The sequence below is a fragment of the Schistocerca nitens genome, chromosome 1 (genome assembly GCF_023898315.1).
Source record: "Schistocerca nitens isolate TAMUIC-IGC-003100 chromosome 1, iqSchNite1.1, whole genome shotgun sequence".
Classification (NCBI taxonomy): domain Eukaryota; kingdom Metazoa; phylum Arthropoda; class Insecta; order Orthoptera; family Acrididae; genus Schistocerca; species Schistocerca nitens.
Genome location: NC_064614.1, coordinates 1180672722 through 1180744810, shown reverse-complemented (window position 1 = coordinate 1180744810; position 72089 = coordinate 1180672722).

Here is a 72089-nt window from a genome sequence, read left to right as displayed (position 1 = left end):
TAATGAAATTTGTGCCCTGTGGCGAGAAGACGAAGCACCCACCTTGCGAAAACTTTCCAAAATCCATTACCGTAGCTTATGCCAAGCAACTTCAGCAAATATTATTCGGCGATTGTCCGATTGTCTCCCATAAGCTCCTCTGCCACGCGGGTCCTCGAGAGACGTCAGTGAGCTACAGTCTAAGCTGGTTCTCGTCCTTGTGAAAACTGTTTGAATCATGCGTACACTTGTATTTCTGAGGGTGTTGCCCCCGAAGTATGCCGCAAGTGTTTCCAAAATTTCAGAGGGTTTTACGCCCTCTGATGTGATAAACTTGATTACAATGCGTTGCGCAATAGATGACGTTACCTCTTGCTATGACATTGCGATTCTGACCGCAGAAAAGGCAGGACAACGTTCGAGCTGTGAAACACAATCGAAAGTAACGACGAACAGATATCGCGCTACTCTTCGTTTAGAAACATGAGGATAAAATAAAAAAATCCAGTTTATGTTTCTTTCATCCTCGTAGTACTCAGAATGATGGAGCAGAATCTACCAATGTTATAGGAGCTGCGAGGAGAACGTAAGTTTCTCGTTGAAACATATGGGCAAGGCTGAGAGTGGAATTGCTCTCTTGAGCAAGTACCATATCAGAAGCACTCCTTAACTCTCTACATGAACCTCATGTTCAACATTCAGACAGATTTATACTTAAGAAGTGATATTTGGGACTTTCTAAACAAAGCAGAATTTCAACTATAATAAAATGTTGGAATAAGTGTTTAAGAATGACTCTATGTGACATACAGAGTAAAGATGAGTAAACAGCGCTCAGAAATTCGAGCGAATATTAAGACTTACACGGTGTAATTAGCAATTCATAAAGGATGAGAAGAGCCGGCCGCTGTGGCCGAGCCGATCTGGGGGCTTCAGTCCGGAATCGCGCTGCTGCTACGGTCGCAGTTTCGAATCCTTCCTCGGGCATGGATGTGTGTGATGTCCTTAGGTTAGTTAGGTTTAAGCAGTTCTAAGGCTAGGGGACTGATGACCTCAGATGTTAAGTCCCATAGTGCTTAGAGCCATTTGAAGAACTATGACGAGAAGAAAACGTAAGTGGCACAACAATACCAACTGATTGTATGCTTATTTGTCGCCTCGTTGCGAGTGAAATCTGTACTAGAGATATTTCGAACGTGGTTAATTAACAAAAATGGTTCAAATGGCTCTCAGCACTATGGGACTTAACTTTTGAGGTCATCAGTCCCCTAGAACTTACAATTACTTAAACCTAGCTAACCTAAGGACATCACACACATCAATGCCCGAGGCAGGATTCGAACCTGCAACTGTAGCGGTCGCACGGCCCCAGACTGTAGCGCCTAGAACCGCTCGGCCACTCCGGCTGGCGGTTAATTAACAGCTGTCAAGGTTTCTCCAGTGGTTCTCACGACAGCAGCATCGCAGCAGGACGTCGTTATTTTATGTCATTTTTTTCTATATTTGCAGTAAATCTCGTAAATTCGGTTGGTACGAGAGCAGGTTTTGACAGATGTGAAAATTACCGAACTATCAGTTTAATAAGTCACAGCTGCAAAATACTAACGCGAATTCTTTACAGACGAATGGAAAAACTGGTAGAAGCCGACCTCGGGGAAGATTAGTTTGGATTGCATAGAAATGTTGGAACACGTGAGGCCATACTGACCCTACGACTTATCTTAGAAGAAAGATTAAGGAAAGGCAAACCTAAGTTTCTAGCATTTGTAGACTTAGAGAAAACTTTTGACAATGTTGATTGGAATACTCTCTTTCAAATTCTGAAGGTGGCAGGGGTAAAATACAGGGAGCGAAAGGCTATTTACAATTTGTACAGAAACCAAATGGCAGTTATAAGAGTCGAGTGGCATGAAAGGGAAGCAGTGGTTGGGAAGGGAGTGAGACAGGGATGTAGCCTATCCCCAATGTTATTCAATCTGTATATTGAGGAAGCAGTAAAGGAAACAAAAGAAAAATTTGGAGTAGGAATTAAAATCCATGGAGAAGAAATTAAAACTTTGAGGTTCGCCAATGACATTGTAATTCTGTCAGAGACAGCAAAAGGACTTGGAAGAGCAGCTGAACGGAATGGACTGTCTTGAAAGGAGGATATAAGATGAACATCAACAAAAGCAAAACGAGGATAATGGAATGTAGTCGAATTAAATCGGGTGATACTGAGGGTATTAGATTAGGAAATGAGGCACTTAAAGTAGTAAAGGAGTTTTGTATTTGGGGAGCAAAATAACTGATGATGGTCGAAATAGAGAGGATATAAAATGTAGACTGGCAATGGCAAGGAAGGCGTTTCTGAAGAAGAGAAATTTGTTAACATCGCGTGTAGATTTAAGTGTCAGGAAATCATTTCTGATGGTATTTGTATAGAGTATAGCCATGTATGGAAGTGAAACATGGACAATAAATAGTTTGGACCAAAAGAGAATAGAAGCTTTCGAAATGTGGTGCTACGGAAGGATGGTGAAGATTAGATGGGTAGATCACATAACTAATGAGGGAGAATTGGGGAGAAAAGAAATTTGTGGCACAACTTGACTATAAGAAGGGATCGGTTGGTAGGACATCTTCTGAGGCATCAAGGGATCACCAATTTAGTATTGTAGGGCAGCGTGGAGGGTAAAAATCGTAGGAGATCAAGAGATGAATACACTAAGCAGATTCAGAAGGCTGTAGGTACTGGGATATGAAGAAGCTTGCACAGGATAGAGTAGCATGGAGAGCTGCATCAAACCAGTCTCTGGACTGATGACCACAACAACAACAACAACAAGTTCCTTAAAATTTCCATACAGCGTGGGTACCGCTATTGATTCAAATATTAAAAATTCTGTAACATAGCTGCATGTGAACATTTCTGAAGTTTATTTTCCATTCAAAAATACCGTGCGGCTTCTTGTCTTAAGGGGGGAGGGGCATTGGGTCCAACGAAAAAATTGTCGTATTCTTGTGAATTTTCTTGCGGAATCTATGAAATTCTGTGGAATATTAGACTGAGGTGACAGTCATGGTACGGCGATATGCGCATTTACAGATGGCGCCAGTATCGCGTACACGAGGTATAAAAGGGCGGTGCATTGACAAAGCTGTCATTGCTACTGAGGTGATTCGTGTGAAAAGGTTTACGACCTGATTATGGCCGCACGACGGAAATCAACAGACTTAGAACGCGGAATGATAGTTGGAGCCAGACGCATGGGACAATTAATTTCGGAAGATGTTAGGGAATTCATTATTTCGACATCTACAGTATCAAGAGTGCGCCGAGAATACCAAATTTCAGGCATTGCCTCTCACCATGGACATCGCAGTGGCCTACGGCCTTCGCCTAATGACCGAGAACAGCGGCGTTTGCGTAGAACACTGCTTGAAATAACTGCAGAAATCAGTACGAGACGTATTCCAGACAGTGCGGCGAGATTTGGCCAGAACGGGCCACGGTAGCACGACATCGTCTGCAGCGACTTTCCTGGCCTCGTGAGCATATCGATTGGACCCTAGACGACTGTGAAACCGTGGCGTGCTCAGGTGAACCCCAATTTCAGTTGGTAAGAGCTCATGGTAAGGTTCGAGTGCAGCGCAGGCCCCACGAAGCCATGGACCCAGTTTATCAAAGAGGCACTGCACAAGCTGGCGGTGGCTCCATAACGGTGTGGGCTGAGTTTACATGGAATCGACTGGGTCCTCTGGTCCAACTGAACCAATCATTGGTTGGAAATGGTTGCTGACAGTCATGAACTTCGTACTCTCAAACAAGAACAGAATTTTTATGGGTGACAATGCGCCATGTCAGGGGGCAACAGTTGTTTGCGATTTATTTGAAGAACATTTTGGACAGTTTGAGCGAATGATTTTGACCACCCAGATCGCACGACACCAATCCCACCGACATCTATGGGACATAATAAGAAACTAACCAAATAAAGAACAAGCATAAAGTGGATTTCATCTTCCACCCACCGTCTGAGGTCTGCAAAGGATGATCCGCTTTTACAAAAGGCAGGTAGCTATAAATATTCTTATTAGTGTGGTAACAGTTAGGACAAATCAAACACAGTGTACAAGAAGGGTGCATTTAATAGCAACCAGACAACCACATTCTACGGCGCAACAGATCTGTGGCGACTGGACGTTGTATATCCTTTGGCCATTTCATGGATAACGGTAAAGTCAAGATACTAGCACAACCTCATCCTATAGGGATTAAGTATCAAGGAAGCAATTGAAATACAATTGGCAGACAACCTGCTCAGCCGAGACGTAGGTATTCCTTCCCGACAATCTGCGGAAACGACTTATTCACGCTCTCAGAGTCTGCTGAGTATTCGCTGCTGACATTCAAACACCTGCCATCCATTTTAGTGTTTAAACACAGAATCGATACGCACTGGGATCTGCTGACTCGGCACTTAATACATGTTTATCTTAGCTGTATTAGTTTTATTTCCGACTGACGCTGTTGTGCCAACTGTCTTATCTGTTACTCTTGAACTTCAAGCATCAGTGGGCAAAGTTCAAAGAGTATGATTTAGATAGGCAGACCCGTATGCCGAGCGAAAGTGTGAAGCATGAAAAAGACCCGAAGCCGTTTGACAGCCGTGTTATAAAGCTGAAACTAAAGTGAAAAGAGCAACATTGCATATTTAATAGTAACCAAAGCCTCAAAGACGAACAAAAGTTCGACGAAGCGAAAAGAAGCATATGGACAGTCATTAGGGTCTTCTTTATTTTGCCGCAAAAATTCTTTTTTTTTCTAAAAATTTTACTCTCACCCTTTAAATGTTTTCTATTTGGTTAGATTTACTCTGAAAAAAATTCATTTCTATAGGGTGACGTTAACTCATGCCGACTAGAACGACAGATTTTAATATTGGGAATTTTAGGTTTTGTATTTTTAGTCAGTGTAAAGGTTGTGGACTGCATAAAATCAGAATTAAATACCGTTTGCTTCTTAGGGTACGTTGACTATTCTAGAGAATGTTTTCTCATTCTTGCATTCTTTCAATCTACGATGATCTTGAACACGACCCAATACAGATTCCTTCTGCTCCTCATCTACAGTCACTGACAACTTTCAGTAGACTCATTAATAGCTTTTAAGTCCTTAACTATCCTTTGGCCTCTAAATATGAAGCTCTGGTCGTCCATGTTGAAAGGCATTCTTGAATGAAACTAGTGTCCGTTCACAATCTTCAGAAAAGAAAAGCAGATCATTGCTCTTGCATTACAGGAAGTCAGCTAATATTTTCTTTGAAATGAAGATCAGATTTAATCAGGAGATATAAATTAACGAACAAAAATTAATAATAAATGATGAGAATAATTTTAAACTTACCATGTAATGACCCCTCCAATTCTCCAGAAACAAATAATAATACCTTTTAAATTTATAGATTCTATCTGTGCAGATTTGCCACCATTTTGACATTGGTTTATATGTCTAATCATGAAAGAACGATAAGAGAGATAACGGTTCAGATAAATACTAAAAATGAGGATAAAATTTTCTTGTGACTGCTTTCGAACTTACCTTCTCATATGGCTTCAGGTTAAAAAAAACTGAGGTCCTGATGAGCAGCTTTTACAGTTCCGCTGCAGTGAAGCGACCATTTGATATAGACATTACAAAGAAGAGAGAGGCATCTCTCAATGCATTTTTATTTTCAATGGATAGCTCAACTTATGATCTCAGAAGGAATATTTTTGAGCAACAAGTTGCTCTTGCCACCCATATTGTTCGGTACATGGCTCCAGGAGGGTATAATTTCAGTTCTTTTTCCATTGCACAGAAATCTGAGTTCACCGTATCACCTCTCACTGTTGGTTAATCACTGTTGGCTATCTAACTCGCTTTCAATAAAGTCTAACATCTCCTCAATTTCTCTCATTAAAAAACAAATCCGCAATCTTTTCGACAGTGTGAAAATTACTAATATTGGTACTTTTCAGTTTTCGACCAGATGTTCAGAAAATGGTATGTTAGGTCTATTTGTTTCACTTGTAAGTAGTCTGTTTGTATGTTGGCAGCGCTATAGATTGTGTTAATATCGCTGACAGCGTTCTGCGGCCTCAGCAAGAGATTCTGTGGTTGGACGGACAAGCAGTTAGCGAGTGGATAGGAAAGTGAGATGAAATCATGTGTTTATAAGAAAATACGTAAGGAAATGTATGAGGATGGATGTTGTTGATAATGTTTGGGTAGTGGAATTATTGACAACCATATAATTTTTGGAACTGGATGTCGCATGAATAAGGTAAAATGTTCTAATACATTGTTTGCTCTTCAACAATCTTTTGCTAATCATGTGGCCGGCAGCTATGGCCGAGCGGTTCTAGGCGCTTCAGTCCGGAACCGCTGTGCTGCTACGGTCGCAGTTTCGAATCCTGCCTCGGGCATGGATGTGTGTGATGTCCTTAGGTTAGTTAGATTTAAGTAGTTCTAAGTCTAGGGGGCTGATGACCTCAGATGTTAAGTCCCTTAGTGCTTAGAGCCATTTTGCTAATCATATGCCTCCTAGTAGTTAGTCTGTAGTAGTAAGAATCTTTTTATTTAACTGGCTGTTGTTGCTACTTGCTGTAGTTCATGTTATGAAGATTTTCTGGGGGATAAGTGACTTATGAAAAAGAATGGGGTTTCCACTATCGGGATTCGAGATTGAAATGAGTTTAGGCAATCAACAGAGTTGCAGGTAGTTTCATATTTCTTTAATTTCATATTTTTTGGACGTATTATTGTTAGGATTTCTTGCAATTCTGGGCCACTCTTTTCTGTTAGTTATTGGAAGTCATGCTATCAATGTATAGCAGTCAGATTGCGTTGGGCTTTACTTAGGGATAATAAATTAGGGGAGAGCGGGGGAAATACACGCACCTAAGGAAAAATCGATGTGAACCGTTCGATACATCATTAAAACCTACGAAAATAAGTACATACCATACAATGGACATTTCTCCACATATTCCAATCGTCTGTAAATAGTTATAAACAGTACCTTAATTTTGAACATTAAAACAAAAAAAAGTGCAAATACGAGGTATTCCCCACCCCTGAGGGTAATGGCACGCAAAGTACTGGGTAAGAACACGCAAAACAAACAAACCATAAAAATGTACAATACTTGCTATTTTTATTTGCTTAATAGTTACTACAAGTAGTAAACAGTATATTTAAGAACGAAATAATGTAATTCTACAAACATCTCTTATAATTTTCGTTTTTTACATTTTTATTGGGACCGATGACCGTAGCAGTCTGGTCCCTTTAATCCCACAAACCAACCAACCAACATTTTTATTGACGTGAAAAAAGTTCATTTTCTCATATAGCAAAAGATCGCACTTGTAACCTTTTGGAGTGTTCCAGCCACTACATTCTTCATGACTCCATCTGCTACAAGAAATACATCGATACCATAGTTCTCCATCGTTCCCAAACTTTCCACAAACCAAACAGACATCTTCTGAAATCGCCAATGGATCAATATCGTCCATTTCATCGTCATCAAAAATGTTCTGCAAGTCCAGATTTAGCTCATCCTCGCTGCTACTTTCACTTTCTTGGTGGTGTTTCTTCTTATATAGTGTCTGTTGCTTCTACGAGACTTTTGTAAGTTGCCGATTTCTGCTCTTATCTGCTTTATCCTTAATATTTCTTTTCTTGTTTCCTTCAGCTTTCTTTTTCATGGCTTCTTTTTCTTTCTTTATTGATGACTCTGTTATCAGTTTATTCTTCTCTGGTTTTGCTGTAAGGATCACTGACTTTCCCTTAGGCTTTCCCTTGGCTTGTTACGTCCTAGGAAGAAGTTGTTTTTGTTTAGGAACACGAGATATGTCAAATACACTAACGTGCTCAACACATGCCCTCTTAGTTGATATTGTGTCGTCTTCTAGGCCTACTAGATGTGCAACATCTTCTGCTGGAGATCCAGGAATCTGTTCTTGACACCTTTTGGGCATATGTGGCTCGTTTGTAGATTCAACCACTTCATTTCCATTTGTTGCATTCAGAACCTCTTCATCTTCAAGGAAAACATCTCTGAAGATCTCACATTGTTGTAAGTCGTCATGCTGAAATTTGTTTGGATTGAAAGAGCAAATCCCACCTGCCTTAAACCCTGATGCCCTTTGTCCATGGTAGCGACCTCAATATATGCCTTATTAAAAAGTTCTGCTAACTCATATGGTGTAATTTTTTGATACACCTGTGACTTCATATACATGTCACATTCATGATTGAAGTCTGATTTCAAAGAAGAAAAGAATGTAACATCTATTGGTTGAAGCTTGTGAGAAGTGTGTGGAGGTATGGTTACCATGACAATAGTGTTTTTTTACAAAATTCAAAAAATTCAAGTGAAATGTGGCTGCTGTGATTATCTAAAATCAGCGGCACAGGGTAATCAATAGTTGATTTTACATTGTTCTGAAAATGTTGGATCCATTTGAAAAATAATGACTCATTGGACCAGCCATTGATGGAACAACCATACATTGCTCTAACTGGTCCACCTTTACTAAAGAGATTTGACATCCTCTTCCTGGGGAAGATAAACATGGGGGGAATGTAGGTACCAACAACACTGGAACAACATATCACAGTCACGTTTTTCCCCCTTTCCCAAGACGTGGCCCCACCTATTTGTTTAACACCTTTAGGAGTCAAAATTCTCTCGGACTTTTGTACAGTATTTATGCCCCTTTCATCGACGTTGAACACTCGCCCCTCTTTAAATTTATATTTTTCAAAGACATGTTCTAAGTTTTTAAAATATGCATTAACCTCTTCTTCATTAAATGCCTGTATTCTGTTAATGCTAGTTGCTTCAGGTTTTCTCATGCTAATACTTGGGTTTCTTTTTAAAAATAGCTAGCCAATCCTTTCCAGCTAACCTACATGACTTATCAAAATTGTTTGCAATGTTGTTAGCCTCTGCATACTCAAATGCAATATTTCGCAGCTGGATGCATGTAATGCCATAGAACAGCTTGGACATTGTAATAACATGATCCCTAATCTCATTTTCCTGTTCTGTCGAAAATGTTGGGTTTCTTCCAAGTTTTGGACACTCGGTGTTTTTAATGTTCATTCTCGTTCGCAGAGTACCTTAATGAATCCCGAAAGCTCTTGATACTTCTCTTATTTTTCTTCCAGATTTGATGGCATCAAGAGCCTTACAAAGTTCCTCTTGCGTCCATTTTGGTTTCTGGGATTTTCTTTTATAATATCTACCCATCTGAAATTTAATAAAAAACCTCGTTAGTATCGAAAATATAACCTGCAAGGGGGAATACCACGCACTTCGACAGCTGCATGGCAGTACCCCACTGTAAGTTCGATGACTAACCTAAGCATAACTCGGCACCTAATTCAAATAGCGGGACAAATCTACAATTAAATTAAAGGTTTCATCTAGGGTTAGTAGTTGATATGCAAGAATTACATTAAAGCAACTTATAGTAGCACTTACCTTGCAAAATACAGCTGACCAAAATTACGTGAGACACGCCGAAAATAAACAAAACTTCACTGCTCCAACAATGCCACTGGAAAATGGCTGGCGTAAGCTGCATAGTAGTTGTTACTCCTGCCGGCAGGGTGTAGCACCAACTGGGAATAGCTTGCGCCATTCAAACTGCGTAAATCAGCCTGCGTGGGATTACCCACATGCGTGTAATTCCCCCACCTTCCCCTACTAGTTTAAGTTTGAGTTGGCTAAGGGTCGTCAGGTGAAACTAACTCTTTAATTATTATTATTTTTTTTAAATTAAAACACTGACCTACAGAAACTTCCCTGACAAAGACGAGGATACTTCACTGTAATCTTCTGACTTCCTTGTAGTTTTAATAATTCGTGCATGATTAGAAATTAGCTGTTGTTTACTTCTAGGGCCTAATTGCATGTGTGAAATTTCCTTTGTAGTTGTAGTTTGAAAATTTTTTTACTGAATTGTCATGAGCACAGTAGTTGTGGCTTGCATGCGGGTTTGCACTAAGTATCTCGAAGTCCCTTTTGCAGCTAATTACATATTTATTACTTTCAGTCTATTTTTGTGTTTCTTCTTATTTTTGCCTTTCAAATTTTCTTGTGTTATTGTGTAAAATAGTGTGATAATCATGGCGAGTGAAAAGCGTAAGATTAGGCTGAAAAGCAAATTGAGAAATAACAGTGAGGACGAGCGCAGCTTGTTAGCACCATCTAGTAACGAACTGACAAATATTCAAAACAATAATTTGAAAATGGTGCATAGTGACATGGACCTGACAGTGAATAACCGGGGAGAAATTGAAACAATCCGTGAACAGGGAACTGTTGACGATGGATCGGTCGGTAACAGTTCGGCTCAGGAATGCGAAATAACAGAACAAAATCCTTGAAATGCCGTAGATTCACCAATACACTTTGCATCAATACACTTTTCTCAATGAAGTCAAGACACATTCTCTGCTTTTCAAAATACGAATATTGCCGGTACAAGTGCACTGACAAAAAGCACAGAGGAACATGTTTCAGTCACTCATGCGTTGTTATTGCAATTAATTCGAAAATTCGATCAAACAGACCGAAAGCTTCGAAAGTTAGACGCAATGGAACAAAATCAGAAACAAACACAGCAACAAATTCAAAAGCTAGACACAATTGACGAAATTAAAAAAAAAAGACACTTGAACAAACACGTGAAGATTTAATCGCTGAGATACACAAAATCGAATCGAAATATCAAAACATTTCTCAAGACGTAAAAACAAAAATATGTGAGCATTTTCTGTCAATTTTTTCGCGACATGAAGACACATTACAGAATCAAGAAGCAGCAATAAAAAAACTGCAGTCCACTGTACACGAAAATTATGACACCTTGCAAGCTAAAATTGACACTGTTGCATCTACCGATATGGTTGCGCAACTCGTAAAAAATCAGGAAAACTTACAAGACACAATAGATACGATTACGACTCAAATGGTCACTCTAAAACTTGGCTCAGATAAAACACATGGAGGAAATCAGCACATTATCGGAAAAATAGCCGAACTTCCGGATCAATTAACAAATTTATCTACGAAGGTAGATGATGATTTCAATGATGCAAGACCGGTAGCCTTTTCTGACACAGAGGAGTACGAGGAAATTAGGAAATTCAAACAGACTAAAAAAAATTAATACGCAACACAAAAGAGAAATACGGTAAGTACAAGATCAGTTGGCACAGCTGATACACGAATTACATATTTCAGAGGATACTCGCGCTCCGACATGGGAAGAGGGATTTAGAAATACGGAAAAGTCACACGGTAATAATACTTGGTATTTCGGAAATCTTGAAAAGAGTCGACAGGGTGCACCAAGCCTTGAGATAGAACCGCTGGCACGATGTAACAATGACCGATTTGTGACTCGCCGACACGATGACTTTGTAAGCTCTTCATCACAACGCGTAAATTTAAAACATTCAAGAACTCTAGTAATGAAGTACCTCCACCAGTTTGGCTTCATCAATTTTCTCATTGTTTCCCTCCCAATTGGTCATTAGAGCATAGATTAGAATTTGTGTGTGGCTATTTAAAAAATGAACCAGCTGTAAGAATGCGATCGGTTATTCGCGACTGTCACAGTGAGGGAGATTTTTATGATGCCTTCCTTTCTGCATATTGGTCTCAGGCTTCACAAGATCGAGTAAAACACAGTATTATAATGATGAAGCATTTCGAACGGTCTAAATTTTCCAGCCCTGTAAAATATTTTGAAAATACACTGCTGGACACCGTAAATGCAACACCCTGAAGGAAGCATTCGAATCAAGTGAAATTTACACCATGGGTTTGCAGCGATGAGATATGCAACTGATTAGAATTTCAGCGCAGACGCACATCACGCGCGCCTGTGGCGCCACCTCATAGCGCCATTTAAGGCTTGGCGATTTCGACGAGTGTACGTTCGGCACGTGTGTTTACCTTGTGGTTGTTTCACAAGACGATCAGTTATGCCTGGTAGACAACAGCGAGCATCGTTTTATCAAGTATCCGAGTTCGACAGAGGAAGGATAGTGGCTTACCGAGATTGTGGATTATCATACAGAGAAATCGCTAGTCGTGTTGGACGAAACCAAACAACTGTAATGCGGATATGTGACCGTTGGATGCAGGAGGGTACGACGGACCGACGTGGTCGATCGCATTCACCTTGGTGCACCACTGCACGTGCTGATAGGCAAATTGTGCGCATGGCAGTGACGGATCGCTCAGTGACATCCCGAACCATAGCACAGCACATTGCGTCTGTAACGCATCATCCAGTGTCTGCGCGTACCATTCGACGCCGTTTACAGCAGAGTGGTCTGTCCGCAAGACGTCCATTGCTTCGTCTACCATTGACGCAGAACCACAGACGTCTCCGTCGCCAATGGTGTGATGACAGACGGATGTGGACGGCAGAATGGAATGACGTTGTCTTTACTGACGAGGCACGCTTCTGTCTGCAGCACCACGATGGTCGGATTCGAGTGTGGAGACACCGTGGAGAGAGGATGCTGGACAGCTGCATTATGCACCGCCACACTGGTCTTGCACCGGGTATTATGGTATGGGGCGGTATTGGATATTACTCTCGCACGCCTCTAGTACGCATTGCCGGTACTTTAAATAGCCGGCGCTACATATCCGAGGTGCTGGAGCCAGTTTTCCTTCCTTACCTTCAGGTCTCGGCCACAGCCATATTTCAACAGGACAATGCGCGACCACACGTGGCACGCATTGTCCAAAGGTTCTTCGTCAATAACCAGACTGAATTGCTTCCCTGGCCGGCTCGCTCTCCGGATCTTTCGCCGATAGAAAACATGTGAAAACATGTGGTCCATGGTTGCTCAACGAGTGACCCAGATTACATCCCCAGCTGCCACACCAGATGATCTTTGGCAACGTGTGGAAGCTGCTTGGGCTGCTGTACCCCAGGAACACATCCAACGTCTCTTTGACTCAATGCCGAGACGTGTGGCAGCGGTGATCTCCAACAATGGCGGCTACTCTGGCTACTGATTCTGGCAGGAACCACATGTCACAGACGTCTGTAAACGTAATCATTTGATACTTGGTCAACATGTTATCTACAAAATAAATTTTGTTGTGCTAACTCTTGTCTTTCTTGGTGTTGCATTTACGGTGGCCAGCAGTGTATGTTACACAAGAATCAGTATTTGTCAAACCCATACAGCCTCTCGGAACTTATTTGCATTTGCTTAATTAAATTGCGTGATCACTTAAGACATGTTATTTTGGCTGGACATTGTAAAGATGATATCGAAACTTTTCGGGGACTATTACAAGAACTGGAAATCGACACGGACAATCACATGATGTGAAAACAGGAAAACAACAACAATTACAGGTCACATCCGTCACAATTTCGTGACGACAGAAACAATAACCTTACACAACAAGTCTACCGTTATAACGCAAATCGTCACCAAAACAGACACCACCCATGTGACAACCATTGCCAGAAAAACAATAATTACAGAGACAGATCACATTTCCGTGGTAATGACTATGACAGAGACAACTGTAGAAATAGACAATATGGGAACCAGAATAATAATTATCAAGCGAGACAAAATGACTTCAGACCCAACAGTCCGCCCCGTAATTACGATTCTTGGAGAAATTCTCCATCACCTAATCGACAAGAATGAAACTACAGTAATTACCGACGACAGACGTTATAGTCATGACAACAGATCTTAATTTAACCAGAACTGGCGTGATTCAAATAGGGCAGAACCCTCTCGACAAATTGAAATTGTAGAAATTAAGCCTCCAAATCCCAGTAACGACGCGCGACAATAAAGAGATAGACAATGACTCGCACCGCAGGCAGCTAAAAAATGTCCTTATGAGACAAGACGTACCTTCCATGACTATCAGTTATGTGAAAATGGAAGAGATTAGGGACATTCTACTCCAGGAACATGACATGAAACGGAACAATACTACACATCTTGTGATTCCCATCATAACAAATGACCTAAAATTTACGGCAGTACTTGACTCTGGCAGTCCTATTTCGCTAATTAGCGAAACAGCTTTTAGTAAATGCAACAAATCGAATGATTGCCCACACTTCCTTTACGTACAATTAAATTATAAGGTGCAATTTTCGGAGAAAGTATAGACGTAGCCAACTAACTAACTTAGAACTCTTTTGTCAAAGTCACCTATTTATTACGAATTTTCTTATTGTTCCATAACTGTCGACGGAGATTATATTAGGTATAGATTTTTTGAATGAGTATAAAGCTATTTTAAACTTTGACGAAGCTGAAGTATGTTTAGAGAAAGATGGTAAGTCAATAGTTTTGAAATTTGAAGATTGGCTTTCAAACCATGGCGAGGAAATCAATCGGCTTTATTACCTTTTGTCAGATCATAGTTTGGAATTTTTGACGAAATTTGACACTAATGATCCCTTTGCAACTACTGACAGGATTATGTTGATGATGTATTAGATACTAACGTTTTAATTCAGGAAAAAATTCAAACAATTGAGAGCTGTAATGACTGATAGGAAGGACCTTTTTGATATCTTACAATCACCTTCCGCAGTTTTTACTCAAACAGGAACAATTAAAGGATTTCAGTACAAATTTCGTGTTCGTGAGCATACAAAATTTTTCGTCAGACCATACGTAATTTCAACACATTATAGGGACCGTGTTAGAACTGAAATACAATCTACGCTTGACGAGGGCGTTATTGAACCAACGGTAAGCTCATACAATAACCCACTACATGTTGTTGAGAAGAAAAACGGATCGATCAGGTTTGTCTTAGATTCCAGACAAATAAATACCATAATCATTCCCGAAACAGACAGGCTGCAGACGTTGGAAGAACTTCTTCAAAATTTCAATGGCGTAAAAGTGTTGTCTTCTATTGATCTTAGATTCAGCTTTTGGAAAATTGTACTTCATCCAGAATGTAGAAAATATACGGCTTTTCTTTATTTCGGCGTTTGTTGTCAGTTTTGGAAGCTTCCTCATGGTTTGAACATTTCTTCGGCAGCATTCATTCGTGGGCTACATTCCATATTGCCTGAGTTTTTTAAACGACACACCTTGTACGTTGACGATATTTTAATAGCAGAAGCCTTTTGAGAACAACATAATCGTATTCGCAACAGTTTGTTTCGTATTTTTGCTGAATCTGGGATTACAGTTAACTTGGAAAAATCTGAATTCGGTAAGACAAAAGTGAAGGAATTCGGTAGGACAAAGGTGAAGGTTTTGGGACACCTTATTTCTTCTGAGGGCATTCAGCCAGATCCTGAAAAGTTCGAAGCAATCAGAGCTATTCCTGTTCCATCCACAAAAGGACAAGTTCGCTGTTTTCTAGGTCTCGTGAATTTCTACCGTCGTTTCCTGAATAAGCAAATTTTAGTAACTACAAAAGTTTGTTCTCTCACTTGCAAAAACACTATTTGGAACTGGGACAAACAGGCACAGTTGGAATTAGATTCTCTGAAAGAACTTCACGCTAATCTTAGCTCACCCAGATCTACCACAGGATTTCTGTCTTCTAAAGTTATAGAAAATGGCATCACTGTTCAAAAAACTATCGCTTTTGCTAGCCATGTGCTAACAAAATCAGAGAAAAATTATTCCGTCACTGAATTGAAAGCTTCAGCTATCGTTTGGGCATTTGGTACATTTCGTTTCTTTCTTTCTGGCAAACATGGAAAAGTTTATGGTGATCATCGAGCACTGCAATTTCTTATGTTTTCAAAATTAAATCATGACAGGTTGAAAAATTGGGCATAATTTCTGCAAGAATTACGCTTCACAATTGTCTACATTCCTGGCACAGAAAACATTGTTGCAGACGTACTTTGACGTGCACCGGTCGGCCTTGACAAAAGCAACACAGAAGTTAACCTTGAGAAAAATTCCGGTATTCTTTACATTCAAAATGTAGCTTTCTAAAACTCGTCACTGCATCTTTAACCCTTAACTGCTCTAGTGGGGTCCCGGAGAACCCCAGGCGATAGAATACAATACATAGTACGTGAACGGAACAACAGATGGCACCTGTGTTCTTGGTAATCCTCAGTGAAGTGCTGCCTTTTAACGCGGAGTGTTGAATGCGGTGTTTCCAGTATTATCGTGTAGATAAAGAAAAAGAGGTCTCAGAATACCGCACCAGAGTATTAACTTAAGTTGTTTTTGACTATCTCAATTAGTGTTTTACGTGACTGAAATCTTAGAGTACTTCGAAAACAGCACATGATAACGTTAATTGTTAAGGTTATGTGAGTATGAATGCATTATTTTTCAGAATGGCATCATCGAAGTCATTAACAGATGACGAGTTGGAAAGAATAGTGAATGATCTTGCGTTTTTGCAATCTGATGAGGAAACCACAGCAGATGAGGATGAATTTATACTAAGTGATCGTGATTCCACCTCTGAAGCTACATCAGAAAGTAGTTGTGAAGAATCAGATGAAGAGGCATGTATTAGACTTTCCGCTGACAAATATTTTTTCGGAAAAAAGCAGTGCTACAAGTGGTCAAAAGAAGCTCCTCCTACAACTTTTACCCGTGCTCACCATATAGTTAGTCATCTTCCAGGTGGTAAACGTGAGGCAAAAACGATTGATTCAACTGACATATTATCTGCTTGGGAACTGTTCATTAGTGAAGATTTATTGCAACTAATACTCACCAATACAAATGTCAAGATACATGACATGTCAAACAAATACAGAGCTCCTAAGCCAGCGTTCATAAAGCTGCTAGATATAATAGAACTGAGAGCATTTCTGGGTCTGCTTTATTTATCTGGAGTAATGAAATCCAATCGCGAAAATGTTGTTGGACTTTTTGCTAATGATGGAACTGGTCGTGATGTGTTTCGAGCCACTATGAGCGTTCAGAGATTTTTATTCATTTTGTCTTGTTTGCGATTCGATTGTGCTGCTACAAGAGATGCTAGGAAGGCTGATGACAGACTTGCAGCTATTAGAGATGTGTGGAAACTCTTTATAGACAAATGTCAAAAGTATTATACTTCAGAAGCGTACGTGACAATCGATGAAATGTTAGTACCCTTTCGTGGTAGGTACAAATTTCGCATGTATATGCCCAAGAAGTCAGCCAAATATGGCCTTAAAGTTATGTGCCTTTGTGACTCACGAACATTCTATTTATGCAATGCATTTGTTTACATAGGAAAAGTGACAAATAAAAGTACATTATCAATCCCAACACAGGATGTTTTGAAATTATTAACACCAATTGAGGGAAGCAATAGACATATGACAGTAGACAATTGGTTCATGTCACTTGAACTCTGTGATCAACTAGAAGCCAAAACGTTGACTGTCTTAGGCACTCTAAAGCAAAATAAACCGCAGATCCCAGAAGAATTCAAACCAAATAGAAAGCGCCCAGTGGAATCTGAATTATTTGGGCATAACAAAGGAAAGACAATTTGTTCTTATGTTCCTCGGAAAGGTCGAGCTGTTGTGTTGCTTTCATCGATGCATCACGATCAGAAAATTAGTACTCAACAGTAAAAACCTGAAATGATCATTGATTACAATGCCACAAAAGGAGTGGATGCACTGGACTAAATGTGTGCCAACTATTCGCTATCATGGCGAACACGCAGATGGCCAATGTCTGTATTTTATGCCATTCTAAACATAGTACGAGTCAATGCTGCTGTCTTGCTTCAGTACACCGAACAACTTGATGAAACAAATGATTTAAAAAGAAGCGAATTGCTACAAAAGCTTGGAATGGATTGAGTAAAGCCCCATATACAACATCGAGATGTCCGACCCCTTTCTCATGAACTGAGAGATGTTGTTGTTAAACTTGGTGGTACTCCTCTTACGTCAACATCTTCAGAGCCAGAACCCATGAGGAAAGCAAGATGCTACATGTGTGCAAGAAATGTGAACAAGAAAACCAAAATAGTGTGTGAAAAATGCTCAAAACATGTTTGCCCCAACCACAGATTTTCAGTGTGCCAAAATTGTTTTTAATCATATCTCAAATATTTTAAAATGTTTATAATATTCAGCGATAAAAGTGCAATTCAAAATAAAATTTCCTTAAATTACTGTTTCGTTTTTCTTATTGGGGTACTCAGAGACCCCACTACAGTGTTAGTGTATGAGCATTTCACTAGAGTAGTTAAGGGTTAAAGGACATTGCTTGTGAGCAAGACAAGGATCTGATTTGGAAAGATATTAAAAGTAAATGGCATAAAAAGACACACACACAAATTTGTCATTATCTGGTTATAAATAACATATGGTACTCTTCAAACGTTGCACTGTTGATGACAAGCTATGGATACTTTGTATTCCTGACGATTTTGTTAATAAGCTCATCTGGTACATAGATTTCAGCTACACACATTTTGGTGCACAAAAATGTTATCATATACTTCAGACGACATGTTATTTTAACAACATGGAAAAGAGAATTAGGACTATTCGCAAACTTTGTTAAGAAGCTGAACCATCTATCGTCTCACATCGTGCTCCATTGTGTCCTACTATTCCTACTAGATTAAAAGAATTAGCTGCAGCTGATCTTCTGGGACTCCTTGTTAAAACATTGAATGCATTTTCGTTGCTATTGAACTTACTTCAAAATTGTTTCTTTCTCACCATTATGTAAAGCCACTGTACGTTCTGTAGAGGAAGTGGTGGTAATATGGCCCCTGCAACAAATATGGCCCCCCTTAATATGTTTAATATGTTTTAGCTGAACTCTAGTGGTCATAGCTGGAACTAGTCTACTAGTATCCTCACTGGCCTGTAGGAGCGCTGGAAGCAGGTCAGTACTGTGGTTGAGTAACAGTGAGGTTATATTTTTCAAGTTCCTGTTCAAAACTTTAAGAGGTATGTGAATTTCACTTTAATAACATACCATTATTGGTTAATACTTGAATGTAATAACCATGCCTACAACCTAGAAAGTGTTGGCAACAGTTTCAAATAGATTAAAAGGTGTGGTATTATTTCGTTTTTAAGTTGTTTACAAGAGTTTACAAGGTGTACATGACTGTAATATGGCCACTATTGGTGTTTGTAATGTGGACCCTGGGGTCCATATTATAAGTACTCTGTAAAATGTTTTATTTTTGTTTCCAGATGCCTTGGACTAATCTGACACCTAAACCTACCCCAAAAGGCAGGTGTGGGATAAAAACAAAATACGAGAGGCAGTGTCTGCTGTCCTAGGCAAAACGATGGGAGTTAAAAAAAAAGCATCAAAACATTTTGCTGTCACAAAAACAACTGTGCGCCGGTATGTGTGTGAGGCTAATACCTCACAGATGGCAGATGTTGAAACTAAAAAGCTTTAAAGAAGACCAGCTCTACCAGCAGCCCTAGAAAGCGAACTAGTGGATTGCTTACAGTATACGGAGGCCAAATTCTATAGGTTTACTCATATGGATGTTCGAAAATTGGCCTACTAACTTGCAGTTAGGAATGGAATTGCAACAAGTTTCAGAAATGAAATTGCTGGAATTTTCTTTGATGTCATCAAGATAAGCTTTCAATTAGAAAGCCAATTGGAACGTTGTATGCTCTAGCAAAAGGCTTTACCCATGATAGAGTTAACTCATTCTACGACTTGCTACAAGCTGAATACCAGAAACATAAATATCCAGAAGATTGTGTGAAACGTCAATGAAACAGGCCTTGGTGTGGTTCAGACTAAGGTACTGCAAGTAATTGCAATCCGAGGTAAACGCCAAATTTGTTCTCTGACTGCAGCAGAGCGTGGGTTTCTAGGAACGGTCATCTGTTTGTTGAGTGCAGAAGTTCTTATGTTCCCCTGATGTTCATATTCCCGAGAACGAATATGGCAGACATATCTCATGAAAGGTGCTCCTCCTGGGTCAATTGGGAGAGCCCACCATTCTGATTTGGTTCAAGCAAACCTGTTCATGGACTGATCGAAACATTTTGTTGAAAAAACAAAGCCAACGGAGACTTTGCCTATTCTACTCATCCTTGATGGTCACTTCTCCCATGTAAGGAATATAGATGTGATTGATGTGGCAAGAAAAAACTTTATCACCATTTTGTCACTGCCTTCACACACAACACACAAACTGCAACCCTTGGATCGTACTTTTATCGTACAACCAGCATTAATGCAGTAAATGGGTTTAGGGTAACAGGAATTTATCCCTTAGAAAGAAACATATTTCAAAATGATGAATTCATCGTTGGGGAACAAGTCCCAATTCCTGTGCCTGCCGACCAATCAAAACAACAGGAACCCGAAAAGAGAGTTCAGACTGAAGAGGACCTTGATGCTATTGAAACTGATGTCCATGAGCCTATTAAAATTGCATTTAGGGATATACATTCCAAACCTGAGAAAACGAAAACATAGTCTCGTGGGCGAAAACCTTGTATTGCTAGTCTTGTGACAGGAACTCCATATAAAAACGAATTAGAAGCTTACATAGAAGAGAAAAAAGCTGCAGCAAATCTTTGTGGCCATGGACACGGATGATAGAAATTAACAGTTATGAAAAGGAACTTGGCTTATGATATTATCACAGCCATCTTGTTCTGGAACCCAAACCCAAACTCATAGCAGAGGGTGTGGTGCATGTGGTCATGGAAGAGGCATTAGTAAGAACAGTCGACAGTTGAAGAAAACTTTGATTAAGCAAGAAGAAATGGACAGTGATGACTCAGATTGTGTTGACTATGACATCATGGGGCTCTCAACAGGTTCTGGCGATTCTCCATGTGACCTTCCGGTTGGTGAACTCCAGCCAGATAAAGACAATGCTCTTTGCCTGTTATGTGATGGGAAGTTTTCAAATGATGTTCGTTGTAAATTATGGGTGCAATGCCTAATGTGCTCTTTATGGGTTCATAATGAATGTGCGGGGGCAGAGAAAGAGGACTATGTTTGTGACTTCTGTCGCTAGTACTGTGATACTTTGCACTTTTATGGTTTTATATTTCATAATAAATATGTATTTTAATTAAAAAGCAATTCTTCGTTTTTCTTGCTGCAAAATATCCTTAAAATATACTGGAGGTCCATATTACGAACACCATGGGGACCATATTAACTGCACATCTTGTTCGAAGTCAAATTTATCATCTTTGGGAAACAAAATAATAATAACTATATTCTGACATTTTAAGGAATTTAATCAATATAATGTCTTAGTTCAATGAAGGTACTATTATTGTATTAGTGTGCAAGATTTTATTGAAAAACAAACTGGGGGTCCATAATACCACCACTTCCTCTATCCATCAACTTTCTTAAAAATTTCTTATGTGAAGTTGGACCCGTTGATAAGGTCATTTCAGATAACGGACCACAATTCAGATCTGCTATTTGGTCATGCGTGTTTCAGAATCATAAAATCAAACCTGTTTTTATTTCATTCTACTCTCCATATTGTAGCCCATCTCAACGCATGATTGTCACAAGAAGCATCCGTATTGGAATGGATACTTACACTTATTTCAAAATGTACTGAATGAAATGCTGGGTGACTCCACTGCTTTACTACCTACCCTTGTACTGACGAATGAGGAACCACTGAGCAAGATCAGAGAGCTTGTACCTTTTCCGTGTACGTGTAAACTTCGATGTTGTTGTTGTTGTGGTCTTCAGTCCTGAGACTGGTTCGATGCAGCTCTCCATGCTACTCTATCCTGTGCAAACTTCTTCATCTCCCAGTACCTACTGCAACCTACATCCTCCTGAATCTGCTTAGTGTATTGATCTCTTGGTCACCCTCTACGATTTTTACCCTCCACGCTGCCCTCCAATGCTAAATTTGTGATCCCTTGATGCCTCAAAACATGTCCTACCAACCGATCCCTTCTTCTAGTCAAGTTGTGCCACAAACTTCTCTTCTCCCCAATCCTATTCAATACCTCCTCATTAGTTACGTGATCTACCCACCTTATCTTCAGCATTCTTCTGTAGCACCACATTTCGAAAGCTTCTATTCTCTTCTTGTCCAAACTGGTTATCGTCCATGTTTCACTTCCATACATGGCTACACTCCATACAAATACTTTCAGAAACGACTTCCTGACACTTAAATCTATACTCGATGTTAACAAATTTATCTTCTTCAGAAACGATTTCCTTGCCATTGCCAGTCTACATTTTATATCCTCTCTACTTCGACCATCATCAGTTATTTTACTCCCTAAATAGCAAAACTCCTTTACTACTTTAAGTGTCTCATTTCCTAATCTAATCCCCTCAGCATCACCTGATTTAATTTGACTACATTCCATTATCCTCATTTTGCTTTTGTTGATGTTCATCTTATATCCTCCTTTCAAGATACTGTCCATTCCGTTCAACTGCTCTTCCAAGTCCTTTGCTGTCTCTGACAGAATTACAATGTCATCGGCGAACCTCAAAGTTTTTACTTCTTCTCCATGAATTTTAATACCTACTCCGAATTTTTCTTTTGTTTCTTTTACTGCTTGCTCAATATATAGATTGAATAACATCGGGGAGAGGCTACAACCCTGTCTCACTCCTTTCCCAACCACTGCTTCCCTTTCATGCCCCTCGACTCTTATAACTGCCATCTGGTTTCTGTACAAATTGTAAATAGCCTTTCGCTCCCTGTATTTTACCCCTGCCACCTTCAGAATTTGGAAGAGAGTATTCCAGTTAACGTTGTCAAAAGCTTTCTCCAAGTCTACAAACGCTAGAAACGTAGGTTTGCCTTTTCTTAATCTTTCTTCTATGATAAGTCGTAAGGTTAGTATTGCCTCACGTGTTCCGACATTTCTACGGAATCCAAACTGATCTTCCCCGAGGTCCGCTTCTACCAGTTTTTCCATTCGTCTGTAAAGAATTCGTGTTAGTATTTTGCAGCTGTGACTTATTAAACTGATAGTTCGGTAATTTTCACATCTGTCAACACCTGCTTTCTTTGGTATTGGAATTATTATATTCTTCTTGAAGTCTGTGGGTATTTCGCCTGTCTCATACATCTTGCTCACCAGATGGTAGAGTTTTGTCATGACTGGCTCTCCCAAGGCCATCAGTAGTTCTAATGGAATGTTGTCTACTCCCGGGGCCTTGTTTCGACTCAGGTCTTTCAGTGCTCTGTCAAACTCTTCACGCAGTATCTTATCTCCCATTTCATCTTCATCTACATCCTCTTCTATTTCCATTATACTGTCCTCAAGTACATCGCCCTTGTATAAACCCTCTATATACTCCTTCCACCTTTCTGCCTTCCCTTCTTTGCTTAGAACTGGGTTGCCATCTGAGCTCTTGATATTCATACAAGTTGTTCTCTTCTCTCCAAAGGTCTCTTTAATTTTCCTGTAGGCAGTATCTATCTTACCCCTAGTGAGACAAGCCTCTACATCCTTACATTTGTCCTCTAGCCATCCCTGCTTAGCCATTTTGCACTTTCTGTCGATCTCATTTTTGAGACGTTTGTATTCCCTTTCGCCTGCTTCATTTACTGGATTTTTATATTTTCTCCTTTCATCAATTAAATTCAATATTTCTTCTGTTACCCAAGGATTTCTATTAGCCCTCGTCTTTTTACCTACTTGATCCTCTGCTGCCTTCACTACTTCATCCCTCAGAGCTACCCATTCTTCTTCTACTGTATTTCTTTCCCCCATTCCTGTCAATTGTTCCCTTGTGCTCTCCCTGAAACTCTCTACAACCTCTGGTTCTTTCAGTTTATCCAGGTCCCATCTCCTTAAATTCCCACCTTTTTGCAGTTTCTTCAGTTTCAATCTGCAGTTCATAACCAATATATTGTGGTCAGAATCCACATCTGCCCCTGGAAATGTCTTACAATTTAAAACCTGGTTCCTAAATCTCTGTCTTACCATTATATAATCTATCTGATACCTATTAGTATCTCCAGGATTTTTCCAGGTATACAACCTTCTTTTATGATTCTTGAACCAAGTGTTAGCTATGATTAAGTTATGCTCTGTGCAAAATTCTACAAGGCGGCTTCCTCTTTCATTTCTTCCCCCCAATCCATATTCACCTACTATGTTTCCTTCTCTCCCTTTTCCTACTGACGAATTCCAGTCACCCATGACTATTAAATTTTCGTCTCCCTTCACTACCTGAATAATTTCTTTTATCTCGTCATACATTTCATCAATTTCTTCATCATCTGCAGAGCTAGTTGGCATATAAACTTGTACTACTGTAGTAGGCATGGGCTTTGTGTCTATCTTGGCCACAATAATGCGTTCACTATGCTGTTTGTAGTAGCTAACCCGCACTCCTATTTTTTTATTCATTATTAAACCTACTCCTGCATTACCCCTATTTGATTTTGTATTTATAACCCTGTAATCATCTGACCAAAAGTCTTGTTCCTCCTGCCACCGAACTTCACTAATTCCCACTATATCTAACTTTAACCTATCCATTTCCCTTTTTAAATTTTCTAACCTACCTGCCCGATTAAGGGATCTGACATTCCACACTCCGATCCGTAGAATGCCAGTTTTCTTTCTCCTGATAACGACATCCTCTTGAGTAGTCCCTGCCCGGAGATCCGAATGGGGGACTATTTTACCTCCGGAATATTTTACCCAAGAGGACGCCATCATCATTTAATCATACAGTAAAGCTGCATGTCCTCGGGAAAAATTACGGCTGTAGTTTCCCCTTGCTTTCAGCCGTTCGCAGTACCAGCACAGCAAGGCCGTTTTGGTTAATGTTACAAGGCCAGATCAGTCAATCATCCAGACTGTTGCCCCTGCAACTACTGAAAAGGCTACTGCCCCTCTTCAGGAACCACATGTTTGTCTGGCCTCTCAACAGATACCCCTCAATTGTGGTTGCACCTACGGTACGGCCATCTGTATCGCTGAGGCACGCAAGCCTCCCCACCAACGGCAAGGTCCATGGCTCATGGGGGAAGTAAACTTCGATATGAATACATAATTGATTTGGCTATTAAGGATACAGGGTACTTATAAATGATGGAAAAATCGAAATTTTTTATGACTTTGTTAAATTCTATAGTCTTCCCTGATTACATTGATATATACAGTATAGAGTTTCAAATGAAAAATTACCTATGTATATCAAATTTTAAAGTTACGATCATGTATGCCGCCACGCCCCCTTTATTTCTGTTACAGAAACCAGTATTATTTCGAAAAGAACTGTGATCTTTCTGTTTCCAGCGATTATACATATGATACATTGGTTATGTTGGTAACAGTGCAGGTTTCTACTGTCTGTAAATGATTGTCTTTGCTAGTATTTACTTTTGTTTCGCTGAAGCAGTTTGTTTACATGTTACTGAATGTTTGTTGCCCAAGTGCTACATATATTTGTGGAAGTACATATCCTTTAGTGTGCAATAAATACGAACTATGCCACATACCAAGAAATTCAATAAAAGGAAACTCCATGGTATCCAGTTCACAAACAAAGCAAGTCACAATGTTGAAAGTAACTTATGTATAAGTTCTTCAGGGAACGAACTCCCACATGGCATGCCTCTTGGTGATTGAGATTTTTGTGTTAACAATGACGCTGTTTGTAGTGGATTTGTTGATGTTGATGTGGGCATCTTATCTTCTTTGGTAAAAGAGGTGGTGAAATGTAAACAATGTGATGGTGTAGGCTGTCTGGAAATAACTGAAAAACAAAGCAGCAGGAAGGGTTTAGTGTCAAAATTAGTTGTTCTGTGTAGATCCTGCAATCAATCTACCTCGAAAATGACGTTGAACATTGTGCATAATTCGTATGGCGTGAATTTGAAGTTTGTGTGTGCAATAGGAAAAGGAAAAAAGGCTGCTCAAACGTTTTGTGGTTTGATGGACCCTTCTCCACCCAGTAGGTTCAGCAAGTACATAAAAATACTTTTAGGTGCCTTGACGGTTGCGTCTAAAGCATCTATGAAAGGTGCAGTAGAAGAAACTGTGAATATTAGTGGAACCTTGGACATTGCTGTTGCACTTGATGGGACATGGGAATGTTAAGGACACCATTCCTTGAATGGTGTTGTAAGTGCTACTTCTCTGGAGAATGGAAAAGTTGTTGATGTTGAGTGCTTATCTAAGTACTGTCACACCCACCATGGTAACACTGAAGGACATACTCAACATCAGTGTTCTAAGAATTATGATGGTTACAGTGGAGGTATGGAGCGTGATGGAGCTCTAAAAATATTTCACAGGTCGGTGCCTGTTTACAAATATTTCACAGGTCGGTGCCTGTTTACAACATTAGATATACAAAGTACCTAGGCAATGGGGACTCTAAAGCTTTCAATAAAATTAATGAGTTCAGTGTTTATGGTGATACGTTGGTAACAAAACTGGTGTTGTGGACATGTGCAAAAGAGGATGGGTGGTAGATTGCGGAAGCTACAAAGAGAAATGAAAGTAAAGTTGCTGTCTGATGGAAAATCACTGTCTGGCTGAGGCAGATTGACAGAAACTGAAATAGACTTACTTCAGAGTTATTATGGACTGGCCATTGGATGATGTTACAGCAATGAGAAAAGCTGTATGGGCCACCTACTTTCATAAGTTGTCCACAGATGACTACCCTGTTCACGGACTTTGCCCTAAAGGAGCAGATTCTTGGTGTGGTTACCAAAAGCGGTCAGATATACCATCATAAGCATTCTCTTCCTGTAGAATAGGCCAGAGGTATTCCTGCCCGTCCTAAGAGGCGACTAAAAGGAGTCTCACAAATTTCAGCCTTTATATGATGGTCTCCTGTAGGGTTTGACCTCCATTTTTCAAAATTTTCCCTTGACCCAACATCAAGGACGCAGGTGTAGTCTCCCGATTCTGAGAGGCAACAGAAATTCGAGGAACTGATGGGGCAACCACTGTTCTCGTAGCAGCGGCGTATGAGGTCATAGCCACAGGATGTAGGCACTCAAATTTCCTCTTAGCCTCATTGTAGGTCAGTTGGTCCAGGGTCTTATATTCCATGATTTTCTTCTTTTTCTGTAAAATCCTACATTCTGGCGAGCAAGGTGAATGATGCTCTCTGCAGTTGACACAGATGGGAGGCGGGGCACATGAAGTATTGGGATGTGATGGATATTCACAATTTCGACAGGTGGGGCTGGAAGTACTCTGGGAAGACATGTGGCCAAACTTCCAGCACTTAAAGCACCGCATCAGGGGAGGGATATATGGCTTGACATCAGTGGTAGACCATCACCTTCTACCTTCTCAGGCAATGTGTCATACTCGAAGGCCAAGATGAAGGCACCGGTGGCAACCTGCTTTCCCTCGGACCCTGATGGACACACTGGATGAAATGAACACCTCGCCGCTCTAAATTGGTTCGCAGCTCGTCGTCAGACTTCAAAAAAAGGTCCCTGTGGAATATAATACCCTAGACCATGAGGCATGATGGTAACAGAAACTTCCCCAAACTTGCCACAAGTGAGTAATGCCCATATCTGGGCAGAGGATGCTGTTTTTATCAAAACTGACCCAGAGCGCATTTTGGACAAGCCCTCCACTTCCTCAAATTTGTCCTCCAAATGCTCCACAAAAAACTGAGGCTTCACGATCATGAAAGATGCCCCATCAACTCTCGTACATACGAGGTACCATAGCAAATAAGCTTCACTGCCATCCTTAGCCTGGCGTTCCTCCCATGGTGTAGCTGGGGAGGGGAATGACTTGGGGTCATTTTTCTTAGCATTGAAGGTAGACTTGGCCCGCTTAGAGACTGCTGGCGGCAGACCTCCAGCAAGAGATGACATACTACGCTTCATGGATGTCATCCACTGTGATGCCGCCCTCTTTGACCAGCCCCCCCCCCCCCCCCCCACGGGCGCCACCCAGCTGCAGCAAAGGCCACCTGGCAGGATGGCAGTTGCAGGGAGTCCCGATGTCCCAGGGTGATTGGCATCTACTCCTTGTCATATGTAGTGAGTTAATGGCACAGGCATCAGCAGTGCAATCCCTGTGTTGTCAAGGGCTACAACCAACAGGGTACATGGCAGCCTCACCACAATGGACTGGCTACCGTGCTCGGTATGAGGTGTAAAGAAGTCCATGGTCATTGTCGGCACAAAGTGATACTGGATAGTGCACGGTGGAACATGCACCCAGGAAGGTGTCCTCGCCAAAGAGATAGAGAATGGGCGAGACTGCAATGCGACGACGAGAAAGTGAGCTAAAGATCTCAATGCATGATGGACATGATGCACCATGTAAGGCGCCCTTCCCCAATTGTCTCACTCGAATCCTCCTAGAATTGGAAGACTACACCTGCACCCTCGATGGTGGGGGCCACTTCTCTCCCTGTTGCTCCCACACCACCTACTTTGGGAGCAACACCCCCCCCCCCCAACCATCGGGGATTTCAGTCCCCACTTCTGAGCCGGAGAGGCGTAGGGCTTCTTCGGCTCCTCTCGCTAGGAAGGGCTCCCTTGGGCCACTCCCTTCCCAAGTTTCTGCTTGTGGGAAAGATGACACCCGCCAGTCGCTGAAGAGCCCAAAAGCAGCTGGTCGTATGGCTTCACGCTCATCCTCAGTCCCACGGACTGATTCAGTGAAGTCCTCCCAGCCAGGGAAAGCCAAGGAACAGCGCAAGAAATCGAAAAAGAAGACCCCCAACAACAAGGAATTTGCAGTGGCACCCACACCATCGCTACCTACAAGCTCTACGTCAGAGGATGGGGTGTAGATTCTGGCATCCACTGAGGACCTGGATCGCGCCGGACCCTCAGGCACAATGGATATTTACTGTTCAGGCAAAAAGTCGGTGGCAGCAGGTGACCCTCAGGCGTAAACTGCCTCATTGAATGTTCCATGCCTTCCCACGATGATCTCATCCTCCAGTGGAATTGCAGCGGTTTTTTCCACCACCTGGCTGAGCTACGGCAACTGCTAAGCTTTATGCCTGCTTTCTCCATTACCATCCAGGAAACCTGGTTCCTGGCAATGCGGACCCCTGCCCTACGTGGCTATAAGGGATATTGTAGGAAGAGCAGCGACTATAATCGAGTGTCAGGTGGATTTTGTGTTTATGTCCTACACTCAGTCTGTAGTGAAACTGTGCCCCTTCAAACCCCTCTTGAAGCTGTGGCTGTCAGAATACGGACAACACAGAAAATAACTGTCTGTTATGTATATCTTCCTGCAGATGGTGCAGTACCCCTGAATGTATTAGCTGCACTGATTGATCAACTCCCTAAATTTTCCTACTTTTGGGAGATTTTAATGCCCATAACCCCTTGTGGGGTGACACCGTACTTACCGGCCGAGGCAGAAATGTCGACACTTTACTGTCTCAGTTCGACCTCTGCCTCTTAAATACTGGGGCCGCCACACATTTCAGTGTGGCTCGAGGTAATTACTCGTCCATTGATTTATCAATTTGCAGCCCAGGACTTCTCCTATCTATCCACTGGAGAGCACATGACCTGTGTGGTAGTGACCACTTCCCCATCTTCCTGTCACTACCGGCCCATGGAAGCCTGCCCAGATGGGCTTTAAACAAGGCATACTGGGGAACTTTCACCACTGATGTCACTGTCGACTCTCCCCCACATAGTAACATCGATGTGATGGTTGAGCAGGTGGCTACCACAATCGTTTCTGCGGCAGCAAACGCGATCCCTCGTTCTTTAGTGTGCCCCAGCGAAAGACAGTCCATTGATGGTCGCTGGAAGTCGCTGAGGCAATTACAGACCGTCGGCGAACTCTACAGTGACATAAGCGGCACCCTTCCCTAGAGCATCTGATAGCCTTTAAGCAGCTCCGTGCCCGTCTACACCAGCTCATAAAACGACGGAAACAGGAGTGTTGGGAGAGGTACATGTCGACCATTGGGTGCCATATGTCACCTTCCCAAGTCTGGACGAAGAGCAGACATCTTTTTGGGTACGAGAACCCAACATGTCCCTGGTGTTACTATCAATGGCATGTTATGTACCAACGCAAACGCAATTGCTGAGCACTTTTCTGAGCACTATGCTTGAGTCTCTGCGTCAGAGAACTATCCCCCAGCCTTTCACACCCTCAAATGGCAGATGGAAAGGAAAGTCCTCTCGTTCACTACACGCCACAGTGAATCCTATAACGCCCCATTTAGGAAGTGGGAGCTCCTCAGCGGCCTATGCACATTGCCCCGACACAGTTCCTGGGCTGGATCAGATCCACAGTCAGATGATTAAACATCTCTAGTCTGACTGCAAGCGCTATCTCCTCGTCATCTTCAACCGGATTTGGTGCGATGGTGTCTTTCCATTGCAATGCAGGAGAGCACCATCATTCCGGTGCTCAAACCCGGTAAAAACCCGCTTGATATGGATAGCTCTCGGCTCATCAGCCTCACCAACGTTCTCTGTAAGCTGCTGGAATGTGTGGTGTGTTGACAGTTGGGTGGGGTCCTGGAGTCACGTGGCCTACTGGCTACATGTCAGGGCGGCTTCCGCCAAGGGCGCTCTACCACTGATAATCTTGTGTCTCTCGAGTCTGCCATCCAAACAGCCTTTTGCAGACACCAACACCTTGTTGCCGTCTTTTTTGATCTACGTAAAGTATATGACACCACCTGGCGACATCATATCCTTGCCACATTATATGGGTGGGGTCTCCAATGCCCACTCACGATTTTTTTCCAGAATTTCCTGTCGCTCCGTACTTTCCATGACCAAGTTGGAGCCTCCGATAGTTCCCCCAATATCCAGGAGAAAGGGGTCCTGCAGGACTCTGTATTGAGTGTATCACTATTGTTAGTGGCCATTAATGGTCTAGCGGCAGCTGTAAAGCCGTCCATCTTACCCTCTCTGTATGCAGACGACTTCTGCATTTCGTACTGCTACTCCAGTACTGGTGCTGCTGAGTGGCGCCTACAGGGAGCCATCCATAAGACGCAGACAAGGGTCTTGCCCACGGCTTCCAGTTTTCAGCTGCTAAGTCGTGTGTCATGCACTTCTGTTGATGTCATACCGTTCATCTGGAATCAGAACCTTACCTTCATGATGATCTACTCACTGTAGTGGACATATTGATTCTTAGGACTGGTTTTCGACGCCTGATTAACTTGGCTACCTCACCTTTGTCAGCTTAAGTGGCAAATCTGCCTCAGCAACACCAACTGGGATGCAGATCGCTCTACTTTGCTGCAGTTCTACAAAGCCCTTGTTCAATCCTGCCTTGACTGTGGGAGTCTGGTTTATGGTTTGGCATTGCCCTTAGCATTGCATGTACTCGACCCAGTGCAACACTCTGGCATTCGTCTAGTGACAGGAGCTTTTAGAACGAGTCCGGTGACCAGTGTCCTGGTGGAGGTTGGAGTCACTCCCGTGCAGATCCGAGGTGCACAAACACTCGCCAGTTACATTGCACACATTTGTAGTTCTCCTGAACATCTGAATTACCGTCTCCTTTTTCCACCCACAGCAGTTCATCGCCCGCATTGGTGGTCCAGATCAGGGCTAATGATTGTGGTTCACATACAATCCCTTCTGTCTGAACAGGACTCCTTCCCTTTACCACCTCCCATCTAGGTCCATCAGCACACACCTCCATGGTGTACACCTAGGCTGCAGATTCACCTGGACCTTTCACATGACCCTAATGACTCAGTTACTCCTGCCACTCTCTGTCACCTCCTCTCGATTTTTGACATGTTGCGGGGCTCTGAAGTGGTTTACACCAATGGCTCGATGCCTGATGGTCATGTTGGCTTTGCCTACGTCCACAGACGAAATTTTGAACAGCATTCCTAGCCCGATGGCAGCAGTGTATTCACTGCAGAGCTGGTGGCCATCTCTCGTGCACATCAGTATATCCGTTCATGCCCTGGGGAATCGTTTTTTCTGTGTACTGACTCCTTGAGCAGCCTACAAGCTATCAACCAGTGCTACCCTCGCTATCCTTTGGCAGCGTCCCTCCAGGAGTCCATCTATGCCCTGGACCATTCCTGTAGTTCAGTGGTGTTTGAACTCCAGGACACGTTGGCATCCCAGGCAATTAAACTTGCCAACAGGCTGGTCAAACAGGGTACGCAGAAATCGCTTCTGGAGATGGGTATCTCTGAACCTGACTTGCATTCTGGCTTATGCCATAGGGCTTTTCGGCTTTGGGAGATGGAATGGCTTAACGGTTCACACAACAAACTGTGTGTTATTAAGGAGACTATGAATGTGTGGAAGACTTCCATGTGAGCCTCTCGCAGGGAATCAGTTGTCCTCTGCTGGCTCCGCATTGGCCACACTTGGGTGACCCACAGTTACCTCCTGCACCTTGAAGACCCACCTGAGTGTCGGTGCAGTGCCCAGTCGACAGTGGCCCATATTCTGGTGCACTGTCCTTCTTTGACTGCCCAGCGACGAAATCCTGGTTTACCGGACTCGTTGCTTGATCGGCTGATTTAGTTTTACGTTTTATTCATGAGGGTGGATTTTATAATTTGATTTAAGTTTTTGTGGATGTCCTTTGTCCCTGTGTGTCCTCCACCCTAGTGCTTCTAGGGTGGAGGATTTAATGTGTTGCAGAGTGGCTGGCTTTTCCTTTTTTATTCTCATGGTCAGCCAGCCATGGGAATCTGCTTTCTTGTTTTAATTTCTTCATCCCATTTCTTGCATTTCTGTGGTTTCCTTGACTCCTTTTGTGCATTTACATGTTTGTTGCCCTTCATTATTCTTGTGATTTTTCCTTTTATTCCGTTTTGAATTGCCAGTCTCGTTTGTTCTATTCTCACACTTGTGGCGTTGTTTTACTTGGAACAAGGGACTGATGACTTCATGGTTTGGCCCTTTCCCCCTCTTTTAATCCAACCAACCAACCTGAGTCTGTTGTGAATGAAATAAAACCAATTTTTAGAGCCATGAGTGACCCGGTTTTGCTTGGCACTCAGAATACAAATGAAAGTTTCAACCACTGCATATGGGAAAGATTACCCAAGAATGTTTTTGTAGGACTAAATACATTAAAAGTTGGTGTACTAGATGCAGTGATAACATTTCGATGATGGAGTGATAGGAAGGTTGGAAGTCCTGAGAAATTTAGGCATAAAATGTGGCTCTAATATGGAAGATCAATTGCTTGCGTGTGAGAGACAATGAGTGCATGAAGCTGAAAGATTTGCTCTTCAAGTTACCAAAGAAGCAAGAAGTGCTAAGAGAAATACCAAGAGGAAGCTTGAAGATGTAGAAATGCTGCAGGATGAAGACTATGCTTCAGGAATGTTCTGAGGCACAGTTTAATTGGACACATATCTTCATTTGCAATTTCCTGCATGTTTTATTTTTCAGAATTAAGGTATAAATATTTCCTAAAGTTTATAAAGAGTTGCTCTAATATTTTTTCTGTAACTTTCAATAGTCCATAATTATGTAGTAGACCTAAGCTTTATTACAAAATCAACTAAATTATATAAAAAATATCATTTTATTAGGAAAAAATTATAAAAATTAAAATGTAAGATGTGATATTTTTATCCTTGTAATATACATGATAGGTGGAATTAAATAGGTCTAGTACCTCAGCCATCATGTCATGCATATCTGGTAAACCATGGTGTCCTTCAAATGTACAGCATTGGATTAAATGGTACCTCAGTTTGAGGAAGCAGTTTAGGAAAAAATGCATCAATTTCTTTGTAATTGTTTTAATAATCCAAAGAAGGTTCAAAAATATTCAAAATACTTTTAATTTGTCTAGAAAGTGTGCTGCATTACCTGGTATCAACAAAAAATTTGTAAAGCATATACATTATAAACAGTGCTTGAAAGAAATAGGTGTTGATTTTTACATAATATTGAGACAGAAGAGTACCTTGGACCCTTAAAAATATAAATTCTACTGCAGAGGAAAGGCGAAAACTACACAGTAAGACAAATGCAAAGAAGCTACACATTGGTCAAAAATTTCTTATTAAATCCCATTCATTGTCACATTAGAAGATACATTTGAGTCACAAATCCTTTCTGATTTACAATGGACCTTACAGGATCCAACGTGTACTGCATGATAATTGCGTTGAAGTTGAATCTCTGCATGCTAAGAAAAGTAAAGGATTACACCAAATTTCTCATGTAAAACCCTTTATTGAGAAATAATTTGCTTTCTGACTCGGTCTTTGCTATAAAATTTTTCACTTCAAGTTACTACTACGCTTTGTCACATTTAGAAAAAAACTGTCATTGTAGCTGAAACTGCTGTCGTGAATATTTTGGTAAAGAGTATACGTGACCTTGCAGTGATGCTCTTCTGTGCTGCCACCTTGAAATATACCCATTGCTGCGTTGCCTTTCAACTTTACTGGTGCTGCTTCAGCCGCTTTGAAGCTCGCCTCACTCCAGCAAGCTCTCACATAGCTGTAGGAATGAGAGGCTATTCACCTTGCTATTGACATTTCTTTGCAGAACACACCACAAACATGACATACACTACTACTTATAAACATATGATTACACTTTGAAGTTTGAACTTTGTGCTACTAACTGAAATGCTTATGAATTGACAAGAAATATCTTACATTTACACACCTGATTATGACAAGTGTCTCTCTATGAGAGTTGAGAGAATTTCTTGACTTATGAAATGCCACCAGCTGTTGAGTGATGTTTTTATTCTTTACTTTGTACATATTTGCTTATTTTAATTGATATCTGGTTCTAGCTGTGCCACAGCATTGGCATTATAAAATAAAATTTAATATGTATGCTAATGTGAACACTTTCTGTTAACATATCCATTAAATAGTAATTTTATGATCCACATTCTTAAAAAAAGAGCATTTGGAAAGGAAAGAAGGATAAGGAGGAGAAGGGATAGTGAGAACTGCATACATAATTTCCTTTTCAAGAACTTGGTTTTTTTTTGTGTTAAGGTGTGACGTAGAACCATTGCATTTCACATCGGAGACGGTATAGCTCTTGTTCCTTGTGCTGGCACTTTGCATAGTTTTGATGATCATAGATGCACACATGCTATTGTAAACTTACACATATATTTCCCTTATCTGCATTGCTATCTTTACTGCAACATTTTTTCTGCTTGTGGTTTGTCATGTTTAGGTATAAGTTATTGCATTTGCTGCTGCTGTTTGTCAGGCAGTGCCCTACTGAATTTTATTTTGTATTACTATGCTGCACTAAGCCAGTTTTACCACTGATTTATTTTTCTTGTTTGCTGCATATTGCCATATATTAGTTATAATGTTGCATTTGCTTTACTAATTTAGATATGCTGCTGCTTGCTTTGCCAATTTGCATCTTTGTCATTGTTGTTTGTGTTAATTTTTTTGTGCTGCTGCATTGCCTCATTCTCTAGTTTATGTATCTGAGCTCAGTAGATTTAAGTTAGCTCAAGAGGGGGTGTGCCATATAAGAAAATTTGCTATGAGGACCAAAGAGTATTGCATAATGAGAAACAATTATTTGAAAGAGGAAATGAACAGATATAAATAGGGTATAGTGACAACAGGCTTAGGTAGCATTTTCTTGGAAACAAATGATGAGGTAAGAAAAATATGGAACTATAATCACTGGTTGAAAGAACAAATACAGATAGTATGCTTTGATAGGATTTTTGTGGGAACAAATGTAGAAGTAAGTAAGCTCTGCGAGAATTAAATGAAGTTTTGGTTGGAAATGAAGTAGTTTTGGTTGGAAGTAAAGGAAGCATGAGCATGAAGGATATTATTGATAAGAGAAATGAAGCAGAGGTATAAAATGCACACCACAAGTACTGCAGTTTCAAATGTTACACTTACACTCTGACACATTTACACTTGAAAACAGACCCCTCTGATATGTTTATGTGTACCCTTATCTCTCTGTGTTCTCCCTATCTCTTTGTGTTTACCTGATAAGATAAATTTGACAGAATTTTTTTCCTTCTAATACTAGGCTGCATTCACTATGATGAGGAATACTGTTATCCTCAAACCCAATCTCTGTTTTTGTACCATGTTCTTTACTTTAGGGAGATGTTCAGACATTATTTATTCTGTTATGTTTTCTTTTAATATTCATGTGTCAAGTTAATCTTTTACTCATATTCCCATTTATCATTTATTTACTTATGTCATAATTCCTGTAATACTCATATATATGCTTATTTCTATTCTTTTTGTAAAGCCTGTATTACTGCAAATGTTATTTGTATTATTATGTTCTTTACTATGATAATGTTTTCTCTACATTTGTAATTGTATTCTTATGCTGTAAAATTGTAATTCTGTAGACACCAGTTCTCCAAGTTAGGTAAATAGTGGGGATTATTTTTAATGGACACATTTGTCTGTTAGTAGTACTGTATGTGTCAAATCGCAGAGATTAGGTGACTGTGTTAGTGTCACAACGGATGGCTGCTGCTCATCTCTAGAAGGTCTACAGTGGGTCTGCAACTTTGGTGGCCCACTACTATTATAGTCTCTACCAAGACTACAGTGGGTATGCTGTGTGGTGACCCACCAGTTCTACTAATATTCTTCAAGACTTCAACTGATACTGCTGTGGGTCTGCTCTGTTGTGGTACATTACCAATCTTATGATACCATTTCAAAACTTCATGTCAAGAGTCAGCACTGTGTTTCTGTGGGGAGGGCAACATTGCTTCTTCAAGACTGCATGGCTGTGCACTGCTTACATGTGCATTTTAATATACTGCTCAGCCTTTTTGCAGTAAACTTCTCTTCTGATGGGTTATTAGGAACGTCTTTAGGGACTGTGAGGATAACTTTGTTTTATTGACAACAGCATATTACTTAATCTTTGTGCGCATCTGCTCTATTTGATATTGTTAATATAAAAATTTTAACAACATAGTCTTGGCCACTGCCCAAAACACTTGGTAAATCTTTTTGAGGGGGGGAGGGGGCTATGTAAGTAGCTTCTTCGTATGTTGGCAGCGCTATAGACTGTGTTAATATCACTGACAGCTCTCTGTGCCTTTGGCAAGAGCTTCTGTTCTTAGTGAAGACTGTGTGTTGGTAGGACATACATAGTAAAGTGAGACGAAGTGATGTGTTTATAAGAAAATACATAAAGAAATGTAAGCAGATGGATGTTGTTGATAATGTTTGGGCAGTGGAATTATTGACAGCCATATGACTTTTGGAACTGGGTGTTGCAAGATAAGGTAAAATTTTCTAAATACATTGTTTGCTCTTCAACAAAATCTTTCTTTTGCTAATCAAATGCCTCCTAGTACGTATAGTCTGTAGTAGTTAGAATCTTTTTATTTAGCTGGCTGTTGTTGCTACTTGCTGTAACTGCTGTGTTATGAAGATTTTCTGTGAGGTAAGTGGCTTGTGAAAAAGAATGAGGTTTCCACTAATGATTGTAATGAGTTTAGACAATTAACATAGTTGGAGGTAGTTTCATATTTCTTTAATTTCATATTTCTTGGATTTGTATTATTGTTAAGATTTCTTGCAATTGAGGGCCATCCTTTTGTGTTAATTATTGGAAATCATGTTATCAATGTATAGCAGTCAGATTGTGTTGGGCTTGTATAGTGTGGATAATTACAATCAGTCCTTAGCACCAGTGTGTTGCTAACAAGGGAACATTCCTGGATGTAAATAAATGATTTTGACAAAACTTATTGGGTATGTAGGGAGGTCAGAACAATGCTGCTGTAACTAAGAAACTTGTGTGTGCGACACTTTATAGTTTACATGTGAAGTTTGTGCTTTATTTGGTCTCAAGATGCCAGCCAGCCTACTACTATGACAGCAGTTATGTTGTAATTAATTACTTTCTAGGCTGGAGTGCAAGGCTCTGCCCAGCCACTAATGTTTCATTCATTGTGTTATAAATTGCCTCTCATATGTATGCACAGTTCACGTAATAAAATAGTGTTCTTGGCATTAGAGTGATGAGGATGTTCCACTTCAGTCATTAGTCCTTTGAGTTTAATTTCCATGGTGCCAGTACTTTTTTTGAGCAACAGAAGGCATTGTCGACTGCTATTCCCCCCCTCCCCCTCCCCCCCCCCCCCAACAACACATCTACTGTCATTCCCTGCATACGAAATGCAGCAGAAGACCAGAATGTTTACAAGAAACACCTGTGGCAACATTTGCAGGCATTTGGGGTAACAGACATCAAGCTGTGCAAGGCCATTTTTCTTTTTGCCATGAATGTCACCTCACATGTATCAGTTGTTGTGTCAGCTCACCCCTTACAAGAACTTTCAAGTCTTTCTTTTGATAAGATGTGTGATTTATTTTCTACCTATCACTGTAAACATACTCACATTACTGCTACTCATATGGAGTTTCACCACTGCCAAAAGTGGTCAAACAGTCAAAATGGGGCATGGATAGCAGAACTACATGGACTTAGATGTCATTGTAATTTTGTGACAAATGTTCATAAGGAATTCTATGCAGATCAAATGATTCATGATGCCATCATATGTTTTGATTCTGTTACGGAAGTTTGAGAGTGAGCTCTACAGTGAGAAAATCCTGCACTCACAGAAGTGTTGAACAAAGCTCAGTCATTTGAAGTTTCACAGGCTCCAGATAGTCAGATAGAAGCCTGGCCCAAAGTTCCAGAAATCAATTCCTCTGACCCCTCCCAGCCTTCAGTCAGTTTGCAATGGAACATAGACACTAATGCAACAGTCCATGTCACAACAGTGCCAGCCTTGTGCTCCACTCCATTCATGCCCATGCAACTTCACTCAACACGAATGGACCATGTGTCCCGAGCACTGGGCAATGTGTAATAAATGCCCTAAGAAAGGATACATTGCTTCTGTATGAGTGAGGATGAAACCAACATGGATGTGAACAGTTTGTCAGCAGTATGGTGTTCCAAAGCAAGTTACAGATTGAAGTCTGTGTGTTCATCATGTCATTCAGAATGCAGGTGGATATGGGTGCAGCAGCAACATTGGTGAATCCTCAGACTTACATGGACTAGGATCTTCCCCCTCTGACTTCAGTGTCACAGAGGCTAGTGAGTTATAACAATCAATAGATTCCCATTCTCGGACAGTTACCTGCACCTGTGACTTACAACGCTGTGGTTTTTTCATTAACATTCCTAGTAGTAGACAACGCTTACACCAAAAATCTGTTTGGTTTGGGTGCTTTTAAAATGTTTGGATTCTCCATCGATTATGAAGTGCAAGTTCCACATGAACAAGGCCTTCATTGAAGATAGAAAAAACACACACATGACTGCAATCTCTGACTGCTGAGACCACTCTGCAAACAGCGGCACATGATGGGAAATGCAGCCGTGTGGTGGGAGTAAGGAGAGGCTGAGGTGGGGAGAGGAAAGGACAACAAAGGTCTTGTAGGTCGAAAGTTCATTTTCTGACAGTTGTGCTTCTCTGTGACTCAGCATCTCAACTATAAAATGAATAGGAACTATCCTTTTCTTACTATTGTTTCATATCAACAGTCAGATGCTCTCCATGCCGAATTCTCCTCTGTTTTCTCCAGGACTGGGTTGTGCAATTGTGCAATAGAATTCAGGTTCATATTGTGATTAAAAATCTGTCTGCCTCTCTCTCTCTCTCTCTCTCTCTCTCTCTCTCTCTCTCTCTCTCTCTCTCTCTCTCTCTCTTTTGGGCCCACCCAGTGCAGAATTCAGGTTCATATTGTGATTAAAGATCTGTCTGCCTCTCTCTCTCTCTCTCTCTCTCTCTCTCTCTCTCTCTCTCTCTCTCTCTCTCTCTCTCTCCCCCTCCCCCATCCCTCTCTTTTGGGCCCACCCAGTGCTCATAAATTTACAGGATCAGGTAAAGGCAGATCATCTTCAAACCCTCAGTGTTATTTGACCTCTTCCTTCCAGTGAATGGTCAGCACCACTGATGATATCCTATAAACCTACAGAAAATTACACCTCTGTGGTGATTTTAAAAATCTGTTAATGCACAGTCAATCATTGATACCTATCCCTTGCTGCTCCCTATGGAACTGTTGACAAAATTATTGGGGACCATTATTTTTTTAATATTGACTGTGCAGAGGTATATTTATAGCTGCTGCACAATGAGGAATCTAATTGCTTTCTTGTTATCAATACCCCATTTGGGCTTTTATCAGTATCAGCATTTGCCCTTTGGTACAGCATGTACACCAGCTACTTTTCAACACTTTTTAGAGTAGTAGTATTGCACAAGGTCCATATTGTATCACTTATTTAGATGATATGTGGTGGTCATGTCTGCTGCTGCTACAGAGGAACATTTTTACCACCTTCATGCTTTATTTCCTGTTTTACAATCTGCAGGGTTAAAGAGCAATTTGGACAACACACAGTTTTTCAACAATCCATTTGAAGCAGCATGTGATGACACTAAATCATTGCACCAGCATATTGATGATATTACTGTGTTGCCACATCCCATGTCTCTCACGAAATTACAGGCATTTTTAGGCAAAACTGCAAACTACCGTAAATTCATACTAAATGCTGGTAGTGTGACACAACCACTCCATGCATTATTATGTAAAGATTTTCCTTTCCACTGGTCCCTAGCTTGTGATTTGGCATTCAAGTTGTTAAAAAAAGGGGGCCTTAGCAGGCCCCTTCTTTGGTCACTTTTCACCAGGCAGGAGTGTTGGGAGAGATATGTCTCGACCATTGCGCGCCATATATCACCTTCCCAAGTCTGGACAAAGATCAAACGTGTTTTTGGGGTCCAGACCCCAACAGGTGTTTCTGGTGTTAACATAAATGGCATGTTCTCTAGCAATGCAAATGCGATTGCCGAGCATTTTGATGAGCACTATGCTCGAGCCTCTGCATCGGAGAACCACCCCCCAGCCTTTCGCATTCTCAAACGGTGGCTGGAAGGGAAAGCCCTCTCGTTCACTACATGCCACAGTGAATCCTATAACACCCCATTTACAGAGTGGGAGCTCCTCAGTGCCCTTGTACATTGCCCTGACACGGCTCCTGGGCCAGATCAGATCCATAGTCAGATGATTAAACATCTCTCATCTGAATACAAGCGACATCTCCACGTCATCTTCAACTGGATCTGGTGCAATGACATCTTTCCATCACAATGACAGGAGAGCACCATCATTCCAGAGCTCAAACCCAGTAAAAATCCACTTGATGTGGCTAGCTATCAGCCCATCAGCCTCACCAACGTTTTTCGTAAGCTGCTGGAATGTATGGTGTGTTGGCGGTTGGGTTGGGTCCTGGATGCATGTGGCCTGCTGGCTCCATGTCAGGGTGGCTTCCACCAGGGCCGAGACTACCACTGGTAATCTTGTGTCCCTCGAGTCTGCCATCCGAACAGCCTTTTCCAGATGCCAACACCTTTTTGATTTATGAAAAGCGTATGACACCACCTGGTGACATCATATCCTTGCCACATTATACAACTGCGGTCTCCGATGCCTGCTCCCGAGTTTTGTCCAAAATTTCCTATCGCTTCATTCTTTCCATGTCCAAGTTGGTGCCTCCCATAGTTCCCCCCATATCCAGGAGATGGGGTCCCGGAGGGCTCTGTATTGAGTGTCTATTTTTAGTGGCCATTAATGGTCTAGCAGCAGCTGTAGGGCTGTCTGTCTCACCTTCTCTGTATGCAGATGACTTCTGCATTTTGTACTGTTCCACCAGTACTGGTGTTGCTGAGTGGTGCCTACAGGCACAGTCATGGGCTCTAGCCCATGGTTTCCAGTTTTTGGCCACAAAGTCGTGTGTTATGCACTTCAGTTGGCGTCGCACCATTCATCCACAACCAGAACTTTATCTTAATGACGATCCAATCACTGTAGTGGCGACATATCGATTCTTAGGGCTGGTTTTTGACGCCCAATTGACTTGGCTCCCTCACCTTCATCAGCTTAAGCAAAAGTGCTGGCAGCACCTCAATGCCCTCAGCTGCCTGAGCAACATCCTCTGAGGTGCAGATTGCTCTACTCTGCTGCAGCTCTGCAAAGCCCTTGTTCAATCCCACCTTGACTATGATAGTTTGGTTTATGGTTCAGCGGCACCCTCAGCATTACGTTTACTTGATCCGGTGCACTACTGTAGCGTTTACCTAGCAACAGAAGCTTTTAGGAGGAGTCCGGTGACCAGCGTCCTTGTGGAGGCCGGAGTCCCTCCATTACAGGTTAGGCAAGTACAATTGCTCACCGATTATGTTGCACACGTTTGTAGTTCCCCTGTGCATCTGATTCGCCATCTCCTTTTCCCACCCACGGTGGTTCATCTCCCACATCAGCAGCTCAGGTCATGGCTTCCAATTGCAGTTCGTGTCCGATCCCTTCTTTACGAGCTGGTGTCCTTGCCTTTATCACCTATACTTGAGGTCCATTCATGTACACCTCCATGGTGTACACCTAGGCTGTGGCTTCACCTGGACCTTACAGTTAACCCCGTGGCTCTCTGCTGCCATGTCCTCTTGATTATTGACATGTACCGAGGCCACAAAGTAGTTTACACCGATGGCTCAATGGCTGATGATCAGATCGGCTTCACGTATGTCCACGGAGGACATACTGAACAGCATTCCTTGCCTGATGGCTGCAGTGTTTTCACTGCCTAGCTGGTGACTATATCTCGTGCTCTTGAGCACATCCGTTCATGCCCTGGGGAGTAGTTTCTTCTGTGTACTGACTCCTTGAGCAGCCTACAAGCTATCGACCAGTGCTATCCTCATTATCCTTTGGTAGCAACTATCCAGTCCATCTATGCCCTGGAACGGTCCGGTCATTCAGTGGTGTTTGTCTGGACCCCTGGACACGTTGGAATCCCAGGCTATGAACTTGTCAACAGGCTGGCCAAACTGGCTACGCGGAAACCACTTATGGAGATCAGCTTCTCTGCAACTGACCTATGTTCGGTACTATGCTGCCATGTTTTGTCGCTTCGGGAGATGAAATGGTATAACTTCAGCATGCACAACAAAATGCATGCCATTAAGGAGACTACAAATGTGTGGCAGTCCTCCATGCAGGCCTCCCACAGGATCTCTGTGGTTCTCTGCCAGCTCCACAGTGGCCATGCTTGGGTGACACATGGCTAGCTCCTGCACCATGATGACCCACCTAAGTGTTGGTGCAGTGCCCGGCTGACAGTGGCCCACATCCTGATGAGCTGTCCTCCTTTGGCTGCCCTGCGATGGACTCTTCAGATACTGGACTCGTTGCCATTAATTTTAGCTGACAATGCCTCATCAGCTAATTTAGTTTTACATTTTATACGTGACAGTGGGTTTTATCATTGTATATATGTTTTACCACGTCTTTTGTCCCTTTGTGTTCTCCACTCCAATGCTTTTAATGTGGATGTTTTGATGTGTCACAGAGTGTCTGGCTTTTCATTTTTATTCTCGTGGTTGGCCAGCCATGGTCATCTGCTCTCTTGTTTTTACCCCTTCACCTGTTTCTGACTTCTCTCTGTGGTTTTTCTTTTCCTGTTTTGGCCAGGCATTGATGGAGAAATAGTGCAAGTTGTTGCCATCTGCCCACTGTGTGCCACCCATCATGTGGGTGCCCATGCTTTTTTTTCACTGTGGCCAGATCCAAAGCCGTCTTGGGATTGCACTTATGTCAATTTTGCAGGACCTTTTTTGAATTTCTACTTGTTTACTGTAATTGATGCTTATTCTATGTGGTGTGTTGTCTGTCTATTTCTGTGGTGTGAGTAGGTACATGGTGAAGGACCCCCTCCCCTCCCTGGATATGGTAAAGTTACAATGTATTAAAAAATGACAGAATCAACAACTGACTATAAGCGTCAGCAAAGACATTACTTATGAATGCACAAAAAAGGACAGACAAATGACCATAAAACATCATTCACATTTTTGTACATGATTTTGTTTTACTCTCTCGTATGTAGAAGTTGGGTTAAGATGTATTGCTCAGAGTATTATGGGCTACAAGTGTTTTGTATTATATGTGCCTCTGAATGCCGGTGTCAGTATTGAGTATTTTTGTTAAAGTGGGATAGAACCAAGTTAAGAAGAATTCTTTCATATTTTATACCATCTTGAGAGGCACTGGTGTGTCCTGGAATTGAATTGAATTGAATTTTATTTGATCCTGTAAGATTACATTGTGTACAGTAAATGTACATGTAATATAGGACATATCAAAGTATTAAAATTCCTTATCACTTATTTTTCTACACCTTTAGCTTACATTTTTACAGCACTGATAATGAGTAACAATATATACAAATTTAATGGCATAAGTATTCTGTAACACTGTAAAACTCTTTTTCAATGAGATAGTCTTTAAGTTTCTTTGCAAAGCCATTGTGAAGTACACTATCTTGCAGGGTTTTGGGCAGACTTCTTAGTAGTCTGATACCAGAGTACTGGGGTCCTTTTTCTAGTATTGCCAGTCGGTGGGGTATGCTCCGTACTTCATTCTTCATTCTTGTATTGTGGGTGTGTACACTAGCATTTGTAATCCAGTCCTCACTACCTTTTGTGATGTACATTATTGTTTTGTATATATACAACGATGAAAAAGTTAAGATACCTAAATTCTTGAAACAGTTTCTGCATGTTTCAGAGGTCTTTCTTCTTAAAATGGTCCTAATTGCTTTTTTTTTTTGTAATGTGAACACTCGTTTTGTTTCTTGTTTGTTTGAGTTTCCCCACACAGTCACTCCATACTGTAAGTATGGTTCGAAAAGTCCATGATACACTGTAAACAGAAGGTTCTTGTCTGAATACTGTGATAGCTGCATCATTAAGAATATGACAGAGCTCAGTTTCTTACAGACATTATTAATATGTTTTTTCCATTTCAGTTCATTATCCACAAGAATACCTAAGAATCTAGCAGATTCTGCTTCTTCCAGCCTTGTTCCATCAACCTCTAAATCCATGTCTACAGCCTTTTCCTTGTTTTTAAACACTGCATACATAGTCTTTTTTAGATTTATAACCAGTTCATTTTCCAACAGCCATTGAGCTGTGACATTTGCAGATATGTATGCTCTTCTCTCAAGCTGTTCCATATTTTGGTCACTATTTAGTATTTTCATGTCATCAGCATACAATATTTTCTTTTCTTCCTCCTCAACACCTATATCATTAACAAATACATTAAATAACAATAGCCCCATTACCGAACCCTGCGGCACTCCATATTTGATGGATTTGGTTTCTGATTGGTACGAGTTTCCTAATGATACATACTGCTTGCGGTTGCACAAGTATGATTTTATCCATTCACATGGTTGCCCCCGAATACCATAGTTGCTTAATTTTTGTATCAGCATTTCATGGTCAATGGTGTCAAATGCCTTTGAAAGATCCAGAAACATTGCAGAGACAACCTTTTTCTCATCTAAGGACTGTAAAATGTATTCTGTTAGACTGACAATTGCTGATTCTGTAGATTTACCCTTTCTGAAACCATGTTGTGAGGTCATGAGAATGTTATGTTTGTCCAAATAGTTAACTAATCTGGTATACATAAGTGTTTCTAGGATTTTTGAGAAACCTGATATCAGTGAAACTGGTCTGTACACTGGCACTACCTTCGTTATCTTCAGTTTTTCTGGAAAAATTGCATCTCTGAAAGAACAGTTTGCTATGTTCAGCAGTGGTGTTATTATCTCCTCACATACCAGCTTTATTACATGATTTGATATTTCATCATCACCAGCTGATTTCTTGGACTTCAGTTTCTGTATAGTTTTCCGCAATTCATCTTCCGTGACTGGTCTTAAGAACATAGTACTGCATGAGCATTTTGGTACCTTAATACCCTTCTGTTTTTTGACTATTTATTTCCAATTTTAGGTTTTCTACTACACTGATATAGTTATTATTCAGTATGTTTGCTATTTCCATACCATCTGTGACCACTGTGTTGTCTACTTTAATTGACCTAATACCTTCTTCTTTGTTTGACCCATCTTTTTCCTTTCTTTCAGCATTGATTGCATTCCAAGCTGCCTTTGCCTTGTTTTTTGAGTTCGCTATAGTGGTGTCAATTGCTCTTGCTTTCGCTACTCTTCTTGTTTTTCTATACTTCTTTTTTAACATTTTATAGTTTTCAGCTTCGCCCATCCGTCTCATGTCCTGAAGCTTCCTTCGCTGTTCTAGTATTTCACTCGTAATCCACTGTGCTTGATCTTGATGCCTTTCTTGTCTCTTTACTTTGGGAAATGCTACATTAAAATGGTACTTAATTGTCGAAATAAATGCATCATATTTTTCATTTACACTCTGGGCCTGTAGTGTTTCATTCGAGGTTTCCTTACTTAACATTGTTCTAAAGATGTTGATATTTTGTTCACTAATGATCCTAATTTCTTTGGTTGTTTTGTTTTGGTTCTGATACTGTGTCATTACTTCTGCAAAAGCTGATTATTTGTCCATGATGATCAGATAATTCTGTCTGAACTACATGTGACTCATAGTTACACATATTAGTAATTATGTTGTCAATAATTGTATCACTTTGTGAAGTCACTCTTGTTGGTGCAGTTATTGTCACTTTCATGTTATGCTGTATTAACAATTCTTCAAAATCCTGTCTTATTTTTGTGTCTTTTCCCATGTCAATGTTGAAGTATCCACATATAATAAGATTTCTCTTCATATTCATTCTCAATAAGTTAGCAACTTTTTTTAGAAAGATGCTAATATTGCCACATGGTGACCTGTACACACAAAACACTCTAAAATCCTCTGCCACTATACCAGTAACTTGAAAGTCTTTTTCTCTAGCTATGGGAAATGTAGCAGCTTCACTGTTTACATTCTTTGATAGAGTACCTGTTTTAATATATATACAAACGCCACCACCCTTATATTTAGATCTGCGGAAGTAACTAGCTAGTTTGTAGTCCTTTATTGCCACATTATGTATTTTACTTTCAGTTAGTCCATGTTCACTTATGCATAATATGTCTGGTCTTACTTCACTCAGGAGTATTTCTGCTTCTAATTTTTTGTTACCAAAGTATTGAATATTTTGATGAAGTACTTTTACGTAATTTTTCTTTTGTTGGTTTACATGTTGTGAGCTGTATTCTGGGGCAAATTCTTTAGTATCGTCTTTTTTTGTATGGTGCTTATATTTTTCTTTTCCAGCTGGAGTGTATGATTTTTTATCCCCTTCAGGCCATATTAGTTTCCCTTGCATCTAATGATTTTGCAGACATCTGCAAACATTCTGCTGAACGTTACAGACCCCAGTCTATTTAAATACAAGCCATCCTTCGCTAGTGAGTTTTCACATAGGAGTTTGTTTGGGTCTATAAAAATTGCCCCAAGACGATCACATTGTTCTTTAAGAGCACAGTTTATTTTGGCGATATATTTTTCACTCACTGACCTTCTGTTTATGATTCCGCTAAGTATCAGACGAGATCCTGCATACATATTTCTTGCAGAACGAATCATGTTTCTTGTTTCGCTTGCTATTTCTTCCTCACTGCTGCTCCTTAACGAATTCGTCCCAACATGTATAAACACCCCATTATAGTTATGTCTGGTTTCAGAATCTGGTTCTGTAGTATCTTGTCTTGCATTTACCATATTTTTAAAATGTTTACCGAGTTGATGCGTTCTAATACCAGGTCGTACGTCGATCTTGCAATTGGGGACAGCGATATTCTTCAGCAGCGAATCGCCAATTATTAAAAAGTCATTTTGCTTTAGTTGCGTATCCGTCGCCTTGTTTTTCCTTTTGCTGTATGTCACCACCTTCCATTTATATTTATCTTCCGGTTTTTGGCTTACTGAGTTTACCGAGACATCAACGGGAACACTTGAAATGTTGTTTTTAAAGTACGATCGGTCATTCGTATTTTCGCGATCTTCTTGCTTTTCCGTTTGATGGCTTTTACACACACAGGACTTCTTTTCTTGTATTAATGTATCGTTTTCTTTCTTGATGGTTGAAAGTTCGGTTTTTAATGCCTCAATGTCACTTCGTAGTAACTTTATAATTTCGTTTTTTGTATCAACTGCACTTACAAGATCGGCCGTTTCGTCACGTAAACAACCGTGACATGTCCACGGAAAATCATCGCTGACGAACTTTAGATTTACTTTCGCCCACTTTTCGTGTAACCAGAAGTTGCATTTGATACACAGAATACCCTTCATCACACGCTTTTTACATTCTTTACACGAAGAACTGTTCATTTTTTGCCTTTTTAACGAGAGAGAAGCGTCACTACATTTTCCTATCGGCGCCATCTTTGAGACAGTGTTGACTGCCTGCATCTGCAATTGAAATGGAGGAAAAGAAGTCTATGGTCATATTTTCATATAATCAACAGAAGGAGAAGCTTTCAGAAGATGACAAATATAATTAAAAAATATACAGTATAGTGATGGACACATAAAAAGAAACAATGCCCGGTCAGTGAATGAACAATAGCACTATTTCATACATACAGAACATTTGATAATAATATGCTGTACTAATATTCTCTTTTCATTGCAAGCAAAAGGAAAATTACCAATCAATTTTTTTATTACTTTTTTATGATAATACGACTGGCAACCTAAGTGCCATGAGTTAAAGACACCAGTTGTAAGTAGTGTTTGTTAACTACTGTTATAGTAAGAAATTTCTATGACATTGTTATTAGTCACAAAAACTAATTGTCTGTATATTCTGTTTGCATGAATCACAATGGGGAGCAAGTGAAGCAAAAAGGCAAAAATTTAGGAGAAATTTTGGAAAGAAATAAGAGTTGGTCCCAGGTTGTGTAAAATTTTCGATAGTAAACTGTATTTGTTCGATGCAGCAAAGGTAGGACGACTACGCAAGTTGCTTGCGTGGTTATGCTTGGCAGCGCCTCTTTTGATGTAGATAGAAATATTTTCCTCGTTATTCCCTTCCTTGAATTTTACTGTGGAAAAATTTACAGGAATTTTTCAGTGCGATATGTGTTGTTAGTAAAAAATAAAGAATTGCAACATAATAGTTTGCATGTCTCAGTACGTGTAAAACAGGCTTTGACAACACATAAATTACACTTATCAAGTGTAATAATTAGCAAACAACATGGCAGAAAAATACATGTCTATGGTTGATAACAATAGCAAAAATGCCATCAGCCAAGATGGTGCAGAATTGTGGGATTGAACAATTGAAATTCAGGTGTCATGCATGCCTACCACAGAAAGTTTAAGTAAGTCAGAGATGAGTGTCACAGGTGTGACAAATGATAGCGACGCTCCACAGCAGGATAACCTCCATAACACAATGCTTACAGTTGGTGAGACAATGTCACACATCTCCAAGAGCGATATACAGGTATTGCTCATTAATGAAACATTGGAGAGTGATACAAATATTAATCTTGACAACATGTTACAGACACCACTTGTTCACAACACAAACAGTAACTTGGAAAGTACAGCTGACAACCACAACAGTAGTACAACTGTCACACTGCTACAGCAGTTATTATCTAACATAAACAGAAAATTAGACAATATGAACATCAGTTTCAGTGATATGAAATGAGATATGAATACCAAAACTGATAATTTGACACAGGAACTGAACACCATCACACAAGATATAATACAATAAAACAAGAACAAAAACAAGTATTCAAGGACTTGCAAGACACGGTCTCACAGAAGTTCAATGACTTAGCCGAAAATTTTTGCAATGAAATTGACGAAAAATTGAAAAAAACAAGTAGAGCATGAAGTACTTTCTGAAGTCAACAGTAACATTCCAGAGTTAAAACAGAACGTAGCTTCCTTTAATGACCATCATGATCTAGTAGAACAACAGATAAAGAAAATCACAGCTGTGAACACAAACATTGAAGCCACACAGAACCAGTTGTGTTCGACAGAAAAAAAGGTAACCACTCTCATTAACAAACTAAACAAAGACTATGAAGGTGTGCCTCTAGCTGTAGAAGAGCTTACTTTAAGGGTAGCAACATTAGAAGTTGACTCAGCATGTGCTAAGAAGAAGAGACAGAAGATCAATGAAAATCTAAGTGATATCATTAGTTAAGCTGAAGAAGGTACATTTGATAAGAGTAATATCATTGCAGAGAAATTAGTAACCAATTGTAAGTTACGCACAGAGGTAGTAGAAAAAGCTATTCAGAAAAAAAGAAAATGAAATAGTGAACAAGGTAAACATTAACCTACAAGCTGCAGAAGGTAGGATCCACAATCTTTTAGAAGGAAATATTACCAGATGATGAAATATGCACATAAATAATATACAGGCTACAGTAAACAAACCACAACATGTTGGTATTTATCCACAAATTGTTACGAGCCCTACAGCAGATACCAGTGACAGTTGTACAATGCAAAATGTAAACATACCCACAACTCCAATACCTGAGAAATTACCGGCCAGAGTTACAGGTAACTACAATAACAACATAAATATGACAGAAAGTGCGAAGTGCCTAACTACTATTTCTTCAGATAAAGGTTTCAGAGTCATTGACAATTTCCTACATTCACTACTGATTGTGAAAGAATGAACTCAGTAGTATTTATCAGTGCTTTTTGTCATGTATTTCCACGCAACTAACTGGAAGTACAGAAAACCAGATTTGTAGTGGGATATATGTTCTTTCATGGGCAACTGAAATGGCCAAAAGTTGCAGCACTTATATACAATTTGAATGAACTTTCCTCAACAAATACTGATCTGCGGGCACTACAAGAAAGACTCAGACATGAGGGTTTCAACCCCACACCATTCAATGACAAATATGGTAGTCTATACGGATACTTTGAAAAATACCTGTACAAGACATGCTACTGGACAAACCCAATATCACAAGTAGATCTATTAAAAATTTTGAAAAGTGGGTTACCATCACATATTAGAGAAAAATTAGTGACAATGCCAGAGCACAACACTGAAGACTATCTGTCAGTGCTTGCTTGTATCAACTTAATCCATGAGGAAAGACCTGTACCAAATAGAACAACAGGAAATCAGGCACAACAGCAACAACATAGTTATGTAAAGCAGTCAGTGAAACATGATGTAAACACACAGCAGGGATGGCACACAACACCAAAGTTACATACCCAGAGGTAATGAGTACGGCAGCAGGAACAGAAAAAACAGATGATTTAAAAGAAATTTTCAAAACAGGAGTAATTTCAGTGCACGAGCAAATTACAATCCACCATCACATGGCCGTATGTCGTACATATACAGAAACAGTCAGCCGCAGCAGTGGCCAGTGCATGGCAACAATGCCGTGCCATACACTTTACTGCACCCAATATTTGGGGAGCAAAATAATGGCACACTACATCGTCGGAAATCTCCAACTGGTCATATTTAAGCCCCAGGCTATTGACCTCCCAGGGAGCGGTGACAAAGCAAAACTACAAACATGTTTCATAAGATCTGACAAAGAAGGTGACATCAAGGGTGACCTGTATCAACATGAGTTAGATACAACAAATAATATCCAGGAAGAACAAGTAGAAGCAATTGTTAAGGTGAAAATATTTAACATTGACATACAGTTAATTTTAGGTACAGGTTCAACTACCAACCTAATGTCAAATGCATTTGTCTTTGAACTGAAGAAGAGAGGCTAATTTCGAACATTTCATGTCCAAAATTGCAAGGTGGAAACCGCTACAGGCAGTAAGACTAAATTGGTAAAACATCAGTCACTTATTCCATTACAAACTGAACATTTTACATTGAAGAGCAATTTTCTTATAATTGACAAATTTATAGTTAATTGTCTTATTGGCATGAACACGTTTAGAACATATAAAACACAGATTGCCATAGGTAATGGTAAATGCCACTTTTATGTAAAGGATCAGATTTTTTTCTATTGATTTAGTCAAAACACCTGATAAAAGTAACAAAAACAAACCAGAGTCAAATGTAATAGTACAATATTCCTTTCCAACTGTATATTTCACAAACAAATTTGATACTGAACATAAAGCAAACACTGATGTTAGTTATGAAATGATAGAGGAGAAACTAAGTGAATCACAGATACTAAATGATATGCAATGACAAGAACTTTCTAACTTGTTATTTAAGTATGCAAATGTTTTCAGTCAGGAAGCAGGAGTAATCAAAGACTATGAATATAAATTTGAAGAGTATCCACTTGAAACATTTTGTGTTATGCCATATCCTATTCCATGGGCAAAATGAGAGGCAATAAGGGAAGAGATCAATCATATGATTAAATGGGGAATTATACAATCTTCATTTTCACCCTATTGTAGTCTGTATTACCAATAAGTAAACCAGATGGTTCTGTAAGATTAGTTCAGTTGCTACAGTTATCAATAAGATTATAGTGATGATGATGATGTTGATGTCTCATACTCCGAGGAGCGTAGAGGATGATGCAGGAGGCACACACTGCCTACTAGGTCCTAGCGGAGGTGGTTTGCCATTGCCTTCCTCCAACCGTAAAGGGGATGAATGATGATGATGATGAAGACGACACAACACCCATTCATCTCGAGGCAGGGAAAAATCCCTGACCCCACTGGGAATCGAACCCGGGACCCTGTGCATGGGAAGCGAGAACGCTGCTGCAAGACCACAAGCTGTGGGCAAGATTATAGTACCAGTACACATAAAGCCAGACAATTTGGATGAACAGCTTCTAAAGTTATACAATACCAAATACTTCAGTATACTCCACCTCTAGGCATCCCACTGGCAAATAAAACTCCATGAAGAAAGCTGAAAATATACGGCATTTGTTTGTGGTGGCAAACGTTACAAATTCCGTGTTCTACCTTTTGGACTGAACATTAGTGCAGGCATGTTTATTTCTGCACTGGACAAGGTCTTAGGACCAGAATTGCTCAGTAAAGTCACTGTTTATGCAGTCAACATGCTAATAGCCACACCCACTTGGTTAAAACATATCAGGCTGATTGAACAGGTACTTCAATGATTTGCAGAATATGGAGTAACAGGCAATTTTTTAAAAAGTCTAGTTTTGGTGAGGAACAAGTCATGATGTGTCAGCACAAGGTATATTACCTGATCCGAAAAAGCTTGATGCCATATGCCATTGTCCAGTTCCAAGGAATAAAAAACAACTAAAAGTTTATTTAGGACTAGCATCCTTTTTTCGTAAATTCATACCACAGAAACTGATGAACAGTGATGCATTACTCAACGTGCTACAAAAAAAAAAAATAGGCCTTGGTTATGGGATGATAAGTGTCAGTAGAACTTTAATAACATTAAGCAGGCATTAGTCAATGCAAACATTCGTAGCCACCCTGACATGTCCAAGGATTTTTGTCCATGCATAGATGCCTCATCCGAGGGGCTGGGGGCATGCATGTTCCAGATGTGAGAAGAAGAAAGTAAAGGAGTACCCAAAGTCATCAGTTTTGGTAGTTGGACATTATCAGAAGCTGAAAGATCTTAAGCTGTGTGAGAACTGGAAAGTTCAGCTGTAATATGGGCATTTTTGTGGGGTAAAAATACCAAAGTTTACTGTGACCATCAGCCACTTGTCATTTCTTTAAACCTGTAAACTGTTGCACCTTAGATTAGCTGGGTGGTGTCTATACTTGTAAGAATTCAATTTCGGGGACATTTATATCCAAGGAAGTCAAAATGTTACTGCAGATGCCTTGTCTAGGTTACCACAAGGTTTAGATGAATTTAGGGAATTAATAGAGCAAGATGCAGAAATCAAAACGTTATTAATGTAAGGTACAACACAACAGTCTGATTACCATAAGTTTTGTAAGTAAATGAAAATTATATTTCTATTTATTTATTCATCCAGTAAATCTCTACACATTGTCGAATGTCATTTGCATGACCCACGCACATACAGGTTACATATAACTTCAACATTTATTTTAATAGTACAATAAATTAATTATATTTGATCTTGCTTTAGCAGCAGTAGCAATTTTTGTGTAGTCTTGTTTCATGTCTGTTGTACTTCACGTGGTTTAAGAATTCCAACACTGAAAAGAAGCAGTGATCTAATAAGAATGCCCTTAGGGATTTGTGAAACAGAGAAAATGAAGAAATAACGTTAATTTCACGTGGCAGACTATTGTACATTTGCATTGCACTATTTGTACTGGAGGTTTTATAGTATGTTGTCCGAACTGACTGAACATGGAGTTTGTCTTTTTTCCTGGTATTACATTCATGTACATTACAGTTTTTATTTATCTCTTTGATGTTTTTCCTCACATATTTACAATTTTCTGCAATAAAAAGACAGGGAAGAGGTATGATGGAAGACTTTTGAAAGAGGGGCCTACATGAGTCAGTCTGTTCTGCACGGTGCATTGCTCTTACAGCTCTTTTTTGGGTCTGGAAGATTACTGATCAAGCAGCTGTGTTACCCCAGAATATGATTCCATACTGTAGAATACTGTGGAACTGGGCAAGGTATGCAATTCTAACAGTGTGGAAGCTTGCTTTGTGTGCAAGTAAGCATAGGCTGTAGCATACTTTTTTCAGTGTCATATTCCTTTTTGTTATATGTGTCCGCCATTTAAAATCATTTCAAAGCCATATGCCTAAAAATTTTGTTTCGAGTGAGGGTGTAATTCCACTGGCGTTTATTGTCACAAAAGTGTCACAGGCCTCCCCCTTCAAACAGAAATTAAGCACAGTTGTTCTGGAAGTGTTTATTATTAGTTTATTTGCTCCAAACCATTCATTTAGCTGGACAGTAGCTTTATTTATGTTTTCTTGTTGTTGTGTTTATGTATCCCCTGTAAGAAGTATACTCGCATCATCTGCAAACATAATATTTAGTTGCGATTTTATGTTTACATCTAAGTCATTTATATACAGAAGTAAAGAATAGGACAAAGAATGGATCCTTGAGGGACTCCATTTTTGATTATTCCTGCATCTGAAAAATATATTCTAGTGCTATCACTACTTTTTGTTTCCGATTTGTCAGGTATGAGGAGAATCTTTTTAATGTGGTGCCTCTAATACAATACCTTTGGACTTTTTTCAACATGATTCTGTGGTCCAAACTCTCAAAAGTTTTGCTCAGATCTATGAAAATACCAGCAGCATTTTGTTTATTATCCAGTGTTTCTAGAGCATTTTGTAAGAAATTATATAAGCACTGGTTGTAGATTTATTTTTTCCAAAAACCATGTTGGGCTTTAGCAAGGATTTTGCTCTTATCCAGAAATTCCATTAATCTGTTATACATCTACATCTACATCTACATCTATACTCCGCGAGCCACCTTACGGTGTGTGGCGGAGGGTACTTATTGTACCACTATCTGATCCCCCCTTCCCTGTTCCATTCACGAATTGTGCGTGGGAAGAACGACTGCTTGTAAGTCTCCGTATTTGCTCTAATTTCTCGGATCTTTTCGTTGTGATCATTACGCGAGATATATGTGGGCGGTAGTAATATGTTGCCCATCTCTTCCCGGAATGTGCTCTCTCGTAATTTCGATAATAAACCTCTCCGTATTGCGTAACGCCTTTCTTGAAGTGTCCGCCACTGGAGCTTGTTCAGCATCTCCGTAACGCTCTCGCGCTGACTAAATGTCCCCATGACGAATCGCGCTGCTTTTCGCTGGATCATGTCTATCTCTTCTATTAATCCAACCTGGTAAGGGTCCCATACTGATGAGCAATACTCAAGAATCGGACGAACAAGCGTTTTGTAAGCTACTTCTTTCGTCGATGAGTCACATTTTCTTAGAATTCTTCCTATGAATCTCAACCTGGCGCCTGCTTTTCCCACTATTTGTTTTATGTGATCATTCCACTTCAGATCGCTCCGGATAGTAACTCCTAAGTATTTTACGGTCGTTACCGCTTCCAATGATTTACCACCTATGGCATAATCGTACTGGAATGGATTTCTGCCCCTATGTATGCGCATTATATTACATTTATCTACGTTTAGGGAAAGCTGCCAGCTGTCGCACCATTCATTAATCCTCTGCAGGTCTTCCTGGAGTACGTACGAGTCTTCTGATGTTGCTACTTTCTTGTAGACAACCGTGTCATCTGCAAATAGCCTCACGGAGCTACCGATGTTGTCAACTAAGTCATTTATGTATATTGTAAACAATAAGGGTCCTATCACGCTTCCTTGCGGTACTCCCGAAATTACCTCTACATCTGCAGATTTTGAACCGTTAAGAATGACATGTTGTGTTCTTTCTTCTAGGAAATCCTGAATCCAATCACAAACCTGGTCCGATATTCCGTAAGCACGTATTTTTTTCACTAAACGTAAGTGCGGAACCGTATCAAATGCCTTCCTGAAGTCCAGGAATACGGCATCATGATTCTTTCAATGAGTTTGGCAAAAACTGACAATAATGAGACTGGTCTATAGTTTTCCAAATTTGCTTTGTCACCTTTTTTGTGAATAGGATCACTTTAGCAATTTTAAGACATTCAGGAAAGATTCCAGTTGAGAAAGACAAGTTGATCATCTCTGAAAGTGGTGTTGTAATGTTTTTGATACATTCCTTTATGATGAAATCTGGAATACTATCAATTCTGAGGATGTTTTTCTCAAGGTTTTTGCTGTGTGAATGATTTCATTCTGGGATGTGTCATAGAGACAGATTGAGTGGAGGCCAGAATTTACTTTATTCTGTTGGGTAATTGGGCTGTCTTTCTTATTATTAATTATTAGGTTTTTTTGTATTGTCTTCATGGTACTGCCTGAAGAGATTTGCACTCAGCTGCAGGTCAGTAATTCTCTTGTTGTCACAGTTCCGTGTGATATTTTCCTTTTTACTATTTCCTTCCTGTTTTATTACTTTCCAGATTTCCAGATTGCTTTGCTTTTATTTTCTGACTCTGTTGTAAACTTATCATTAGCCATTATTTTTGCTTGACATAAGAATTTTCTAAACACCTGAATGTATTTTGTGATATAACAGTTGAGGAGGGGGATATGTTGTGGTTTTTTCTGTAACTGAGCAATTTTCTTTTCGAATTGCTTGAGATTTTTATGTCTCCATGACTTCACTTTTACATTTGTGTTCCTTACCACCTGTGCTTTGAGGGGAAATACTGTTTCAGAATAATAGTTTCAATGTTTTTGTTCATGTCATGCAACTGAGAAACTTCTTCCCACATTTCTTTTGATAACAAGTGCTTTGAGTGTTGAAACTTCTTCCAGTCACAGTCCTTTTATGGTTTTGTAGTAAACAGTCTGAGAGGGTTAACACTTGAGCTTCATAATCACTATAATTTGTATTTACACAACAACAAGATTGGAGATGGACCAAAGTAATGCAAAACCTTAAGCAAGATGAAGGTGGAAAGGTAAGTTAATGGTATCAAGAATACAAGGGCGATTTGTTTTATAGGAAACATGAAAAATCTGATCATTATATCAGAATTTATAAGACACACACGTGAAGTATGGGGACATTATGGAGTAGGCAAATCTACTGAAAAACTTGCAACATTTTGTTATTTTGCAAATTTGGAAAGGTGAGTCCTACAGGTATTAAGAAAGTTTGCAATATGTCAAAAATCAAAACAGTCCAATGTGTCACAATGTACTGAGCTACAACCAATACTTACAAAAAAACCTCTAGATATAGTATCCCTGGACATAGCTGGTCCACATCCAAGAAGTAAAGGAGGTGTAAGATACATAGTGGCACTATACGATATTTTCTCGAAACCTATCAAAATGTATGCCATTAAAAATGCAACAGTGACAAATATCAGAAAAATAATTAAGGAAGACTATTTAGGAAGAGGATATAAAATGTAGACTGGCAATGGCAAGGAAAGCGTTTCTGAAGAAGAGAAATTTGTTAACATCGAGTATAGATTTAAGTGTCAGGAAGTCATTTCTGAAAGTATTTGTATGGAGTGTAGCCATGTATGGAAGTGAAACATGGACGATAAATAGTTTGGACAAGAAGAGAATAGAAGCTTTCGAAATGTGGTGCTACAGAAGAATGCTGAAGATTAGATGGGTAGATCACATAACTAATGAGGAAGTATTGAATAGGATTGGGGAGAAGAGAAGTTTGTGGCACAACTTGACCAGAAGAAGGGATCCATTGGTAGGACATGTTCTGAGGCATCAAGGGATCACCAATTTAGTATTGGAGGGCAGCGTGGAGGGTAAAAATCATAGAGGGAGACCAAGAGATGAATTCACTAAGCAGATTCAGAAGGATGTAGGTTGCAGTAGGTACTGGGAGATGAAAAAGCTTGCACAGGATAGAGTAGCATGGAGAGCTGCATCAAACCAGTCTCAGGACTGAAGAACACAACAACAACAACAATTTAGGAAGAACAGGTAAACCAAAGGTGCTACTAACTGATAAGGCTTCATATTCCTTTGGGTAAAAGTGGAAACAATTTTTAACCTTACTGGGCAGAAAACATGTATTAGTAAACTTTTTTTCACCCGGAAGCAAGTCCAGCAGAACAAGTCTTTAAAGAATTTAACCATTTTATTAGGACATAGACCCCTCAACAAACACACCTGATGGGTAGAATATGTGACTCTTTTCATGCAAGTTGTCAATAACCTTCCAGATTCTTCAACAGGTTTCACACCTAACGAACTGATGTTCCGGGCAAAACAAACAAATGAGTGGGAATCACCCATACCAAAAGTACCCACTACAGAAATGTCACTACAAGACAAAATCAAACAAGCTATGATTACACTTGGAAACAGCGCCGAGTATAGAAAGAAAATTTATAATAAGAAACTGAAATGTGTTACACAGTTTTTTGAAGGGCAATGAGTCCTCTTACACATGCACCCTGAATTGACAAAAATTGCCAAACTTAATAAGATGTGTCAATTACTCTATTCTGGAATGTATATAATTTCTAAAATACCTTACCCTGGAAAGTACAGATTACTCTATGAGAAAACAGTGAGCGACAATGGTCTCCACCCTCACAAAGATATAGAATCTTTTATAGAATGATGAAGCAAGGTAGCATTTTTCTTTCTATCACAAGATAATTGTACATAATTTACATTCCTCTAAATGTAATTTTTTTTGGCGTGTATTTTAGGATAAAGTAAGAATATAATAGAGGGAAACATTCCACGTGGGAATATTTCCATACTTTGTTTAACTTCATAGACATTTTTTAATTCTGTTACCCTTTATGATCATTTACCCTGTAAAGAGACTTATTTGACATTTCCTATGGTATTTTATCACTTCTTTTCGGCTTACACGTCTTGTATACTTCTTCATAATGCTTCTTTTTGCTTGTAAATGTATTGTATATAGCTTAGTATTTAATTAAATCTCTCTGTACATACACTCCTGGAAATTGAAATAAGAACACCGTGAATTCATTGTCCCAGGAAGGGGAAACTTTATTGACACATTCCTGGGGTCAGATACATCACATGATCACACTGACAGAACCACAGGCACATAGACACAGGCAACAGAGCATGCACAATGTCGGCACTAGTACAGTGTATATCCACCTTTCGCAGCAATGCAGGCTGCTATTCTCCCATGGAGACGATCGTAGAGATGCTGGATGTAGTCCTGTGGAACGGCTTGCCATGCCATTTCCACCTGGCGCCTCAGTTGGACCAGCGTTCGTGCCGGACGTGCAGACCGCGTGAGACGACGCTTCATCCAGTCCCAAACATGCTCAATGGGGGACAGATCCGGAGATCTTGCTGGCCAGGGTAGTTGACTTACACCTTCTAGAGCACGTTGGGTGGCACGGGATACATGCGGACATGCATTGTCCTGTTGGAACAGCAAGTTCCCTTGCCGGTCTAGGAATGGTAGAACGATGGGTTCGATGACGGTTTGGATGTACCGTGCACTATTCAGTGTCCCCTCAACGATCACCAGTGGTGTACGGCCAGTGTAGGAGATCGCTCCCCACACCATGATGCCGGGTGTTGGCCCTGTGTGCCTCGGTCGTATGCAGTCCTGATTGTGGCGCTCACCTGCACGGCGCCAAACACGCATACGACCATCATTGGCACCAAGGCAGAAGCGACTCTCATCGCTGAAGATGACACGTCTCCATTCGTCCCTCCATTCACGCCTGTCGCGACACCACTGGAGGCGGGCTGCACGATGTTGGGGCGTGAGCGGAAGACGGCCTAACAGTGTGCGGGACCGTAGCCCAGCTTCATGGAGACGGTTGCGAATGGTCCTCGCCGATACCCCAGGAGCAACAGTGTCCCTAATTTGCTGGGAAGTGGCGGTGCGGTCCCCTACGGCACTGCGTAGGATCCTACGGTCTTGGCGTGCATCCGTGCGTTGCTGCGGTCCGGTCCCAGGTCGACGGGCACGTGCACCTTCCGCTGACCACTGGCGACAACATCGATGTACTGTGGAGACCTCACGCCCCACGTGTTGAGCAATTCGGCGGTACGTCCACCCGGCCTCCCGCATGCCCACTATACGCCCTCGCTCAAAGTCCGTCAACTGCACATACGGTTCACATCCACGCTGTCGCGGCATGCTACCAGTGTTAAAGACTGCGATGGAGCTCCGTATGCCACGGCAAACTGGCTGACACTGACGGTGGCGGTGCACAAATGCTGCGCAGCTAGCGCCATTCGACGGCCAACACCGCAGTTCCTGGTGTGTCCGCTGTGCCGTGCGTGTGATCATTGCTTGTACAGCCCTCTCGCAGTGTCCGGAGCAAGTATGGTGGGTCTGACACACCGGTGTCAATGTGTTCTTTTTTCCATTTCCAGGAGTGTATATCAATAGGTTCCTTACATCTTAGACAGTAGATGTAATTGCTTAGTATTTCCGTTTACTTCATATTTAAGTTAGGTACTTGTTCATATTGCATTCCTATTCGGTTCACCTTCTGCCAGTCTGCCGCACATGTGCACAGGCCAATGCCTCCTCTCCTGCTATTGACATCAGTGCGTATTGTTGAGCGTGCACAGCTGGGCCATAAGTTAGTTCCTTTTATACTTTTGCTTCATGTGAAGCAGTGTATTATTTCTCATTCCTGTTGATTTTATGCTTACGTGTACAAACCAAAAGAATTACTTACACCTATACACATTACTTTATCCTAATATATTTAAAAAAAAAGACGGTTTAACTTATCAAACGAAAGTGTTGGTATGTTGATAGAGACACTAAGAAACACAAACACATACACAAAATTCGAGCTTTTGCAACCCAAGGTCGTTTCATCAGGAAAGAGGGAAGGAGAGGGCAAGACGAAAGGATGTGGGTTTTAAGGGAGAGGGTAAGGAGTCATTCCAATCCCGGGATCGGAAAGACTTACCTTAGGGGGAAAAAGGGACAGGTATACACTCATTCACGCACACACTTATCCATCCGCACATATACAGGCACAAGCAGACATATGTAAAGGCAAAGAGTTTGGGCATAGATGTCAGTCGAGGCAGAAGTACAGAGGCGAAGATGTTGAATGACAGGTAAGGTATGAGCGGCGGCAACTTGAAATTAGCGGAGGTTGAGCCCTGGTGGGTAACGGGAAGAGAGGATATATTGAAGGGCAAGTTCCCATCTCCGGAGTTCTGATAGGTTGGTGTTAGTGGGAAGTATCCAGATAACCCGGACAGTGTAACACTGTGCCATGATGTGCTGGCCATGCACCAAGGCATGTTTAGCCACAGGGTAATCCTCATTACCAACAAACTGTCCATTCGCATGAACCGACACAGGCAGACAGTGTTTGTTGGTAATGAGGATCACCCTGTGGCTAAACATGCCTTGGTGCACGGCCAGCACATCTTGGCACAGTGTTACACCGTCCGGGTTATCTGGATGCTTCCCACTAACACCAACCTATCAGAACTCTGGAGATGGGAACTTGCCCTTCAATATATCCTCTCTTCCCGTTACCCACCAGGGCTCAACCTCCACTAATTTCAAGTTGCCGCCACTCATACCTCACCTGTCATTCAACATCTTTGCTTCTGTACTTCCGCCTCGACTGACATCTATGCCCAAACTCTTTGCCTTTACATATGTCTGCTTGTGCCTGTATATGTGCGGATGGATATGTGTGTGTGTGCACATGTGTATACCTGTCCCTTTTTCCCCCTAAGGTAAGTCTTTCCGCTCCCGGGGTTGGAACGACTCCTTACCCTCTCCCTTAAAACCCACATCCTTTCGTCTTTCCCTCTCCTTCCCTCTTTCCTGATGAAGCGACCTTGGGTTGCGAAAGCTCGAATTTTGTGTGTGTGTTTGTGTTTCTTAGTGTCTCTATCAACATACCAACACTTTCGTTTGGTAAGTTACACCATTTTTTTTTAGATATATTAGGGTAAAGTAATGTGTATAGGTGTAAGTAATTCTTTTGGTTTGTACACATAAGCAAAAAATCAACAGGAATAAGAAATAATACACTGCTTCACATGAAGCAAAAGTATAAACAGAACTAACTTATGGCCCAGCTGTGCACTGATGTCAATAGCAGGAGAGGAGGCATTGGCCTGTGCACATGTGCGGCAGACTGGCAGAAGGCGAACCGAATAGGAATGCAATATGTACAAGTACCTAACTTAAATATGAAGTAAATGGAAATACTAAGCAATTACATCTACTGTCTAAGAACTAAGGAACCTATTGATATATGTACAGAGGGATTTAATTAAATACTAAGCTATATACAATATATTTACAAGCAAAAAGAAGAGTTATGAAGAAGTATACAAGATGTGTAAGCCAAGAAGAAGTGATCAAATACCATAGGAAATGTCAAATAAGTCTCTTTACAGGGTAAATGATCATAAAGGGTAACAGAATTAAAAAATGTCTATGAAGTTAAACAAAGTATGGAAATATCTGCAGACGGATGTAATGACCAAATGTATCAGTGGCCACAAAGCTACGTAATGCAATTAGTTTTGAGTTAGTTTTATGTTTTTTTTATTTCAGTGACCAGTGCATCATCATGGTGCAGAAGAAGAGAATTACGTCAAGAGTAGAAGGTACCAGATGAAGAAATGCGCCACACTTTGAGCAAACAATTTAGTTATAAGGATATTTATACAAAGGTCATAAGGGAAATGAAAAATGAAAATATGCATTGTTGCAGTATAGCTCTGTGACATTTACCAGTACCTATTTGCTGCAAAGAACATATAAACATTTTAAGTATGTGATTTTACAAAAACCAATTAATTTTTATCGTGTCACATGAAAGCATAAATAATGACATTTCCAGGTATTCGAGAAAGATAACGCTATGATGGTTGAAACTCCTTCATAATTAACACTAAGCTACACATGAATTTAAGTAAACAGCACTAGCGCTTGAAGAAACAACATGTAGTACATGAATGATTAGTCAGTACACATCATTTCCCTGAAATAAGAGTTCCTTGGAAACTAGTCCACTATCGTACGAGTAGGTGGTGCCAAGCATAGTTAGGCCATCAATGCATAATGTTTTAATCTTATTTTGAATGTTTTTCTCCCTCCTCTACCTAAGAAAGTAATGAGCTCCCATAAGTGATAAAAGTATGTCTATAAAATGAAATATAAATGTATCATATGCATATATTGTATCATAATAATGTGTTACGTAATTAATTTGTATATGTGATGTGAACAAAGGTAAGTTAAAACTAACAAACAAATTGTAGTAACAGAAACCAGTTAATGAAAAATTTATGACATTTTAAAATACGAGAAATGTATGTTTGTAGCATAAGCGATGATGGAATGTCAGCCATAGGTACAAGCTATCATGTTATATAATGTTGTAACTTAATACTAGTATGAATTTTCATTTAGAACCAAACTCTGTGTAAAGGAGTGAACTTTAAAGACAAGAAATTTATACAGTGTTTTGGACAGCAATATGAGTCTTACAACAAAGTGGACAGTGAAGTTTGGTGACATTAACATATATGTGCAATGAAGTAATTTCTGAGTATTGTGTCTCACAATGCATGATACATTAATAAGTGAATTATAGTTGTTCGAGCCATTACTTTCCTCATCGACAGATGCTGTTGGCCAGGGTTCTCTCTACTGAAAATGCGAGTACGACAGGTAATAATGATGTCTGGGCCATAAGAATGGAGATCTGCCACAGTGTCGGATTCTGAACAACAACAAGCACACACACACTGCACCCAGAATGAAGAAAACGCCACAGCAATTCTTTAATATGCAATACTCAGGTGAAAGTGTGACACTCAATGTGAAATTAACACTAAGAAATGAGTGCACACAGATACAACAGTAGCAACTAGCATGTTCACCGTTAGCAGCTTGTGCTTAGCTGCCAAACATACTAGTGCACGGGCCCAAAACCCAGCAAAGAGGCCAAAGCAAACTGAACATTATTGTCAGCATGCTAAATTCCAATATGTAATGAACCATTGTATTATGTATTTAATCTCTTAATTTTTTGTATAACCTTAATACATAGGATAAGCTGACATATCCATTCCATTAAATAAAAGAGAAGCAGACAAATAAAGGGCATCGACCCCTAACACCAAATGTACATATAAGTTACTTACATGCAAAAACACTGTACATCTCCATACCATGTCAACATACAGTGTGGGGACAATTGTGGAGGTACATGTTAAAAGACCCCCCCCCCCCCCCCAGGATATGGTAAAGCATTCACTTTTTTGTACATGATTTTGTTTCAATCTCTCATATGTAGAAGTTGGGTTAAGATGTATTGCTCAGAGTATGACAGGTTACAGATGTTTTGTATTATATGTGTGTCCGAAAAAGAGAGAACTAAATAACAGTATTGAGTATTTTTATTAAAGTGAGATAGAACCAAGTTAAGAAGAATTTGTTCATATTTTATATCATCTTGAGATGCACTGGTGTTCCCTGGAGTTGGCTGCCTGCATGTACAATTGAAATGGAGGAAAAGAAGTCCACTGTCCTATTTTTGTAAAATTAAGGGAGAAGCTTTCAGAAGATGACAAGAACATTTCATAATAATACGCTGTACTAATATTCTCTTTTCATTGTAAGTGAAACGACAATTACCAGTCAAATTTCCTTCATTCTTTCGTTTCATTATTTATATATATATAATACAGGTGGCAACAATTTCAGCTTTGTCCACAGTTTTTGCAGTAGAAGGTCTTATGTACATGTTAGTTATGGATAACAGTACTCAGTTCATGTCTCAGGAATTAACAGATTTTTGCAAAAGAGGTGGTGCTCATTATGTCACAGCTTCTCCTTTCCACCTTTAGTCAAACAGGGAAGCAGAATGACTAATACGAACATTTAGACTCAATGTAAAAGTACATTTCAGATATTTGCCAGAAGTAGCTCTTGACTGATTCCTCAATTCTTATTGGTTCACCCCTGTTGGTGATAAGAGGAGTCAGGCAGAGTTGTTGCACAGTCATCAGCCCTGGACTTTGCTACATATGTTTCGGCTGACCCCAGGCCATCTGCCGGCACCAGAGCCACATCGCTTCTGACTTGCACAGCTGTTTGGGCTCACAGCATTGGTTGCCAGCTGAAATGAGTGGCAACAGAAATTGAGAGCACTCATGGATGATACCTTTGCATTGTTTGCATGGCTGAGGGGAGGACTTTGTGATACATTGACCAGCTACAACCACTCATGGGTGGCTGCATCCCAGGTGCTCCTTCCCCATCCCTGCATCCTCTGCCTGACTGGCCATCTTGTATATTGTGAATGGTGTCTTTGCCTAGACAGTTTTGCCTGTTCTTTCACCTGCACCACAACCTCCTACCCTGGGGTTTGGTATCAGACATGGAAATAGAAGCTGTACCACTACCATGTGTCCCACCATAAGGCCTCTCACAAGGGGAGTGGGCACCACACCTGTCTGCGCTGATAACACTTCAGACCCTATGGAATGATGGTAACGTGTTGCATGTCTCAACAGTCTACATCAACTATAGAAGAAACCCATGTGAGCACAGTGCTCAATTCTCCATAACGGGAGATGAGTGCTGTAACCACCAATTTGTTTGTGTGCCTCTTCACAGTTTGTGCATGAAGTTTGTGCTTGATATGAAACTTCCTGGCAGATTAAAACTGTGTGCCCGACCGAGACTCGAACTCGGGACCTTAGCCTTTCGCGGGCACTTGCCCGCGAAAGGCAAGGGTCCCGAGTTCGAGTCTCGGTCGGGCACACAGTTTTAATCTGCCAGGAAGTTTCATATCAGCCAACACTCCACTGCAGAGTGAAAGTCTCATTCTGAAGTTTGTGCTTTATTCAGCCACTAGAAGCCACCCAGCCTGTGAATACGACAGCACCCCCCTGTTGGAAATAATTACTTTATAGGCCGAAGCACAAGGTTCCACCAAGCCACTTGTGTATTGTTCATTTGTTGTACCTTGCCTTCCATATTTGTCCACAGTTCAAGTGATAAATTACAGTGTTCTTGTGGTTGGAACAAACACAGTACATACTTTTTTATTTTTGCTCAATTAGGTGTAAAGGGAATGTCTTTAAAACCGTGATATATAAGAAAGTGATTCGTATAAAAGTTGAAGCTTATTAATATTCTAGAAAACTGTATAATTGAATTTTGAAATAATTGGAAATTTTGCAAAATAATCCACCACTCTAAATTAATTTTAAAAAATCAAAACTTTCATTACAACATAAATTAAAGAAGCTTTCACACCACATACATCCATGTGTAATAAAGTGGGTTTCTGAAAAATTATTTTTGGAAAATGAGCTGTACACAGTGAATTATTTATTTTATTTATTTTTGTTCTATATATTAAGCATTTCAACATTCATGTTTTTTTCATGTACATGTATTTCATTAATTGATGCAAAATCATTCCAATCATGATAATTTGTAAAAAAGTTTTTAAAAATATTTTTTTTTACAACACAAACATAAAACAACTGAAATTTCTGCACATAATACATACAACAGCCAACAGAATATTGAAAAAAAATTCAGCAAGATTGTTAAGTTATGGCCAGCAATCCTTTTTGTACCAGGCATATTTCAGTACATTGGAAAACCTTGCTGAAGATAACTGATTATTTTATGTATACAGACTGAAGAAGCGAGCAAAATTTTGTACCAAGGCCAAGAATCAAACCCAGTTCTTCTGCCTACTAGGCAGGTGTGCTAGCCACTAACCCACCATGGCACAGCTGTTTGCACAACTGTGTGAATTATCCTGGCATGCCTACTTCCTTGATCCAAGTTCACACTGCCACCCTAATGCCAATGTGTCATAGTGACTAGGGCACCTGCCTACTAAGTGGGAGACCTGGGTTCAGTTTCCAGTCTTGGTAAAAATTTTCACTCACTGATACAGTCTATATACATAAAACCATATCTGTGTGAGATGAGTAAAGTCTATGAAATTGAGTCATTTCATTTGTATAAGCATTTATTATGTACTAGTGACTGCAGCTTGATTATATTGTTTCCCAAATGGGGATTGGCATCATAATCATTCAGCAGAACAAGATACAAAAATCTACTCACAAAATTCTTTCAGCATTGAATGTCATGTATGGTCAACAGCTGCATATGTCCCATCTAGCCTTTTGTGATCACCAGATGAACAGGTTCCTTTTTCTAAAGTATGATGCTCTAAACAGTTCTTTAACATTCACCACCCCAAGAATCTAACAATAACACAGGTTTTTCTCCTGCATTGAGAAAGAAAACTACTTTCAAATATCTTTTTGAGATGGTCAGACATTAGTTTACCAGATTTTGATGTGGTCATGAGAACATTTGGTGCATCTGTAAGAGATTTTTGAAATCTCAAACCAGACTTTCCATTAGTTTCATTTAAAACCTTGAAAAAGACAGTGATCAGTGTTACAAAATGTTGTGATCATGTTACCTGAGGATAAGGAACTTATTCATCTAGTGGTCCCAAAAGGGATGGCATTCATACAGCTGAGGGATGTGTACAGCTTTCAATGTTGGAAGAACTTTGTGAGAAGATTTTCAGATCTAGTTCTGCTGAATGATTATGATGTCAATCTCCATCTGGGAAACAATATAATTAACCTGCAGTCGCTAGTACATAATCAGTTCTCTTTGTCAAGGTTTTCAAATGTACTGAAACTTGCCTAATAGAAATCAAGATATTTAGAGAATTGCCTGCCACAATTTGAAATCTTGCTGAAATTTTGTTTTATGTTGTGATGTCCATTGTGTATAGTATGTGATAGCATTTCATTCATTTCACCTGCACAGTGTAAGAAAAAAGTTATATTTTAAGCATGTCTTTACAGTTCATCATTACTATAATGATTTTGTATCACAATAAAGAGTTACTTATTACTTTCAACTAACAAAATAAATGTATGTGAAATAGTAAACTAAAGATACAAAAAACATGGATGTAAAATAATAATTTAAAACATAAAAAATAAGTAAAATAATTAATTGGAACACTTAGATATTTAATTAGGAATGTTGAAAATACTCCAGCAGCACATTGTACACAGCTTATTTTCAAAAACATGGTATTTAATACACTTGGATGTATATGGTATGATTATACCACTTTCAAGAATGTTAATTACATTTCAACTTGTATATGAAACTCATTTTTATATCTCATGGGTTTGCAGACATTGCCTTTAAATCTAATATGCCAAATTATTTTTCAAAATGTGGTTTACATCTTAAAAGCGAAGCTGAACAAAAATGAAAACACACTTATTGCATTATTTTGACCCATCTCCGTACCCACCAAGTTTCATCAAGGTGATTTATTAACACTTTGGGATCTTGGACATGGCAGCGTTCAGTAACTGTAGGATTTTGGATACAGTGGGAATCATACAGCCAACCGGTTGAAATGTTCCCTTGTAAGCGTAAGATGGGCGAGTTAAAGGTTAATGAGAAAATAAGAATAAAAGTGACTCACAGACCAAGGGCATAACTGAAAATTATGAGGAAGAACTGTTTCAGCTGTTATGTTGTAGCAGAGATTTGTTCTCAGAAAGGGTAAGGAATCAGAAAAACTTGGTATCTACATCTGTACTCTACAAACCACCATGAGGTGCGTGACAGATGGTACAACACATTGTACCAGTTATTAGTGTTTCTTCCTGTTCCATTCATGCATGGAGCACAAGAAGAGTGATTGTTTGAATGCCTCTGTGCATGCTGTAGTTATTTTAATCTTATCCTCATGATCCCTATGTGAGCAATACATAAGGAATTACAGTATATTCCTAGAGTCATCACTTAAAGCCTGTTCTCGAAACTTTGTTGATAGACTTTTTTGGGATAGTTTACATCTGCCTTGAACAATGTTCCAGTTCAATTCCTTCAGTATCTCTGTAGCACTCTCCCATAGATCAGACAACCCTGTGACCATTTGTGCTGCCCTTCTCTGTATATGTTTAATATCCCCTATTTGGTATGGATGCCACACACTTCAGCAATATTCTAGAATTTGTTGTACAAGCGATTTGTAAGCAATCTCTTTAGTAAACTGATTGTTCTTCCTCAGTATTCTACCAGTAAACTGTCATCTATCCCCTGCTTTACAGATGACTGAGCCAGTGTGATTATTCCATTTCATATTCCTACAAAGTGTTACACCCAAGTATATGAATGATTTGGCTGATTACAACAGTGACTCACTGATATTATAGTCAAAGGATAATACAATTTTTCATTTTGTGAAGTGCACAATTTTATATTTCTAAACATTTAAAGCAAGTTATCAATCTTTGCACAACTTTGAAATCTTATCAAGGTCTGCCTGAATATTTATTCAGCTTCTTTCATTATAGATAACTGTTTTCATTATAGATAACTGCATCATCTTCAAGAAGTCTGAGGCTACTATTAATATCATCTGTAAGGTCAGTAATATAATATATGAACAGCAAGGGTCCCAACACTCTACCCTGGGGCACACCTGAAGTTACTTCTACATTTGACACTGATTATCCATCCGAGATAATATGCTGAGTCCTCCATATCAAAAAGTTTTCAGTCCAGTCACAAATTTTGCTTGATACACCCATACAATTGTACTTTTGACAATAATCATAGGTGAGTCAAACGTTTTCGGAAAACAAGAAATAATGTGTCTGTCTGATTGCCTTAATACAAAACTTTCAAAATGTCATTTGAGAAAAGTGCAAATTGGTTGTCACATGATCAACATTTTTTTTTTTTTTTTTTAAATCCATACTGATTGCCAGGGAGGAGGTCATCCTGTTCAAGATACCTCATTATGTTTGAGCTCAGAATACATTTAAAGATTTTACAACAAACTGATGTCAGGGATATTGGATTGTAGTTTTATGAATCACTTCTACTACCTTTCATGTAGACAGATCTGACCTGTACTTTATCCAAGAACTGGACAGCATTTTTTGTTAGAGTTATCTATCACAGATTATAGTTATAAGAGAGGGTAACAAGCCACAAATTCAGTATAGAATCTGACATGGATTCCATTGAGCCCTGGAGCTTTGTTCAGTTTCAGTGATTTCAGCTGTTTCTCAACATCATTAACCAAGTAGCTTGAATTTCCACAAAAAATTAAACCGTATCTAATTATGGATTCAAAGTAACTAAGGTACACCACTTCTCTGTTATACCAGATAGTATAGCCATTGCAAAGGCAAGGCTGTTTAATTCTGTAGTTAAATAATCTATATGTGCTGCCCCAAGCTTAGATCTTTGTCCAAATTTAGTCCTAAGAATTTAATGACTGAGCTTTGTCCATACCTTGATTTTTATGTACAATTCTGATGTCACTGAGTTTTTTTTGTTTGGTTCTAAATTGTTTAAACAATGTCTTTGAAATAAAGTTTAAGGCCATTTTGTTGAAACCATGTACCTAGTTTGTTTAGTGTGTTTATAACACCATCTGGAATTTCTTCCACATTTTGTTTTTCAAGGAGTACTGAAGTATCATCAGCAAACATGACTGGCTGGGCATTGATGTTAAGAGGTAAATCATTTCTGTACAAGAGAAACAATTTTGGCCCTGAGATTGAGCCATGAGGGACTCCTTGAGATATTGTATCCCACTGAGATGCATAATTTATGGTGTTAGTTGTTACGATTACCCTTTGCTTCCTGTTTGTCAGGTAAGACCTGAGCCACTACAGAGCATTTTGTCTGATGCCATATCTATCTAGTTTATGAAGCAACGTGGAGTGATTCACAGAATCAAATGCCTTTGTAAGGTTGCAGAAGATACCTGCTACTTTGTTGCTTTTGTCTAGTGATGAGCAGATTTTTTCAATGAATTGATTAATAGCTCTCATGGTACCTTTCCATTTTTGAAACACTTGTTGGTTTTTAAGAATAACACTATGTTTCACAACAAAATTTGTTATCTGTATCGCAGCTATTTTTAAAAATGTTTTGGATAGCTCTGGGAGGATAGAGATGGGATGGCAATTTTCCAAATCCTCTCTTGATCCTTTTTTGTGTATTGGTTTTACCTTTGCATATTTAAGCACATCAGGGAAGTTGCCTTGCTCAAATGACTGATTGATTATTAGGGACAAAGGGTATGCTATTTTATCATATACAAGTTTAATTACTTTGGTGAGTATTTGATCTCACACTGCAGTGTTTTTGTTTTTTAAGGACAATTTTTTTTACATCTTTGGCTGAGACTTTACTAAATGTCACAAGGGGATCACAATTCTGGTCCAGGCCAAATAAAGTCACACTGTTTTGATAAGCAGTCACATTTAGATCAGATTTTGTTACATTTATGAGAAACTTATAAAAAAATTGAGCTATCTCAGCAGGGTTTGTAAATAGTATCGTTGTTTTGTTTGATTTTTGAAATTTCCTGGTGGTTAATTGCTGTACCTAATTCTGATCTTATAACAGAACATACTCCTTTAGGAATATTCTTTTGTCCTAAAGTGAACTTATCATTTGACATTATTTTGGCAGCTCTAACAGCACTTTTAAATACAACTTTATAATGTCTCACATAGTTAACAAACTTAGGGTTTTTTTTATGTTTCATTTCTTTATGTAGCTCTCGTTTTCGAGCACTAGGTGCTTTTAAGCCTGGAGTAATCCAGTTTAGTTTACCTTTAACTTTTTGGTGCCAGATCCTTGGTTGGAATGATTCACTGAATACCTCTAGAAAATTTCTTAGAAAATTATCAAAGTTCCCAGTAATTGACACACTATTATTTATGGACCATTTCACTGCATCTACCTTGTCATGGAATAGGTTCAAGTTATTTTTCTAAA